Below are 61,380 nucleotides of genomic sequence, written 5' to 3' on the forward strand. Positions count from 1 at the left end.
CAGCCAAGCTGCCCCAGAAGAAAACCACTAAATCCATGAGACTATTCAGGCATCCCAGGTGGGTGTGATGATCAAAGCACAATGGTTCAGGGGCCAAGCAGAGAGAAAAGATCTGTGTTTGTGTGGCATCAGCAGATTTCCCCACAGCCCCCACTTTTTGGGCAACAGAGGAAGCTATTAAATGAGGCGCATCCATAGTGGTCCCAGCAGGATGCTCTCCCCTATATGCTATCTTCTCTCTCCCTGCAGTCTAGCTACTTCCCGCACCAGCCTCTTTCCAGCTCCTTGCACTGGTGCTAATCCCCTAATCTGTGCAAAGCAACAATTTTCTGCATGGCACAGCTGCTGCTTGGAGATCTGCATCCCTCCTCCCCGCATAACCAGCTCCCTTATCAGCAGCAGGTATCAGGTGAGCCAGGCACCATCTACTTCTGATAAACCCGTGTTTTATTTTGCCCTATTTCCATTTATCTCCAAGCTTGTAATTATCCCTCATCTCGCAATGTGTTGTGCTGCCTTGTGCGCTGAGGAGTGGAGGTGACAGGTGCTTTGCCAGGCAGCCCTGGACCAGAGTCTTCCTGGTGGGATGCAAGGACCTGGTGAGGTGATGTTCCGGGACGGGTCCTGCCCACCATGCTGGCTGCTGAGCTATCCCTCCTCTCTCAGCACCCAGGCCGCATTCCCTTTAATCTTACACAGCGGTGGAGATGGATTCTCTCCCTGTGAGCCAGATGTGTTGCACGGAGCATAAACACCCGCGACAGTTGTTGTGCTCCTCGGTGCGAAGGCATCAGATGTCTGCATTAAAACAAAGCTCTCCACTTAATTACTCAGGCTGATAATTCAGCGCGTGGAGGCGGCTCTGGCTGAGAGCAGAGGGCTGGATCACAGCTGGGACTGGAGAGCCTTGAAGTGCACATTAATCCCAGCTCTTGCAGCCCTGATTAACGGTGCTGGAAACCTGCCCGCCCCACGCATTCCCAGGGAAAGGGTCTGTTACTGCCCCACCAGAGGCGGGCCAGGTTGGAGCCCAAGTGGCTCTGCTGACCCCTCGCTAGGCCAAGGTGCCCCCTTCTCAGCATCTTTGGAATGGGGTGGTCCAGGACATGAGGGACTATCACTCTGAGGGTGTTGTGCTGCCCATCTACTGCTTCTGGAACCCATGGGAGCTGGGTGCAGTATGGTGAGGGTCAGGCAGGACCCCAGGGTCACCCTGCACAGGGACCTGCTGCAAGGGAGAACTAGAGACTGGAACTGCCGCTGGCTGGTGAGAACTGGAGACAGGCCATGGCTGGGCTCAGATCAAGACCAGGCAGACCACCCAAGACCTTCCCCTTGGGGCCAAAGCTGCCTATTCCTGCTAACCTGAATTTCTCCTTCCAGGACAACAAATACCTCCTACAAATTCTTTTTGCTCCCCTCAGTCATCACCAGGGCCTAGGGCCCTTCCTGGCAGAGTCCCTCACTCAACTGTGTGCCTAGGCCTGCAAGCACCTGCCCAGCTCTGCCAGTTTGTCTGGGATGGGATTCTTTCTTGAACCTATCTCCCCTTCTCTCCCTCCTGCCTGGTTCTCCAGCCCTGCCCCTACTCCCTTCCCTCTCCTCATTCCTCCCTGACCCCAGTGCATGGTCATCCCTGGATCTGGGGCATCCCTCTCCCAGTAAAGCTCCCAGCAGACTGGCACTGACGAAGATCTGCCTGTGGGGTCCTGTCTGTCCAGGGAGACTGATTTCCTCCAGGTCTGCTCCTGCCCTCTTATCTCTCTTCCCTGGCCCGCACATTTTGCTCTGTGGCCAGGATGAATGGGAGTCACAGACCCTATCCTGCCTGGGCTGAGCACCCAGGCTGGTGCTGGGCATGCAGGTCAGACAGACCCAAAGCAGGCAGGCAGGCAGATGCAGGCAGCACCATCCCAGCGGGGCTCCAAGAGTTAAGTTGTCATGTATTCAGGGCCATGCGCTGGCCAGGAATTACACTTTTATCGGCATGCGGTGCTGCCGCCACTTGAATTGGGACTGGGAACTCTATTTCCGAGCTCACCCAAATTATTCTCGAAGAGATAAAGCGCGGTGCAGAGCAGCGCCGGCGCTTCATTAACATTCCCTAGCCCATTCAGCTTTAAACGAAGATTGCCTGCCTCGGAAAATGATAAAATTGAACATGTGAAGCAGGGCATTATGTTCCATCAGCCGATATTATTTCCCACGCAGAGGCCGAGCAGAGACACAAACAGCTATTTATGCAGTGCCTGGCCAAGCCAGGGTGGCTTGGGAGGGGGGAACAGGCAGTGGTAGGGACACAGAGTGGGTGGTGAGTGCCCCCCTCCCATCCCTGGGCATAAGAGGGGCTGTCTGCATACTGCCAAGGCTGCTCTGACCTTCTGGGGGCTTCCAGGCTTGTACCCAGAGTGCAAGGTGGGTCTGGAGACCACAGACCTGCTCCATGCATGGTGTGGAAAGGGGCTCAGGGGTGTGTGGGTTCCCCCAGGCAGTGCTGGCAGGGCTGGGGCATCTCCGTCTGCTGCCCTGACCCGGAAATGCATGTCCCCTACCAGACCTGAGCAGGTGGGGTGCTGGCTCCATGTGCAGGATGGGGTCTAACCTCGTGGGTGGGTGCTGGGCCAGTGGGATTGGGGGCCATCCACAGCCAGGGAGCATGTGCCTCCCCAGAGGCAGGCAGGGAGGGCTGGGCAGGTAGGGGAGGGCTGAGCAGGAATGCCCCCGGGGCTGCAATTGGATTTTGCTTGGCCATGCTGAGCCTATCGATCCAGCAGTAATTAAAGTCGCTTCAAAACCTGACTCATATTCAACCTTGGAAGGAAGGAGCTTCTCTGAGAAACACCCTCTGCTTCCCGTGTGCTGGCATGGTGTGCAGCAAAGCCTTGCCAAGGTGCTTCCAGCCCATCCCTTTGGGTAGATGGGCTCTGTCCCAAAGGGGGACCCTGCCTTGGGACTGCCTGGGGCCCAGGCAGCAGTACCCATCAGGCAGCATTCTTGCCAGTGTCCCCGGCATCTCACAGCCCCGCTTGTGAATGCTGATGAGGTTCAGCCCTTGACGGGGGGGGTCCATGTTGCCTGGACTCTATAGCTGTTCTCTGGACCCTGGCTATTTTGTCCCCATGTACCCGAGACACATCCCTGGGATGTGGTAGTGCTCCCCCATGCCCCTTTCTTGTCATTGTCTGGGCCTAATGAAGGACTGACACAGGGAGAGGAGCCTATTGAATCCACAGCCACTCCTGAGAGGCACCGGGGTGTTGGGGTGGACCTGCTGCCACATGTCCACAGGATGTTAAACCCCTTCTCCAGTTCAGAGGCAGCCGCGGAGGTGTGAAGGCAGGCGAGGAGCCTGCGAGGTGTTTGTGTGCGTGTGTATGTGTGTGCAGGGGCTTGGCACGCCCAGCCCTGCCGCCAGCCCCGCTGCTATTCCTGGTATTCGCAGCAGGTCGGGACAGGCACTGGGGAGGGGGAACTGCCTTTCATCGGCGCCCCCCGCACCCTGCCTGGACCCTCCCACGAGAATGCAGGGCCGCCAGGACCCGGGGGCTGCGGCAGAGAGGGGGTGCGGGGCGGGGGGCTGCCCTGGGGAGTCCCCGCGCAGGGGACCCGGGGGCACAGCACGGGCAGCGCGGGCAGCGGCGGGGCTTTGCGGCGGGAAGGTGGCTCCATCTGCAGGACACGGACCCGGCCGGGAGACCCGGTGCGGGGGATCCTCGCCGCCCCCGCCCGCCGCTTTCCATGCGGGGCACAGTGCTGGGGGACAGCGGACAGGGGCAGCGGCTCCTCCGGCTCCTCCGCCCCCATCCGCGCCCCTCCCGGGATGCGGGGCTGGGGAAGCCGTGCCCCTTCCCGCATCCCTGCACACCCCCAATGTCTCCCGCGCCCAGTGCTCCCGCCGATGCTCCTGCACCCCCGAGCACCCCCCACCCACTGACCCCGCACTGCTCAAGTGCTCTCATTAGGTACATCCAGTGCCTGGGCATCCTCCGCCCCCAAAGGCAACCCTCACCCTGCTCCGCACCCCTGCAGCCAGTCCTGCCTCCGCACCCCGGGGCATTCCATGCCTAAAGATCCCGGGAACATTCCCCCTCGCCGGCAGCAGCCGGGACGGCGGGTCGGGCCCGGTGGCGGCGGGAGGCGGAGGCGGAGCCGGGCCGGGCTCCACCCCGGCCCCCGGCCCACATAGGCCGCCCGAGAGGGCCCCTCGCCCCCCGAGCGTGCGCCGTCCCGGGGGCGCACGGCCCATCCCAGTGGTCGGAGGAGAGCGTGGTACAGAAGCTGCGGGTGGATCCGGGGGAAGGGGTGCTGTGCTGCCTGACTGCGGGGTTCCTGTCCCGGGCAGCGGGATGCTGCGGCAGCGCTGCGGGCGGCTCCTGGCCCGGCTGGAGCAGGGGCTGCAGCTGCTGGAGCTCGGCGGCAGCGTGGAGGAAGGTGGGTGTGTGCAGACCCTCGGCCCAGGGCACCCCGGAACCCCTGTCTCCATCGAGGTTTGGGGGAGCTTGCCCCGCTCCCGTCTGGCCACCCGCTGGTTTTGCCCCCAGACTACATCCGGATCGCTCGGTGCTTCGAGGCAACACGCCAGAGATGCTGCCGGCTGGAGCAGGACGGGCGTCGTGCCCGCGAGAAGCTGGCCCGTGTGGAGGCCGAGCGGGCAGCGCTGGAGGTGAAGCTCAAGCATGCCCGAAACCAGGTAGAGGTGGAGATGAAGAAGCGGCACCGGGCAGAGGCTGAGCTGGAGAAGCAGGTCAGGGGGCTGGCCACAGGGGTACCCCGCAGGGCTGGCTGCGGGGACCCCAGCCCTCTCACCACCACCCTGTTTCACTTACAGGAGCGCAAACTTCAGCTGGTCTTTGAGTCGCTGATGCGGGAGCCATGGGGCAATGAAATGCTGAACAGGAACCAGTGCTCTGTTCTCAGCGCCCTGGCCGGCCGGCGCCTCGGGGCGACCCTGGCACCGGGCAGGAGGTGAGCAGGGCTGGCAGACCTGAGCCCCTCGGGCAGCCCTGGGCTTGGCTGTGCCCCTCTCCCCCTCACTGCTGCTCACCTTGAGGGGCTGGTTGGGCATGGGGATGCTTGGGCTCTGCAGAGGCATCAGCCATGAGCTCCCAGGAGCAGCTGTATGAGTAGGTGCTGTCTGAGGGGGGAATTGCTCCAGCTGAGCTCACTCTGCAGGTCATCTGCAGTGGACGAGTCGTGCCAGTCCCTCTTGTCCCACTCAGATATCAGCTATGACCGCACCGAGGACGATGTGGTAAGGAGTGTCCTGCTGTGACTCTCGGGGTTCACCCCAGCAGTGAGGGGGTGTTTTTGCCCCACTTCTGCAGTGGAGCAGCCCCTTTGCATGTCTGTGGTTAGGGGTGGGCTGCTGTCAGAGCCAGAGATGAATGTTGGGGTTGTCCCTGGCCCTGCCAGCCCCTAGACTCCTTGGTGCCTTTCAGGATGTTGATATGACGGTGGTGCGGACCCTGAAGCGCAAAGCCCCGGAGAGGCAGGTATGAAGGAAATTCCGGGAGCCCTGGGGGCTGGTGTTGAGGTAGGGTCTGTGCCCCTCTGTGGGTAAGGATCGCCCAGCTCTGATCCCAAGGTAATGTGCTCTTGGGTCCCTCTTCCCACTCAGATCCTCATGTACAGCCCAGATTGGGGTGCTGGCCCTGGGCCATGAGAGGTGAGGGCACCCAGATACTTATCCATCCCAGCACAAGAGGCTGCAAGGAGCCTGGCAGGGGGGTTAATTTATTGATGCTGGGCTGGGAGCATCGTCTCTCGGCAAACCTCCCGCGATCAATAGAAACTCCATTATGCTCCACTGTGGCCCAGCTGGGCTCCTCAATAATTCATCCCCATATGTGGGCATCCCACACCCTGCTCCGCTTGCACCTCTGCATTGCAGGCGTGGCCTGGCCTCCCCCAGCCCCAGGGCTGGCTCCAACCCAGAGGGGGGCCTGAGTCCCCAAGGTGCCTGGTGTGGGGCAGGCAATGCTGGGGGGGTGACATGAGACTGGGACTTTTTTTTGGGCCACTTGACTTGAGTGATCTGGTGTGTGGGGCAAAGTCAGGGAGGGGTCTCTGCCTGCTCTTCACACTGTTTTCTGTTTCTAGCATGTGTCCCTGGCCCCTCAGATTGGCCCTTTTGTGATGGCAAAGAGGCACCGTTCTTCTGTGGTACCCCATAATGCTGTGAGTAGGGACCTCAGCGTGCCCTGAGCAGGGATGGGGTGCATGGGCTGTCCCAGTGCCAGAAGGCAATGCTGCAGCCTTCAGTCCTGTGGGTTCTGTGGGGTCTGCTGTATCACCCTGGTCCCAGTGGGGACAGCATCCCTGGCTCTGGAGAACCACAGGGATGTGGATTGGGTGGAGCAGAGATCATGAGGGAGATGTTGGAGAACTGTGGGGCTGCGGACAGGCACCTTCTCATTGCCTCCTATCTTGACAGGCAAGTGTCCCCTCTATGCCCCCTCCTGCTGAGGTCCCAGGCCCTGCTGGAAGCCTCCTGCCCACTGCTTTGGTCCCACGCCGCCGGTCTTGCCAGGGACATCGTGTCTCCATGCGTGCAGGTCATGGGAAGGGCTGAGGAGAGGGTTGGTGGGTGATGGGGGACTAGCCTCAGGATGCTGCTGTCACATGGGAGGGAGGGGATCTGCTGGGGGATGCTTATCCCCACCATGGAGGTACTGGGGTCCTCTGGACATGCCAAATGCCACTGTCCCATGCAGAGGTTCCCTGAGAGCTGAAAAGCCTCCCCACATGCCAGCTGGTAGATGGGATGGTTTGCCTTTCAGGTCTCCCTCCACTACCTCCTCCCTCTGAAGAGGTGACCACGGCGTGCAGCACCAGTGAAGCTCATGGCTGCCGTGCCCCGGGGCAGGAGAGCCACACTGAGGGTAGCTCAGTGGGGCAGCCAGCACCAGCCCCCTTCCCCTCACCTCCACAGAGCCTCCCAACAGTCCAGCACCAGTTCACATCCAAAACGGTTTGAGTCCCAGCCTCTCTCATCCTGGGTGGCAGGCAAGGGGAGAGGGTCGTGGGGGGGGGGGGGCAAGGCTCTCCTCTATCCCCCACCCCCTTAGCTCTGCCTGCAGGGGGAATGGATGGAGGTAGTGGGGGCTGGCTGAGAGAAGATAAAGGAGTGGTACTGGGTATCTGCAAGAAGGGGGGCCCCTTACCCTGCTGTCCTTTCCAGGTGATCCGCCCTGAGCCGTGCGGTGTCTGTGGCTCCCGCATCCGCTTTGGGAAGACTGCCATCAAGTGCTGTCAGTGCCAGCTGCTGCTGCACACCAAGTGTCGGGAGCAGTGCCCCAACCCTTGTGCACCCCGGCCTCGCCACCACACCTGGCCCCGTGAGGTGAGGGGGCACAGCAGTGCGTGGGGGCTGCTCCATGTCCCCATGGGGCTTTGGGGCTATCAGCCCCAGGATACTGGGCCTCTGCCCACCCTGACTGCAGGGGTGGGTGGTGGGCACAGAGTGGGTCAACACTGTCCTCCCCAGGGTGTGCTGGCTGACTTCGCCCCCTCCACGAGGCCCCTGGTGCCCTTGCTGGTGGTTCAGTGTGTGACCGAGGTGGAGACTCGAGGCTTGACAGAGGTAGGGGCTAGGATGGTGGAGGTGGTTGATGCTGTGGTTCCTATGGGGCTGAGCCTCTCTCCCTGTGCCCCAGACAGGGCTGTACCGGGTGCCGGGTGCGGAGCAGCTGGTGCGGGAGTGGAAGAGGAGGCTGCTGCGGGCTGGGGGTGCGCTGCCCACCCTCAGCAGTGTGACTGACATCCACGTGGTGTGTGGTGTGCTCAAGGACTTTCTGCGGGGCCTCAAGGAACCACTGGTTACCTTCAGCCTCCACCCTGCCTTCCTGAGTGCTGCTGGTGAGCAGGGGTCCCAAGGTGGGACATGAGAGAAGAAGAGGCTGCTTCTAACAGTGATCCCTGGTGCCACCACAGACATCCTGGATGATGCTGCCTGTGACACAGCCCTGCGGCACGTGGTGAGCAAGCTGCCCCCAGCCAACAGGGACACCCTTGCCTTTCTCATGCTGCACCTGCTCAAGTGAGTGGATCATTCTGGTGTGGGTTCTGTCCCCATCTTCTGGCTCTCTGCCCCTCACCCAAGCTTTGTGCCCTAGAGCAGGGAAGCTGCGGATGAGGGGCCCCTTGGCTGGGCAGCATGCTCACACCCTCTGTCCCCACTTGCAGGGTATCGCGCAGCCCCGACTGCAAGATGGACGTGCTCAACCTGTCCCGTGTGTTTGGCCCTACACTGGTAGGACATAGTTCAGCCAACCCCACACCACTCGCCATCATGGAGGACACACCGCGGCAGTGCAAGGTGAGGGGGTCCTTGAGGTGTGGGGTGTACCCTGGGCACTGCCAGCATCCCTGTCCTACATCCCTCTCTGCCCAGGTGGTGGCTCGTCTCCTCTCGCTGCCACCTGACTTCTGGAGAGGCTTTGTGGGGACAGAGCAGGAGAACCTTGTGCCAACACCAGCCCCAGGAGGTGAACGTGGTGAGGCACAAGAGCCCCAGCCCCTCCTGCCCTGGCCTTGTGGCTTCTTTGAAGGGTCCTGGTTGTCTATGGCTGGGGTTTGATAGCTGTCCCCACTCTATCCTGCAGAGCTGTTCTTCCACCCCATTGTCTCTCCGGAACCCAAGCCAGGCCAGCTGAGCCCAGCTGGTACCTGCTGCCTCCCCAGCACCCTGCGGAGCTGTGTGGGCACGGCCACCCGGCCCCCGTGAGTGCTGCCAGGGGTGGGTGGGAGCCCAGGGGAGCTCACTTTGCACCCCTGACTCATCTCTCCCCACGCAGGCAGGGGCCAGCCCCGAGGAAGGTGGGCCGGTTCTTTCCTTCTCCGGTGTAGCCTGCACCAGTGGCTCCCTGGGGACATGGAGCTGGCACTGGAGGAGGAGCAAAACCTGCAGCAGCAGGCTGCCTGTGGGGTGGGGCAGTGCTGAGCTCGAAGCTCTGCTCTGCTTCCCTGGGGTGCTTCCCTTGGGGCTGGGGAGCAGAGCTGGCTCTGCCCAGCCATGGTGGCAGGGATGCTACCCCAGTGCTGTACTTTGTCAGGTTTCTATTAAATGTTTGCAGCAAAACACACCTGGTGTGGCTGCTGTCTGTCCCTCCCTGCTGCTGCCAGGTGCCAGGGGTTAGGGAGCACGGGCATGTTGGAGTCTGGCTGGGCAGTCACAAGAGCTGTACAGTCAGCACATGTGTAAGCAATGCCTATTTTGGGAGGGCAGACAAGACCTCCTTCCACCTGAGCTGAATCCCTCCTCTCCTGCCCTGGAGCCCAGGATGTGGGAGGCCCCTCTTTGAGCTCAGATGTTGGCCTCAAGTAATTGGAGCTGTCCTGCTCAGGGCAGGACAACCTTAAAGTGTTTCCAGACTTGCTAGCGCCTCAGTGGAGGCCCCTTTAACCCCTTCCTCTCCTCCAGCCCTGGCGCTAGAGTTGCAAAGCCCAAGCAGCACTGGAATGTACAGCTCTTTCCCTCCAAGACAGGAAAGCAGAATAATGCTGTAATGGAGCAAGATTCTAGGAAGGGCTCATCTCCCAGACAGCTCTGTGCAAGGGGGAACTTAGAGAAAAGGGTCATTACACAACAGGACTGAGAACTGCCCCATGGTCACATCCAGCAGCTGATAAACCTTTGTCCCTATTAAAAGCCGGACCAGATGTGGCACATGGGAGAAAATTCATGTACAATCCTGAAAGCAAGTACTTTGGCTCAGTTTTCCCCAGTGCAGGAGTGTACACCAGAGGGCAAGAAAATTAACACATCCAAGGAAGAGGCAAAACTGAAGGAGTTTAATGTGCTTAAAGCCAGGGAACAGCTAATCCCCGCCCAGGACCACAGGAGAACTGGCACAGGAAGGCACAGGGCTGGGAGCAAGGATTTACTGCAAATCCATTGAGCTGGGGTGGTACTGGATGAATGGAGAATATCTAATGTGGCGTCTCACTGAAGGTGAGAGGCATGATGGGGCCCTCGGTGGAGTGCAGGGCTTTAGCACAGAGCTCAAACATGGGGGTAATGGATAAAAGGCAGTGCTGGTTACAACAGAGAGCCTGTGCTTCAATAAAATCAGGTTTTTGAGACAAAGCGAGGTGCTACATCTCTGGCACCTGCGCACATGTGAGTTGATTGCTCTGGTGCCCTGTGAATGTGGCTAGTGCAAGAGGGAGACGTGCAGTGAGCCCCCCAACCTACAGCCATGCTGGTGTGAAGGAGGCTCTTGGCCCACCAGGGTGGCAGAGGCTTGCTGCCATCACTCTGAGCCCTGCCTAGGCAGCAGGCACAGGTCTCAGCCTGACAGAAGCAGGCCTGGCAAGGCTGGCAGCTCTTCTGGCTTGCACTGAGCCCATGGGGGAAGAGGTTGTGCTAGGGGAAGGGGTGCTCTTGCAGTTCCCTCCAGGGCCAGCAGCCTGCCAGTCTAACCCAGCCTTTGTGTGCCAGTACCCTTAGGACAGCTCGGCACTGTTTTCCCAGTAGTAGGCAGGAGCCCAGCTCAGGCAGTTGCAATCACACTGATGAAATCAGGAGGCTCCCAGCTGGCTCCTGTGGGGTGAGCTGCCTACACGGGACAGGCCCATTCAAAGCTCCTTGGTCTCTAAGATGGGCCAAGACCTTCCAGGGAGATGCAGACAGCAAATGATGCAGGGAGAGCCGGGTGAGGAGTGGCAATGCGGTGCTGTTAGTGCCCTTTGGTGGAGAAACACCCAAAATTGGATCCACAACACTGCAGGCAGCAAGTGCTCCCTACACAGGTAGGCAGGCTGGTGCCAGGGTCACATGCTGTCCCTGAAGCCTTCACCCTGGCCCAGGGCTGGTCCCTGGGCTGCAAGAGAAGCAGCACGCAAGGCTGATGCTCACCAGCTTTAATGTCTGTCTGGAGCAGTAGTCAGGCACTTGCAGGGCTCCTGGCCTGTACCTACTCCTTTGGGGGTACTGGGAACCTCCCAAGAGGGCACAGGCTCTTGTTGTGGGGCACAGCAGGGAGTGGGTGGCTGGTGCTGGCCCCTGACTCACAGGATAATCTGGTTTTTGTAGCTGCGGCTCAGCTCCTTGTGAGGAAGGACAATGGAGTTGAGAATAACGACCTCAGCAGGGATGGTGACACTGCAGCCTGCAGGGAGAATGCAAGGGCGTTAGCAGGCGGGGAGAGACTGCCTCACTGAGCAGGGCCATTTGGTGCAGCAGGGACGTACCCAGGATCGTGATGGATGGCGTGAGGCGTCCATCCCGGAAAAGGGTCTCGCTGTCAATCTTGGCATAGGGATCATTGGGGTTGGGGTCACTGGGCGTTCCTTCAACCCGGGCCCAGCGCCCAATGGTGCTGTCCCAGCCCACAATGGTATTGAGGACACAGGTGTGGTCCTGGGGTGAAGGAAAGGGGAATGCAGGGTGCTGCTGCCTCCCTGGAAGGAGTGGGGGTTGATACCCACTCCCTCAGGCAAATCCTACTTACGTGGAGTGAGGCGCCGTGCAGTACAATGGACTCTCGCACACGCACACCAGCTCCCACTGTCACCCCCTCCCCAATGGAGACATTGGGGCCCAACTGTGAGGACAGAGGGAGGTGATGAGGGCAAGGAGGACAATAATGCCCTTGGCACCCCTGAGTGTTTCCCTGCTCCAGGGCTCCCCCAGCCTGCACTCACCACTGCAGTGTTGTCAATGGAAGCTGTCGGGTGGATGTACACGTTCCCTGCAACACAAGGCAGTGGCATCAGCGAAGGCAGCTCACAGGAGCACCTGTCTCTTGGATCAAGGGAGATCCTGATCATGGGTCCCACTGCCTCCCAAGGCAGCCCCAAAGGCATTAGCAAGTCAGAAAGGTACCTCGGATGACAGGGCCTCCAGGTTTGTTCTGGGCCAGTCTCTCTGGGTGGCTTTTGCTGTACTGGTTCAGGTAAAGGCGGCTGGCATAGATAGCAGAGCTGGAGAAGGAAAAACAAAATATTGTTATTGTCACTCTGGCACTACCAGGGCAGAGGAGGAAGATCCAAAATCAGCACCGCCCACCTACGCTCAGGGTCCTGCCTGAGCACCCTCCTCTCCCATCCCTCATATGGATCACTTGATGCTCCTGCTGCACCAACTCTGCCTTCAGCCCTTACCCAGCTGATTTGATCTGGCTCCAGAAGCCATCAGTTTTGTAGACATAGAGTTTGCCACTCCCAGCCAGTGCTGTAAAAACGTCCTGCTCTAGACGGATCACTTCCGCACGCTGCCAGCCATTGGAGCTTTCCTCTCTGCAAGAAAGAGTCCTGTTAGACACTCCATTCCTCGGCCAAGGACCCTGGCAGAGCTACCCTCCCCAAATTCAGGGGCTCTGATAAACCCAGATTCCTACCTAGCCATGCACTTCTCCCCAAAGCTGGGGACAGCGCCAGCCATGGGACTAGGCCAGGACAGTTCCACTGAGCACCAGAGCAGCAGAGGGATGGGGCTCTGCCAGCCAAAATAAGCTCTGAGCCAGAAGCTGATGGTGCAAGAGCCCCACCCAGTCCATGTGGGTGAATGATCCTGCCCCCAATCCAGAGCTTGGCACAGCTGGAGTTTAGCTTTGGTGGCAGAAATGATAGGTGACAGGCTGGCTGGCGCAAAAAGCTGGAGAGGAGAGCAGAGCATTCCCAGGTGAAAGACTTGCTCAGTCCCTCATCCAGAGCTGAATGAAAATGGGGTGGGAGAAGAGGAAGGGAGAGGGGGAGTCAAGCTGGCCAGGAGGGGAGCAGAGGAAAGAGCAGGCTGGAGGAAGGAGGGAAGCATGCATTATCACCAGGAATGATCCGGCCCAGAGAGCAGCCAGTGCAGACACAGAGGGAGACTTACCCAAGGTAAGGACAGCTGGTGCAGGACCAGGAAACAAGTGAGTGATGGCAGAGGAGGAGAAAAGATAGAGAAAGAATGGAGGATGAGTGTGCCGCTGCAGCCCCGGGAAGCAGTGGGGTGGGAGGGACACAGAGCAGAGTGAGGCACTCACAGTGCTAGCTCCTGCTGGTTCCTCTGGAAGACCTCGCCAATATGCTGGAAGATGGCAGGTGTGAAGAGGTAGATGCCGCAGTTGATGATCTCACTGACAAACGTGCTGGGCTTCTCCACATAGTGTTGGACCTGGAGGCGAGAGAAGAGATGTGAATCCTAGGGCGCAGCCCCCACGCCCAGCGTCACACCCTCTGTGTCGCACTGGGAACGCGCGCCCACACAGGCAGCGCAGCACCCGCTGCCCACGCTGTGCTCAGCTCCCTAAGGCCCTCCAGTACCTCCTGCGTGTCCGCATTCGCCACGATACAGCCGTAATTCAGTGCCTGTGTCCTGTTGGCCTATGGAGCAAGGACATGTAAGGAACGGTGGAGCACTGGGCAAGCCGATGCAGAGCAGACGAAACCCAGAGCTCACAGCCCAGGAACCACCCACCACCAGAGCCACTGGCTTCTAAGCCCATGGCAGAGCACTGCAGCTCTTCTGCTCCCCAACACTGCCACTCACTGTGGTACCCAGAATGACAAAGCTGTGCATGTCCCCGTGCTGCTGCCAGAACTCCAGCATCTCCTGTAAGGGGAACTCTGAGCACACGTCTGCATTGAGGACAAAGAAGGCCTCAGCACCACCTGACAGGATCTGGTCTCGGAAGTGATAGATGCCACCACCCGTGCCCAGTGCTGCATACTCCTGAAGATACCTGTGAGCAGAGTAGGGAAAAGCAAGGGCTTAGGGAAACAGATGCTTGGTGGCACCAACTGGCACTAAGGCTGGGAAGGGTTGGGAGGATCTGGAGAGACATAATCCTGCCATGCAGCAATGGGGCTCACATGGACACTGCACAGAAGGAGGCCGTGGAAGCTTAGAGCTGGGCTAGAGAGGCATCTCTGGAGCACAAACCAGCCAGGGCAGGGCCCAAGGCAAAGGAAAGATGATAGAACACAGGAGGCCAGCTGTGCCTATCCACGGTGGGACAGAGCCCACCTGCCTAATGCCTGAGTGCTAGCTGGGGGCTGCCAACCTGGGGAAGGCAGGTGAGGGGCCGAGCCAGGCTGTCCCACTGCGTGTGCCCCAGGGGTGCGAGAGCTTCTGCCCACCTGATGGGGATCTTGAACTCTTGCTGTGCTGACACCAGAAAGCGGCTGAGGGCCTCGTGGGGCTGGTAGAAGCCCATCAGCAGGATCTCCTTCATGCCGGGCACCTGGAAAGGGACGAAGGGAGTGAGCAGAGTGGAAAGGGTGGCCCTCAGCTCCACGGCCCCAGCCTCGGCCCCCCGGCCTCCCGTACCTTGGCACAGGCCTCGATGTGGTGCTGCACCATGGGCACACCGGCCACGGGGAAGAGCGGCTTGGGCACCTCGAAGGACAGCGGCCGGAACCGAGTCCCTGCGGAGCAGAGCGGGGTCGGCGGGGCGCTGAGCCGGAGGGGCGCCCCGCGGGGCCGGCGCACTTACCCTTTTGCGGGCCCCCAATAAGGATGACGGCCTTGAGCGGCATCGCGGCTCCGCTCCGCTCCGGCGGCCCCGCACCGACCTCCGGCCCCGCCGCCGCTTCCGCGCACGTGGCTGCGACACGTCAGCGCCGGGGGGGGGCTGCCGGGCCGCCCGCGACCGCCAGGGGGCGCCCGCGGCCGCTATGGGGAGCTGTGCGGCTGTGTGTGAGGGGCCGTGTGTGTGGAGGGGGGGGGGGCCTTGTGTGTGTGTGTGTGTGCGAGGGGCCGTGTGTGTGTGGGTGGGTGGGGGCCTTGTGTGTGCGTGTGTGTGAGGGGCCTTGTGTGTGTGCGTGCGTGTGTGCGTGCGTGTGTGCGTGCGTGTGTGCGTGTGCGTGTGTGCGTGCGTGCGTGTGTGTGTGCGTGTGTGTGTGCGCGTGTGAGGAGCCGTGTGTGCGCGCGCGCGCGTGTGTGTGTGAGAGGCCGTGTGTGTGTGTGTGTGTGTGTGTGTGTGTGAGAGAGAGGCCGTATATGTGTGTATGTGCGCGTGTGTGTGTGAGGGGCCGTGTGTGTGTGTATGTGTGTGTGTGTGCGCGGGGCTATGTGTGTAGCCGTGCGGGTGTGTGTGCGGGGCCTTGTGTGTGTGTGCGGGGCCTTGTGTGTGTGTGTGCGGGGCCTTGTGTGTGTGTGTGCAGGGCCGTGCGTGTGTGTGCGGGGCCGTGCCGGTGTGTAGGGAGCGGCGCTGGCCGTGTGGGAGTGTGCGGGGCCGTGGGGGTATGCGGAGAGCAGGGGGTGTGCGGGACCGTGGGAGGGCAGCTCCGTGTGTGGGTCTGCGCAGGGCAGTATGAGGGTGCAAGGGAGCTGCTGTGGCCGTGCGTGTGCCCCAGAGCGTCGGTGTGCGGTGGGGGGACACCATGGGCTCTGACACGCCCTTGGACACACGGGTGTGCAACGCGCACAGTCGTGTGAGCTCGCGTGCCTGTCGGGGCAGCGTGTGACAGCCCGCAGGCACCAGGCTGTTACCGTGTGCCCGTGCCCACAGCGGCAGACACAGCACCGAGGGGCCGGTGGGTGCAGCGAGGAGCAGCCAGGGGGGCCGGCGGGCTGTAACCAGAGCAGCCCCTGCTGGCACGGCCCGGCCTCATATGGGCAGTGGGTATTTATAGCCGGGCATGAGATCCCTCACGAGCACGCGCCGTGTCCCCAGCAGGAGCCTGTCCCTGCTGTCTCACTGTCCCAGACATGTTGGGCCCTCTGACACCCCATATTTTCGCTCCATGACGTGAGGGCTATGTGAATCAGCTCCCCTGCGCTCATCCCAGTACTTTGCAGCTTCTCTACCTTCTTCACCAGGTTTCCAATACCATTACTAGCCCAGCCCCACCTGGAACCCTTCCTGGCCTTGGAACCTTAACCTCCCGAGATACCAGGCAGCGCAGTGTGCTTCCCACTCCCACAGTCGCTCCCAACAAGGTGCTGAGACTGGAGGAGCTGCTCAGGGTCTTTATTGCTGCTCTGACACATTGCTTGCTCCAAACCACGGGGACATTGGCAACTCCAGAGCCCGGCAGAGAGGACGGGACAGGGATGGGGATGGGAACGGGCAGATGTCTTCTCCCCAAAGTCAATAAATAAAGCCCTATCACTACAGCAGCATCTGGAAGGGGAGTGCCCAACCACTGCCCCTGTCCACCTGCTCAGAGCACCCAGGCCATGCTGGAGCATCTTGCCACCAGCTGGGGAGGGGTGAGGAGGGGACACAGGGCTCGGCAAGGCACTCAGGATCAGATGGGAGGGGTGAAGAGTCTGGGGATAGGTGGGCAGGCTGGCAGTGGGGCACAGGGCAAGGTCTGGAGCTGGGCAGGCAGAGCACGAGCAGCATGGGCCTGAGCAGACGCAGGAGGTGTGCGTGGCACCTGGGTGCCCCCCTGCGAAGAGGGGGTGCCTGCCAGTCCCCCGCCCTGGCATGGGGCACAGCTGACAGCCCCGGGGAAGGCACCGGCATCGGTCCTGGGGCCACAAACCTACTTGCCAGGACCAGGGCTGGGAAAAGTAGAAGGTGAGGGGCTGGCAGCCCCCACTCCCAGCTGTAGGGACTGGAGCTGTGCAGGTTGGCAGGGAGGCGTGAGCAGCCCCCTCTCTGCAGGAACCACAGGAGCAATCTCAGTCCTTGGGTGCTGGTGTGCAAACCAGGGGGAGCACAGGGACCCGCACACCGTGGCCGGGGGCAGCTGCAGGCTGCGGTGTAAGGCACACGGCTGATGGGACCCGCATGGCCAGGGCTGGCTGACATGCTGGCAGCTCTCCCCCTCCCACCTGGGGCTTCCCTTGCCCCACTGTCTGCATCCCATTCTTCTCCCGACCCTCTGCCACATTCTCTGTTCCTTGCAGCAAGGCTTCCAACCACCTCTCCACTGCCAGACCCCACTGCTGGTCTGGCTGGGGCAGCACCTCCTCTCCATCGGCACTGCCAAAATGATGCTGGTCACCACTGTCCCTGGCAGCAGCACATTAGGTCCATGGACTCATCCCAGGACGTCCTGGCTCCTCCTCAGCCGCCCTGTACTGCAGCCCATGGAATGTTCCTCTGGCTCCTCGGCCCCTCATGGCCGTGGCCGAGGCACCAGCTACTGTGGCCCTGGTGGCTGTCCGCCCTGGTAGGAGCGGAGTAAGACCTTGTGCTTGGTGACAGCCTCACCACGGCGCCGCTGGTGATCCACCAGAAACTCCTTGAGGCGGTTGGTGGTGAAGGTCAGGGTCTGGCGACGCAGCTTCATCAGGTAGGCATCCTGAAGCCAGGCATTGGCAAAGCAGTCCTTCACCGTGGGGCGGCTCCTGGGGCAGAGCCAGCTCTGTGTCAGGAACTTCAAGGTGCCCACTGATGCTCCACCCCCCAAACCCAGCCACTGCCCCTGCCCTGCAAGACTCAGGGATCCCAGCAGGGACAGACATCCACTGCCAAGAGCAGGAATGGACTCCAGAGCCCCGGGCTTAGGAGTTCCCAGATCTCTCCAGAAGCAGGGCTGGACCCCAGGGTCCCACTGATGATGTCTGGAGGGATCCCATGTGGCAGGGAGCTGGCTTGGTCAGAGACACAGTGTGGGGCCACATATCCTCCCTGGCTGGGCCAGGCACTCACCAGGGGTGGACAGTGAGGACCTTGCGGATAAAGAGGGCAGCAGTCTGTGAGACATTTGGGTACAGCCTGAAGGCATCAAAGCGCCCTGCCAGTATGCGGTTCTCCGTCTCGATGGGGTCCAGTTCGAAGAATGGTGACCGCCCACTGAGCCTGTGATGGTGGAGGGGGTGGCATGGGCTGGGGAACAGTAGTGGGAGGTCCCCTTGCACATAACCCTCCCTTCCCCTTCCCTGGTTTGGGACAGCCACAGCTGCCTAGAGTGTCTCCATCCCTATGACCAGCTGAGAAGGGTCTGTTGGGCTACAGCACCCCTCAGCCCACAATCAGCTTGGTGTCCCTCATGACACCAAGCCCTGAATGAGGCTGACTTACACTTCAAGGTGCTCATCCCCCGGCCCCTTCTCTTACATGATGTAAGTGAGGACTCCAACACCCCAGACGTCTGCTGCGGAGCCCACTGGGTCCCCCTTCACCACCTCTGGCGCTGTGGGCAGGGAAGCAGGTCTGTCATACACACTGAGACACCAGCCCCAGCATCCATACCACTCCCAGCACCTCCAGAACCTGCAGTAGCCCCAGCATCCACAGCATCCCCAGTATCCTCAGCACCTACAGAAGTTGCCATATCCCCAGCATCCACAGCACCCACACGCAGTATGCCCAACACCCACAGCAGCCACAGCACCCCACTACTGCACCTTCCAGCACCCCTCCCTGACACTCACCCTACTCTGACATCCCAATACTCTAACAGAGCCCAGCACCTCCAAAGGGACCCCAACTGCCCCACAGCTCCAAAACTCTTCCACTGACCCCAGCAGCTCTCACAGAGCCCCCAGTTCCCCCAGGAACACAGTTCCTCCCAATTCCCAAGCTCCCCAGTCCATGGGCATACATGCACACCTTTGGGAACAGGCATGCTCCAGTTCCTTCCCTCTCCTCATCCCCACCCCCCTGCCACCACACCCCTGGTGCCCCACTCACACATGTACTCCAGGGTGCCAGCACGTCGCCCCAGCTGCCGCAGCACAAGGGGATTGTAGGTCTGGGCACTGCCGAAATCAATGATCTTGAGGGCATTCGTGCTCGAGACGATGATGTTGTCTGGCTTGATGTCGAGGTGCACAATGCGGCGGCCATGCAGGTACTCGAGGCCCTGTAGGAGCTGCAGTATGTAGCTCACCACGTCATCCTCTGAGTAGCGAAACCTGGGGGCAAGTGGCATCAGTGGGTAGTCCTGTACTAGCAACTGTCCCCGGCAGGCCCGTGCCCACCTGTACCTGTCCACGATGCTGTAGAGGATCTCCTTGCCAACACAGTTCTCACAGATGAGCACCAGGTAGCGAGGGGTGATGTATGCCTCGTGCAGGGCCATGATGCGCTCATGGTGCAGTGCCTTGAGGACTTCGTACTCCTGCAGCACACTCTGTTTCCGCTCTGCCTCATAGGGCACGATCTTGGCCATGAAGTGCTTCCCTGTGGCATTCTCCTTGCACAGCCGAATCACCCCGAAACGGCCCCTGCGGCATAAGGTAGCACTCAGCATCTCTGGTGTGGAGTGCTGGGGGCAGAACACCCCTGACAGAGCATCCCATTCCATGGCTACTCACCTTGCCTTCTCATCCAAGAAGGTGTATGGCTTCTGGGGGACACCCTGCCGCAGCGCCGTGCCATCTTTTGCCCCTGGGACCCCACTCTCAGCTGGGGGCTCCTTGGAGGATGGGGTGGTGGTGGTGGTGGTAGGCTCTGGCATAGGGGATGATGAGGGGGGCATGGAGACAAAGGAGGTGACCATGTAGGGAGGCATCTTCCGTGCAGGTGCAGTGTTGGGCGTGGGAGATGGTGTAGGGGCTGGACTGGGGGTGGTTGACACTGGGGAAGCAGGAGGGGACTTGGAAGGTGACAGAGCCTGGGACAGGGGGGAAGTGTCCGTGGGGGGTTCAGGGGACCCCTGGATGGGGGTGTCTGTGTGGGGAGAGGCAACAGTCTGAGGAGGGGTGAACATCAGTTCAGGGGGAACACAGACAGTGATGTTAGGTGGAAGCTCAGGATCTGGCAGATGACCCTCCTCATGGGGAGCAGAGGATGGGGAGACCCCTAGGGGGACACCCGCCTGTGCAGCCCCAGCTGCCTTCTGTACCACTCCCTTGTGCTTGCGTGGTGGTGTGGTGGGGGGAGCCCCTGCTGTCAGTGGCTCCAGCTGCTCCACAGGTGTCTGGATTGACCGGCTGGAAGCCACCTTCTCAGGAACAGGGACGGGGACAGGGACAGCAACATCCTTGACTGGAGCAACTTGGGCATCTGAGGGAGCAAAGGGAGGTATGAGCCAGGTGGGGGTAAGCCAGGAGTGGGGTGTAAGAGGCATCTAATTTTCTAAAGCACTGAGGGGGAAGATACCCTGGGAGTCGAGGTACCCCCAAAGCATCCCAGAGGCCCCACAGCTGCCCTGTGCCCCATGAGACAGGGTTCACTCACCTGCCGTCTCGAGATGCACCTTTGCTGAGGGGGTGCTGTAGGGTCCCTGCCCGGCCTTGTTGACACAGGCCACCCGAAACCTGGCAGTGCTCCCAGGGGGCAGGTCTGTCACATTGAAGTAGCAGTCCACAATGCTGGTGCTGACAATCTTCCACGCATGCTCCCCTGCCAGAGCAGGAATAAGATGAGGCCAGAACAGACCAGGGACAGAGGCAGCCCACAGTCCCCCATCCTTGATGCCATCAAGCCACAGCGGACAGCCAAGACATTGGGCACTTTTGTCCTGTCTAGGTGTCCCCCTGTGAGCCCATCTTCCTGGCTGTGGCTCCTAGGAGATGAGAGGCAGTGAGTGCTGCGTACCATCCAGCCTGCGCTCCAGCGTGTAGGTGCAGGGGGCTTTGCTCTCCGCGGGCTTCCACAGCACCAGCACTGTGTTCTTGTACTTCTGGGGGATCTCTGGAGTGCCTGGCCGCCCAGGGAGCCCTGCAAGGGGACAGACAGGGTGGGCTGGGTGCCTGGCCAGGGCAGGGCAGAGGCTGCTGTGATGTGAGGACAAACAGCACATGGGTTCAGAGATGCCAGAAGTGCTCATGCAAAACCAGCCTATCCCCTCTCAAAAAGCCCCAGTCTCGTGCAGATGTGGAGAACAGAACTTAAGCGACCTGCTTCGACTGGTCCCCAGCCCTGAGGTGTCTACCTGGCTTGTGCTCTTTCCCTATGGGGCAGCACCTCTGTCTCCCGAGGTCCCCCCAGCCTCCTTACGTGCCACAGCCACTGTGCAGGAGCTGATGGCCGTGCCCAATATGTTGGCGGCTGCACACTCGTACAGCCCTGCGTCCTTCCTGGAGACCTTGGTGACGGTGAGCATCTGCCGTCCGTCCTTGCAGGAGACAACGTTCAGCGCACTGTCCGGCTGCAGGGACTTCTTGTCTGTGGGGAAGCAGACAAGAGAGATGATACAGTGCCCCCCTAGAGTCCACCCGCTGAGACAATGCAGGCAGCCCCCACCTTTCATCCACAGGATCCGGGGGGTTGGGCTGCCAGCAGGCAGGCAGCAGAGGGTCAGCGCCTCGCCCTCCAGCAGCACCTGGTCCTTCAGTTTGATGTGGAAAATGGGGGGGAAGTCTGGAAAGCAGAGTGGTGGATTAGGCTGGGACAGGGATAGGCACCCACCATCCCATCCTGGGGCTCCACCTACCTGATTCACTGGGTACGTGTGACCGGCCAGCGGCAAGTGCCTCCTCTTGCAGAAGGCTGGAGGGGATGCTGGGCTGTGAGGCCATCTTCTCCTTCTTACCCCGGGAGAGCCCCCACCGCTCCCAGCGGGACCTCTTCTGGCTGTCACCCCCACCTGTGGGCACCCAGGGCAGCTGAGACAGGGGCCAAGCCATGGCAGACATGACTGCTGTGCCCACAGTGACTGGGCCATGGGTCACCACCAGGAGCCTCCCATAGGATCCCCTCTCATCACTCACCTTTGGCGGAGGCAGAGGAGCCCGTGCTGCCCTCGGAGCGCAGGGACTCAGAGGAGGGTGCGGGTGCTGGAGGAGGCCCTGGTCTCAAGCTCTCGCCCTCAGAGCTGGTTCGACGGAGCTCCTGGGGCCCCTCACCCTCTGGCCGCTCATCTGACACGCTGCGCAGCCGCGCGGAGACCCGCTCCACTGTGGCACTGATCTTCCTCCGCACAGCCACCACTGGTGACTCACTCTCCCCACCACCCCCCAGCTCTGACTTGAGGCTCTCTGAGTCCCTCCGCTCCTTGGAGCTGGCCATGGCCATGCTCCAAGAGAAGCGGCGCCCACTGGATGGGGTCTCACTGCCTCCGTCCTCCCCCATGCTCTTCTTCCTCTCAGCAGGTGGGGTCCGCTTGAGGAGAACGGACATCCTCCGGAAGAAGCCCCTATCCTTCTCCACCTCATGCAGGTCCTGTACTGACTTGGACTTGGCTGCCAGCCCAATAGGCCGGTCCCTCCGCAGTTCCAGGGGCACACCAGCTGGTGTGGGACGGTAGATGCCCTCATCAGAGACTGGGGGGCTGGCCAGGTGCCGGTCCTCAGAGCGGGAACGGGTGAGGAGCTTTAGACCCCGGGTGAGGGATGATTCCCGGCCCCTCTTGAACTTGGCCTCGAAGACCTCCTCCGAGTCGATGTCCTGGATGATCAGGGAGCTGGAGGAGCTGGTAGGCTTCACATCCCTCCTCAATACCAGTGCTGGTGTAGGCGGCTTTGCAGGGCTGGCTGGTGGGGTCTCCTTGATGGTTGATGGAGTCTCCCTGATGGTTGTTGGGGGCTCCTTGGTGGTTGGTGGGGGCTCCTCGGTGGCTGGTTCCCCAATTTGTGTGGCTCCCATGGCTTGCATCATCTTGGCGTAGGAAGACTTTACGTGGGTTTGGGGGCCAGGGGCAGGGGTCTGTGGTGGGATGGGTGCTCCCGTCCTGGCAGCCCCCTCCCCACTGGGTCCAACAGCCTTTGTGGATGACTTCTCCTGCTCCCTGTCCATGGGCTTCTTCCCCGTGGTGGTAGCAGCCATGCTGGCCACAGGCTGGCTGTGTTCCTCAGGGATGTGTCTCCTTCCAGAACCAGCCTTGGCAGGGGAAGCCTGGGGGACAGTGGTCTCTGCTGCAGGGGGTGTTGGTGGGCTTGGAGTGTCTGACGTCACTGTGGGCCGAGCATCAGAGAGGGCTGAGAGTGAGGGGGACTCCTTGAGCTGCTGGGCCTCTAGGCAGGCCACTGGGATCTCCAGGGGTGCACCAGAGCGTCGGTGCCGGACGACAGGCTCGGCATCCCCATGGCTGAAAGAGCTGCTCTTCTGCAGCCGGAACTCAGAGGGGAGGAGGCGTGGTGAGGTGGCCTCACTGGAGGCTGCCCGCACCAGCCTTGGCACTGCTGGTGCCTCCAACCGGCCTGGTCGCGGGACTTTTTTGTCAGGGCCAACCCCCAGGGTCTCCAGGAGGGGACCCCGCAGGCCACTGACCTTGCTGTCCCCAGAGCTGCCCCGCAGGAGCCGCTGGCGCATCAGCTCTAGGCGCTGGGCATGATCGTCCTCCCCCCAGGTCACCTTCCGTCGAGGCAGCTCCATGGAGGCTGCCTTGGCCAGGGCGCGGCGGGAATCTCGCACCACTCCAGCCCCTTCCTCGGTCCCAGGGGACTGTTGGAGCAGCAGGGCGCTGTCGGCAGATCCGCCTCTCTTCAGCTCTCCCCGACGGGCACTCCCTGGGGACTCCAGACTGGAACCCTTCCTCATGGCTTTGCGAGGGTACTCGGGCCTCTTCTGGGCTTCAGGGGCTTCTTCATCAGAGGAGCCAGGCGCCTCCACCTCTGCACATGGTCGCCGTGGCCCAGCACCTCTCGGCCGCTTCCCCAGGAACACACCGGGCTTCCCTGTGCCCTGGCTCTGCCACTCCATGGCGGAGACCTCCCCCTCCGGCTGCAGCCCCTCAGATGGCCCAATGGTCTCATCATCCGTGGGTATCTCATTGAGCGACATGCGGGAGCCAGAGAACTCCACCTGGTGTGGCATGGGAATGAAGGGCAGCTCATCCAGGTCATCTGAGTCTGAGGAGGATGACAGTGCTGGTGACTCCTTGAGGTGCCGGGGCACAGCGATGGAGAGGTGGTTGGACGTGTCCTCGAGCAGCTCTGGGATCGGCCGCAGCACCATGTTGCACTTGTAGCTGATCTGTGAGCGCTGCAGCCAGCAGAGAGGGCTGGATCAAGCCCAGGTGCATGGCATGGCATGGCATGATCCTGCCGGTGCACATCACCCCATCCTGCCCAGCACACAGCCCTGCCCACTCCCTTGCTCCCCAGCCCCTGCCTTCACCTGCCATTTCCGACGGGAGAGGAAGAGCTTGAGGTGGTCGGTGGTGATGACCTTCCCCTTGGCCAGCGTCTGTGGGGTGAGAGGACAGCGGTGTCCCATGGAGCCTGCAGCAGGCTCAGGGAACCCCATGGCCGCTTGGCGCTAGTCCCTGCCCAAACTCACCTTAAACCAGGGATGCTCCAGGGTCTGCTCTGCATTGGGTCTCCTGTGAACCAACACCACTGAGTGAGAACCATCCAGGCTTAGGAGCTTTGGCCAGAGGGGTAAGGGCAAGAGGGTCTGGTTGCCCGTACTGCACCCAGGCAGGGCTGTGCAGCCAGCTTGCCCTTGGGCATCCCGATGCACAGGGATCCCCACCTTCCCTCGAGCACAAGGCTCATGCTGGAAGGGCAGGGGATGGGGAAAGAGGACCCTGCAGCACTCACAGCCTGTCATTGACCAGCACTTTGATGACGAAGCCCTTGGCTTCCCGGGTGAGCCCCTGGAACATCCTCTCCTCAAAGGCCACATTGTAGTTGCGGATGTTCATCAGCGTTGTCTTGTCGTTCTCTCCCACAAAAGGGGAGATCCCCGTCAGGCTGCCGAGGAGGAGATACTGTCATTGGGCCGTGGGGACATGGGAAACAGCATGAGAAGTACAGGAGACTGAGGACAGGACCTCACACCCCAGCCCTGGTGCCAAGGGGAGAGCAGAGGCAGGAGCAGCTGGGGAGGAGGCTGAGTCTACAAGGACTCATGTGCATGATCACATCCTCAGCTCTGGAACTGGTGAGGGTATGGGAAGGGTGTCCCTCCTATGAGGGCCCACCAGGGCACTTACCAGAGGTATGCGATGACCCCCACAGGCCTGTGGAGAGAACAGTTATTGCACATCATGAGCCCTCTGGGGTGCAGCCTGTGCTGACATAGCAGGGAGCCTACCAACCACCCCAGGGCCACCCTTACCAGATGTCAGTGACACTGGAGACAGGGGTCTGGTTGACGATCTCAGGGCCCACGAACTCGGGGGTGCCATACTTGCAGTACTGTGGCTCCTCAGGCGTCAGTTCCTGTGCATTGCCGAAGTCGCAGATCCGGACCTGCTCGCTGCTCAAATCTGCCATCAGGAGGTTTTCTGGCTACAGGACAGTGCAGAGCAGAGTGGAGCTTGGCAGGATGCAGGGGCTTTCCCTGGTGCTCTTGGCACTGGGGGCAATGCCTCCCAACTATATACAGGAATGTTCCCTGTCAGCAGGACCAAGCCCCTGACAGTGCACCAGGAGCCCTTCCCTCAGGGCACGGGGCAGGAGGGGTCTGTAAAGGCCTACACTCACTTTAATATCCAGGTGCAGGACGCTGTGCTGGTGCAGGTAGCAGATCCCTTCCAGGACCTGCCGCATGTAGGACCGAACCTGCAAGAGAAGGACTGGGGAGGATGAGCACTCTGAGCATGGGTCAGCCCCACACTAGCCCTGCGCAGAGGAGGGTGTGGGCTGTAGCCCCCTTAGTAGCCTGATACAATGAACATTGCATATCTCTAGGCTGGAACAGATCCCAGTGTCCCCAGAATCCCTCCCTTCTCCATCACTTTGCCCCCACAGCATTTACTCACCTCTGACTCACAGACCGAGGGCTTCCTCACCATCCTGTCCAGCAGCTCTTCCTCAGCACAACTGGGTCCCAGTCAAGGAGCACAGAAATTCCATGCTCAATTGTGCCCTGCATCCAGTTCCTCTGCACCCATTCTGCCCACCCATTCCCCCAAAAGCCACCTCTCATCCCCTGTGCAGCGCACTCCTGGGGCAGTGCCTGGAGGATACAGCTCCATGACTATTATGACTGCATTCTTCTTCTCAAAGGCATCATGGAAGAAGACGATGCGCTCGTGGTCCAGCTGCGAGAGAATGTGCAGCTCCCGCCGCGCTGACTGCTTGGCCTTGGTCCTCCCAGGGATGAACTTGGCAGCAAAGTCCAGCCGGCTGCTCTTCTCTGTCACCCTCCGCAGATAGGAGAAAGCCCCCCTGCAATGCAGCAGTAGGGGCAAGGGAGGATAAGAAGGTGGGCAAGCAAGAGACACCCCCCCTTCCCTGAGCAGCTGGTGTGGGCACTCACTCTGCAGGGAGCTGCCCACAGCTCTCCATGACCATCCATGGAGAGACCTCAAGCTTGGCTTTTTTCTGGCTACCTCAGCTCCCCACTCTAAGCTGGCACTGGAGTATCCATTGACACCTGAGAGCAGCCCCAGCACACCAGGATGTGGGGTACTATGGAGCTCAGTTCCCCATGTTGGAGCCCCAGGGTGCAGCCTGGCTTCAGCAACCCTGTCCCTGTGGTTTCTGGGGTGCCCCCTCATGCCAGCAGACACGTACCTTCCAATCTCCTCGTGGACATCGTAGTAGTCAGTCAGGCGTTGTGCCTTGTGCAGTGCATCCTCCTCCATGGCAGCATCAGTACTGGGCTGGACTGGGGGAAGGAAAGGCGCTGGCATGAGGCAAGCCAGGCACCCAGGCTCTATCCCCAAGGGCTGGGGGGCCAGTCAGTCGTACCTGCCTGCACCACCAGCTCTGCCTTGCAGGAGACCTCCCCAGCCAGGTTCTTGGCCGTGCAGGTGTAGACACCACTGTCAGGTTCGGCAGCACCCAGCACCACCAGCGAACACTCGTTGTCCTCATATACGAAGCTCAGGTGGCTGCTTTCCTCCAGCAGCTCCCCATCCTGAGGGTGGCAGGAGTGTTGGGGGCATCCTGTCCCATCCCTGACCAGCTCCCACCACCCTTTCCCCACAGTTAGGGATGGGGCACACCCCGCATCACCAGGGTTGAACACAACCCTGAAGTCCCAGTGCAGCATCCCAGGTGAGGCAGCATGGGGGTCCAGTGGGTCTGTGGGTCAGGAAGTGGTTGGGAGCTCCCGGCCCACCTTGTACCACATGATGTCCGGCAGCGGTTTTCCCTCCACCACCACAGCGAAGCGCGGTGTCTCCCCTTCTTGGACATCAATGTCCTCCATGATGGTCTCAAAGCGTGGTGCCTCTGCCAAGAGACAGGGCATGGGGCACCACGGGACAGTGTCACTCCCCTACCACTGGCAGGGGGTGTATGGCTGTGGGGCACTGCAAGGAAGTGTCAGCTCATGGTGTAGGTGCATGGAGTAACATGGGGCTGTGCCACCCCAATGCACATGGGAGCGGGACGTTACCAGGCAGGCCACCACAGGCATGTGCCTGCAGCACCATGGGGCAGTTCCCCATTGCTGTGGGGCACTGTGAGGCAGTGCCACTACCAGCACACAGGCATGGGGCACTGTGGTACTGCATCTTCCATTACATGTGGATGTGGGGTACTGTGGGGCAGAGCCGCCAATCACAACTCTGTGGAACATTCTGGAGGGGTCCTCTATGGCTTTTGGCACTGGGGGCAGTGCCTCCCAACTATATACAGGGATGGGACACCCTGCAGCAGTGCTATCCGTGGCATATGGCTGAGGGACACCATGGGGCACTGCCTCTCCATACACATGGTCATGGGGTACATGGGACACTTCTGCCCAGGTCAGATGGGTATGGGACATTAAGCAGCAGTATCAGTGCATGGTTCATGGTCTCTCAACCCCATGGGTCATCACCACGCTATAGAGCAGCATCCCCATATGAGTGTGGAGCACTGAGGACCAGTGTCATGCTATGGGGCAGTGCTCTGATGGCATATGGGCATGTGGCACCATAGACCGGTGCCACCCTGCAGGGCAATGTCCCCGCCCATGGTATATGGGCTTGGAGTACTGTAGGGTGATGCACTGTAGGGTGGAGGGACACAGTCCCTCAGTGTGGGGGCACCTACCTGCAAGGTGGAGGCAGAGGGTGCAGCGGGCAGTGCCGTGACGGTTGCTCACCTCGCAGGTCAGCAGCCCTGCAGCCCCTCGGCCCACATGCATCAGCCGCAGGCAGTGCTGGTCATCATCCGGCATTGTCACTTCGCATGTGCCTTCCAGCTCTCCCAGCACCTGCCCACCCCTGTGGGCACACCAGCTGCCACATCACAGCTCCACAGGCAGCCCCAGACCCACTACCCCACTGATCCCACTCCAGAGCCCCATGACCACCTCCTGACCCACAGACAGCCCCAGTTCCCACCCTGCACCCCCACAAACTGCTCACACCCCATTGTTAGTTCTTCCTTCTGAATGGCTCTTCCCCTTAAAACCCCACAGGCAGCATCTCATCCCCCCCCACTCCCCAGCTCTGCACAGCCCTGAACATCACCGTTGTGTGCACCCCCTGCCCAGCCCCAGGGAAGGAGCCACACACACACATACACTGTGGGCTGCATAGGAAGCTGGTAGGGAAGCCCCTCTTTATGCATCCCGTGGAGTGATGCTGGGCCATCTCCTACCTCTTCCAGGTGGCAGTGGCCTCCACATGGTTGATGGTGATGGTAACAGAGGCTGGCTGGCCCTCCACTACATACACAACGTCGGGCTTGTCCAGGATGACCGGTGCCTCTTCCAGGTAGGGACCTGTCACATGCATTGTCACCACCCTGCCAGACCCCATGCCGCCCGGCCCTGGGCAGCTTACCACCTGACAAGGGACAGAGACCTCCACCAGAACTACCCAACCCCTCCCAACTGCCCTTCTCACCCCGGTCCAGGAGCTGCACAGGCCCCACAGGCGGGGATGGTTTGCTGTTGGTCTTGGGGGTGGCGGTGATGACACGGAAGAGGTACTGGGCACCCTTGGTCAGCCCATGCACTGTGTAGGTGGTCTCCTGCACGCCGGTCACCAGCACCACCCACTGCATTGTGCCCAGCACTTGCATTTGCACTATGTAGGTCACTGAGTTGGGGTCTGCAGGGGAAGAGAGTCAGTGCAGAGGCCCCAGTATTGGGCTAGCCCATAGGCTCCATCATGGCATTACTCACCCCCTGCCCCCTCACCTATGGCAGTGTCCAGCCACTTGGGTTTGTTCCAGGTCAGAGTGATGACTCTACCAGTCACTGAGGCCACGGTGGGGGGCCCATCTGGGGGGGTTGGCACCACATCTGCATGGGGAAGTGGACAGGGATGTGAGTATGGCCACTGCCCCCACTCCTCAGGGCATCTACCTTACACCCTGGGAGATGCTGGCTGAGGGGATGGATGAGGCCAATAATTCTCCCTGGTTCCCTGGTTGGGGGTCAGCCTGGCAGCCCTTGTGGAATTGGTGCTGCCAGCAAGCCTCATGTGGGACCTGAGGGTCCAGGGATGGGTCCTGACCTCACAAGATGAGAACTGTACTGCTGGCCCCACAGTCCCCTCCAACCTGAACCACCCTGTGATCATAAGCCCCTAAGATCTCACGACAGCACCAGGGCACAGCCTGGCAGGGTGGCATAAAGTTGCTGCACATGCCCAGTGGTACCCGCTCCTGCTTACCAGTGACATAGAGGTGTGCATAGCACGTGGCCTTCCCCACTTTGTTGGCGATGACGCTTTTATAGACACCAGCATGTGCATGGCTGACAGCTGTGAACACCAGGCGATGGATGTCCTTATCTGGTGGGGAACAGGAGGACACAGGTAAGACCTTACCAGCTAAGCGACACAGAGCTCCCCTCCCTGCCTCATGGGCCATAAATGTCTGGGGGTTGATGCCTTCTCCCAGGGTGTTCCCCCTTCTTCCACCCCAGGTGGAGGAACCCCAGTGGGCGAAGAGGGCAGTGGGGAGTCCTACACTGCATCATCTTGCGGTCATCGGTGCTGTCAATGCGGGAGCCATTGTGGTACCAGGTGATGGAGGGGTAGGGCATCCCGGCCACCTGGCACTCTAGCACAGCCTCCTTCGACTCCACCACATCCAGGTTGTGCAGTGGCTTCAGGAAATCAGGCATGGTGAAGCACTCTGTCTCTGTCTCCACCTGTTCTGGCTCCTCCGGGATGGATGGCATCTTCTCCAGCTTGGAGCTGCAAAAGCCCTCACATGCTCATGACAGAAGCATGCTGCCCACAGCCCAGCCCCGACCCCAGGCTTTGCATAAGCCTATTTATCCCAAATCCCAAAGGAGAGCAAGCAGGGGGAAGCAGATTCTGGAGACCGCCCAACTCTTACATCTGGGAGGCAGCAGATGGCCGTGGCTCCTCCACATAGAGCTCGGCAGAGCACTCCACATGGCCATGGATGTTTCTGGCAGTCGCCCTGTACTGCCCCTCATCTTCGCTGCCCACATGCACAATGACCAGTGAGTGCAGCCCTCCATCCTGCTGTATCCGCACGTTCTCCCCCTCCTGCACTGGCAGGCCTGCACAGAGACACACACCAGAATCAGCATCAGCACCCTGTCCAGCCCCAGCCAGGTGCCAGCCTTTAGGAGCAGCCCCAAAAGAGATGTCTTCTTGCGGGGCCCTTGGCAAGCTCTCTGGGTTTGGGGGTTACCAAAGTGGGTCCAAGTGATCGTCGGGGGGGGAGTCCCACTGATCATGCAGTCAAAACGAGCTGTCCTCCCTTCCACCACGTCCACGTTCTCCAGCTTGCGGGTGAAGAGTGGCTGCACAGAGGGCTGCACTGTCAGCCGGGCACTGCAGGTCAGCTCATCTGCGAGGAGAGCGGGCAGAGGTGAGCCCCTGCAGCAGGTGCCTGTGCAGGGTAGGAGGCAGACTGCGACCACATGGCTGCAACCCAGCAGCCAGCATGGCCCCCCCCCCCAGCCCCGTGCCTGGTGGGGGCTGAGCCCAGGTGTGCGGAGTGCCAGACTCTGTCCCGGTGCAGGGCAGAGGTGTAAAACTTTGTGCAAGGTCCCCATGCCCAGGGCTGGGGCTCTGCTGGTGGCAGGGGCCTCTTTCCTCCCTGCACAGCACTACAGGTGCCAGCAACAAGGTGAGGGCAGGAGATCACAGCTGGCCTCACCTCTGGGGGACAGGGAAGTGACACTTAAGCAGGAAGTGCCACCACATGCAGTACCCAGGGGCAGCATGGGGACAGGTTCAGGCTGGATGCTCCAGGTGAGGGAGTTTGCAACAAGGACCACTTTGCAGTGATGGTATCGTCACCCACCCTGGGCAGGAATGGGCAACACCATGCTCAGGCCCAGCCTCACTTCCCTGAGCCCAAAACTGTTGCTGCTCTAAAAACCTCAGAAGTATACACAGCCTCCTTCATGGAGGGGTGCACAGGCCGAGCCAGAGGGTACAGGGAATGCTGCTGCCCCCTGCACTCCCCACAGTCCAGCTGTCCAGGTGAGCTGGAGAGTGGGCTCTATGGGAGACAGAGGCTCTGGCAGCATGCACAGGTGCAAGGGGTGTTGGAGCCATGGGACAGAGGACCATGCTGCTCTTCCTGAGCTGCCACTTGTGATGGCTTGGTGGGAGAGGGTGGGCAGCCTTGACTCCCTGCCCATTTCCCCACTATCTCCCAACCTAGCAGAGACAGGTCAATACTGGAGCTTGGCACTGAAGCCAGAGACTCTGGAACCAAGGGACAGGGACAGCTGGACTCCAGGCCTGCATCCACCTAGTGCAGCCATGGTGCAAATGCATCTTCCCACATTTCAGGGAGCTGTGTGCATGCCAGAAGAGGAGCTGAGTGGAGTGGGACAGGGCTGCAGGGCTCAGAGTACTGGAGCCTGAGGACTGATGCACACCAGGTTTCCTTATTCCCTTATCCCCCACCTCCAGCACTCACAGCTACATCCCAGGGAACCAGAGCCCTGAGCTGGGGGCAAGGGGGTCTATCCACCCCCTAGGGCCAAGCCCTAAGTGAGACCCTCTCTGGGGATCTGCATGCCCACCACTTACCTTTGGCAGTGCTGAGCTTGCAGGTGTAGATTCCACTGTCGTCCTCGTGCACGGAGGTGAGAAGCAGCTTGCACTTGCGCCCGTCAAAATGCATCTTGCATTTGAGCAGGGCAGGCTGGAGCAGCCGGCCCCGGGACAGCCAGTCCACATCCATGTCTGGTGGGCCGGCCACCAAGCACTCAAAGACCGCCATCTCCCCCGCCCCGACCACCAAGTCCTGCAGGGGAACCACGATGGCCAGGGACTGGCACTCGGGGCGAGCTGCCCGGGGAGAGGGGAGAGAGAGAAAGAAAGAGAGAGAGATGCATCTCAGCAACTGAAAAGCAACCATGAGAAGTGGCAGGGATGGACTGGGGGTACGTGCAGGGCAGGGGCTCATGCAGGGAGAGGGTCTGGTGCAGCGGGCAGAAAGTGCAGCAGGGAAGGGTGGGAGGGGAGGCGAGATGTGGAAAGCAGAGCTGAGCTGGGGAGGGGATTGGGGGTGAGGGGAGGTGTCCATGCCAGGAACACACCACACAGCGCTTTACCAAACAGATTTTATTAGAGCTACAAAAGAAAAGGGTCACGGCCTCGCAGCCCGCCCCCCTGCCAAGCCCACTCCCTGGGGAGAAGAGACCCGGAGCGATGGGATGCTCCAGGCAGACCCAAGCCCTGGGGCTACATGAGACATCTCTTGGTGGCCAAGCTGGCACCTGCGTGGCAGCTGTGAAGCCAAAGGGGCTGATGCTTCCCCCCCCCTCCCTGCAGCTCAGGCAGGGTGCTCCCTTGTGGGGTCCCTGGGGTCTCCTGTCTCCCATGCTCTAAGGTGACCGTCACAGAGCTGCCACTGCACTGTAGCCCCTTCCCTACAGCCCTGGCCAGCACGGCAGCGACCATGGGCTCAGCTCCCCACTCCCCTTCGCTGGGCACCAAGAGAGAGGCAGCAGGACACGCAGACAGGGACAAACGGATGGAGCAAGAGACAAGACAGCATCATACGGGCACCCTGGCCCGGCTGAGGGGGTGCCTGCCGCTCCCCTGCTGCTCCCCCCGCCCCGCCTCAGTTACGCCTGCCCCGGCCATCCAGTGAGCCCCTGCCCACAGTCGAGGGCCCGCGTGTCCCCGCGGTGCGTCCAGGACGAGGTGGCGGATGGAGAAGGAGGTAATAACACAAGGTGAGGTCCACTGCCTAAGAGGTGTCCAACTAAGAGCCCCGCAGCTGCGGCTCTGAGAGATGCACCCCCTTATCGTACTCCCCCTGCGTACAGACAAAAACGGCAGTCAGCAAGCAGAAGGGTTAGTGCAGCAGCGACGGGACCGGCACGCACACACATGCCAGCGCCGGCACAAGGGGTGCATGTGGGCAACAAGTCACAGAGCCATCTGCTGACCCCCTGAGAGGGGCCAGGGCTTGGGCCATCTCCCCTGAAGCCCAGCTCCTGCCAGCCATGGGACATGGGGACAGTTTCTGCTCCCACCCCTGTGCCACCGTGCTTTGCTATAGGCTGGGAGCATAATCCTGGCAGAGTACAAGCAATGCAGCCAAGGCCAGGGTGGAATGGGCACAGCCCAGAGGGGCTCAGGCAGCCATCAGCAGGGAGGGCTGGGGGTAGCAGGGCACACACAGCAAAGGGCAAGAGGAGGGAGGCAGCATCACTCATCCCCAGAGGCTCCTTCCCTGGTCTTGGGGACACCAGTCTGGCTATCAGTCCTGACCCCCATCTCCCTCTCAAAATTGCACACATACTTTGGGGTCCTAGGAGGGCTGGGGAGAGATAGCAAGAAAAGGGGGCTGGACAGCCAAGTCCCATGCATATGGGACATTGCCGGAAACAGGCAGGAAGGGACCCCTGCAAGCTGCCCTGTGCCTGGCACACAGCTTGCAGGCAGCCTGGGGCAGGGAGGGAGTGAACTGCAGGGCAGGGGTACATGTCCCCTACAGAGCCACCAAGGGTAAAAGCACTCCCTGCACAGCCAGGGGCAGCACCCAGCTCCAGCAGTGGGGGGATGTAGGGTGAAGCTGGGCTGTGGGGAGCAGCAAAGTCTGGGTCAGATCAGCGGGGGATCTGGTACAGCAGGGCAGTGGGACAGGGAGCCTTGCAGCTGCACATTTGGATGGGGCAGCAGGGCAGCCTGCCTTCTGCTACAGGCACGCAGCTCCACTTTCCTGTTCCCGCCTGTGCTGCCACAGGCCAGACTGGCTACTTATGTAGCACCACCAACAGGACATTGCAGTGGCCCCTTCCGCACACAGTTCATGCAGGGCACTGGAGTCAGCTGGTCCCTTGGGTCAGTGGGGGACACGCTTAGGGAATTTTACCTCTGACCTCCAGCTTGGCCTCGCACTGCTTGGTGCCATACTCGTTGACAGCCTTGCAGGTGTAGAAGCCGGTGTCGGTATGCTCTGCTGCCAGGATGTGCAGTGTGAAGAGCCCCCGCACTCCCTCTGCCTCCTCCGCATGGTGCCGGCGGCCATACTTCACTGGCTGCCGGTTCCTCAGCCTGCTCGGGAGAGCAGCATGGTCACGCCTGGCCGTGCACACCCAGCTGTCCCCAAAAGCCCCTCTCCACGCCCAACTCTGCTCAAGATGAGAGCTCCAAGCTCTGAGATAATCATCCCCAAAAGTCACTGTGCCTGTCCACTCCTTCCCTGCCCACCTGTGACCCCAGAGAGCAGCAGGACTCACCAGTAAATGATTGGCTTGGGCTCCCCGTGGACACGGACACTCATGCTGACATCCTGTCCCTCTAGCACTGACTGGTCTGACAGGGATACCTGGGGAAACAGGGGTCAGACAGCCCTGCACACAGGGCCATGCACCCCCACCACTGCACCGAGGTTTGTGTGTCCCTCCTCATAACAGGAGTACCAGGGGAGCTGGTGGGGTGGAGCCTGCCCAGGTGCTGTGAGCATCCCAGATCAGATCAAGGGGTAGGAAGACCTGACCCAGTAGCTCCTGGCACCGAGGACCACAGCACTGCAGTCACAGGGCACTGCTCCCCCTCTGCCAGGTCCTGGGGGAGTTGTTGTCTCACCTCAAAGGAGGGTGCAGCCTTGTAGGTGGTCTCTGGGGAGCTGTGGGCAGCCCCATGCTCAGCTCTTGGCTGCAGCTTCATGGCCGGTTGGTGCTGTGGGGTTCCGGACTCGGGGAACTCTTCCAGGGGGCTCAGGTACTCCTCATCCGATGTAATGGGGCTGGCCTGGCCGAGGGTGGGGGGCAAGTTTCCATGCCGCTCCACGACGGGGGCTAGCACAGGAGAGGCTGGATAAGGAGCTGGCAGCAGCCGGAGCTCGGCAGGCGTGTCAGGGCACCCCTCCCCACTACCCTGCACCACGAGAGCGGACACCCACTCCGCGGCACATCCCGGCTCGGCTGCGGCCGGCAGCGAAAGGGTGCGGGGCCGCGCCGGGGGAGGGGGTGAGCAGCACTCCGCGGGACGATAAGGGGACGCGATATTCCGCAAGGCGACAGCAGGGCTCAAGTGGCTCTTACGCAGCAGCCCGCGCTTCCATCCTTAAGCCGCCTGGATTCCCGGGATGGCTGTCCCTGCCCGGGCCGGCACGGCTGAAGGTGACATTGGCAGCTGCGCTCCCCCCGCAGCCCGCCCGCCGGTCCGCTCCATGGGGGCCGGGATGGGGGACTCGCGGAGTGCGAGATACGTTCAGGGGCCGGGGTGGAGGGTGGGGAGCGGCGAGGAGCGAGCGGCTCGAGGGGCTGTCAGAGCCCAGCCGCGGCCATGGGGGTGCCGGCCCCATTGGCCTGGCCGCTGGAGCGTCCTCAGCCCCCCATCTCCCCGCGCTGGGGGAGGCGGGCGACCTGCCCGGTGCTGTGCCACCCGCGCCTCCGCCACGCCCGCGAGCAGCCCCCGAGCGGAAATTTGGGAAGTCCAACTCCGGCTCCCCCCCGTCCGCATCCCCGCACCCCCTTGCGAAGCAGCCCGCACTCACTGGGGTCCCGCCAGACCCGCGAGCCGATCCGCGCCACACTGCTAACCCGCCGCCGGTGCCAGTGCCACTGCCGGGGCCGGATACCTCCAGCCCGCAGCGCCGCCGGCCCGCTGAGCCCTCCCCGCCCCAGCGCTGGCCGGCCCCCGGGGCTGGGCCAGCAGCGCGGGGGAGGGCCCGCGGCGGGCCGGGGTCTGCCGCGGCCCTTCGCGGCCCCCCACGGCTGTGCCCGCCCGGTCCTGCTCGGCCGCGGCTGCCCCTGGGTGTGCAGAGCCGCCGCACCACGGAGCAGGGCGGGTTTGGGTGCTTCCAGCCCTCGGGGCAGCTCTGAGCCTATACCTGCTGCCCAGAGACACTCTCAGGACGGGGAGGCTTTGGGGCTGCAGCGGGATGAATATCTCCACAGCCAGTGGCATGGGCGGCAGGTGGGGTACCCCCTGGCTAACAGCTTGGTAGGCAGGGTATCCCCATAGCTAATATCTTGTGGGGCGGTGGTCTCCTCACGTCTATCAGAGTGGAAGGTAGAGATATCCCCAAAAATTGTGGGCTGGGGAGCAGGCTGGGGCATCCCCATGGTTCACATGCTGGAGGTAGGAGCACCCACATAGTTTGGAGATTGTAGGGCAGGCTGGACTACCCCCTCGGCTAGCGGGACACAGGGCAGGTGAGGGGGAGGCCGGACACTGGGCTGCTTGCTGGGCGCCGGGGGATGCTCACAGCCTGACCCTGCTCCCCCCACGGCAGTATCCTTCCATGGCTGCCGGGAGCACGTCAGCTGCTTTGGTTCAGACAGAGCCTTGTAGGGTAAGGAAGCCAGTTTCTTCCCAGTGACAGCAGCGGCCGAGCTGGCAGCCAGCCTGCCGCGGCGCCAGACCTTGCTCCACGCTTGCCTGCCGCCCTCCTTCCCTTCCTCCCTCCCTCCGCCGGCCGCGGCACTCACCGGGCCGCACGCTGAGGATGGCACTGCAGCAGGTGGCCCCCACCTCGTTGGTCGCGGTGACAGTGTACAGCCCAGCGTCGGCCACCCGGGCGCTCCGCACCAGCAGCGTGTGGCGCTCGCCCTCCGCCTTGATGGGGCGCGTGGTGCTGCTTCGCAGCGGAACCCCGTCCTTCCTCCAGGACACTGCCGGCAGAGGCGGGGGTCACGAGTGGGCAGGACAGCTCGAGCTCCCCCGGGGGTCTGCGCAGGGTCCCGGAGAGACCAGGCGCTCCCCTGCCTGGCCTGAGGACCCATTTGCCATAGGTAGCAGCCCCAGGATCCCACAGCCCCTGACAGAGAGACTGGGGCTGGTCCCTTTCTGCTTCCTGGCATCCGCCTGCCCTCCAGCGGAGGCTGAAAGAGGGAATCAAGGCGGCTTCGCATCTGACCGGCTTTGGCGACTGCTACCGGCTTTGGATGCCCAGCTGCCCACGTCCTAGCTACGGCGTGCCCGGAGTCCATCAGCCCTGAGCTTCTGCCCCCAGGAAGACACCTGAGCTGTCCCGACAGCAGCCCAGAGTATCATTGAATCATAGAATGGTTTGGGTTGGAAGGCATCCTGTTGATCATCTAGTTCCAACACCTCCTCCCCCACCATGGGAAGGGCTGCCACCCACTGGATCAGGTTGCGTCACCCGTCCTTGCCCGCGCAGGGCTCAGCAGCCCTTCTCCCACTTTCCCAACAGCCCAGCCCAGCACAGGCAGACAGCAGGCATCCTGCCCTCTGCATACTGGCAGGCAGTGCCCAAGCACTTCTCTCCTGTCTGGGGGGAGGTAGGGCAGAAGGGGTGCTCCCAGGGTGGGCACATCACCTCCCCTGAGACACCCAGCTCAGGTTTGGGTGTCCCACTCACACAGCGCTGGTGGGACAAGGACATGCAGAAAGCCCCTCTGCCACACTCGCACCCCTGACCCCCAGCCCCAGGGTCACTCACCTTCTGGCTGGGGGTTGGCCGTGACAATGCACTTGAGCAGCACCTCTGCCCCCACGACCACTGCCATGTCCTGGATGGGGATCTCAAAGATGGGGGCTTCCAGGGGGTCTTCACCCGCTGAGACGTAGGAGTCGTCTGAGGACTCTGCACAGGGAGAGATGAGCCCCGCGGCTGTCAGTGGGGTGGAGCAAGTGGGTCCTGTGCCACGCTGGGCTGCATGCAGGCAGAGCAGGGGCCTCACAACCCTCTGCCCATCCCTGCCACCACGTGCTCCACACCCTCGCTGGGGCATTAGCAAGTACCCAGGCCATGCAGTGGAGGAAAAGGCCACATCAGGGGCCACCTCAGCACAGAGCAAGAAGCAGGACAGGGCAAGGGACAATAGGGCAGGAAGTGTACAGCCTATTTTACATCCCCATAGGACATATGAGGTGACAGTGGGATGTGAAAGGAGGGGCAGCTGCTGCCCCCACTCTGAGCTTCCCCCAACCCCGCATGGGATGCTGGCTGCTGTAATCCATCATATCAGCACCCACCTCCCAGTTCCTTCCCTCTCATGGACCCAGCACATGAGCAAAGGTCTTGGGGCCATGCCAGGAGCATCAGGCATGTGGACCTGGCACTGCTCTGGCCAGAGCAGAGCCTAGAAGCTCCCAGCCCAGGTACAGTCTGGTGTCACTGTTGCATGCTAGGATGGGCAGGACATCTTTCCCCCAGCCATGCCACCACAGCATCCCCTGGGGACGCTTGGACTTCATGCCCTCCCTGGAGCACCAAGCACAGTCTAAATGGCACAAGCTGCAATGGGTGCCCTGTGCCCCAGGGTGCTGAACCAGTACAGGGCTAGAAGTCAGCACCCTGCATCTTTGCTGTGCCAGGCAAGAGGTATGGAGAAGACAGCAAGCATCATGACCTCAAAGCCCAGAAAAAACGGTAGCCAGGCTGGTCTATCTTATGGCATTGGTTCGTGCCAACTATCCCAGCTTCCAGTCACGTCCCTCCACTCCACCCTTGTGCTCTCTGGCACAGCCTAGACTTCCCATGCCTCCCAGGGGCAGGCTGGAGGTCCTCCATCCCACTCAGGGGCTGGTCAGGCCAGCTCTGTGCCTGCAGGAGGACAGAAAGCTGTGCCCCTACCTAGCTCTGGAGAGGTGGGCCTGGCTCGGCGTCCCTTCCCCTTGCTCCGTGTGCTCCTGCCTTCTTGAGCCATCCGGCCACTCTCTTTCTTCTCTGACACTTTCATCTGCCTTCTCTCCACGTCCCTGCCCACACCATGCTGTCCTGCCAGGCTCCTCTCCAGACGAGCCTCCTGCTCCATCCCTGGTTTCGCCCAGGGCAGGAATCGCACCTCCGTGGGTGTCTCCGGCCGCCGATACAGTCCATGGGGCACAGCCAGTCGGGCAGCCAGAGCTTCGCTCACTGCCCTGGGGCCACGGGCTCCACTGGTGGGGCCTCCATCTGGGCATGGGCTGCCTTCAGTGGGACCTGCCTGCGAAAGGGACATCCTTCCCTGCGGGGTGGCTTGTGCTAATGGCCACTGCTCCTTCTTCTTCACTTCCCCAGTGCCTTCTTGCTGCAGACCCTTCCTGGCAGCCGCATCCTCTGCTGAGCTGGGCTGTCCAGCCACCCCACCACCCACTGCTGGGGCTCTCCTCCCCCGCTGTCCCCCTGTCTCTGGCTCCCCGTCGGGTCCCACCAGCACCACGCTGGAAAGTGCCAGGTGCTGGATGACGTGCGTGCTCTCTGCTGGTGGGCAGGTCTTTGGTGGCAGTGCCTTGCGTCCGCTGGCGCCCTGAGTGGAGGGGGTGCGAGGGGTACGGGGGCCAGGGGGCTCGCTGGCTGCTGGGGGTGAGGGTGCCGGGGGCAACCCGGCTTTGCACAGCTCCTGGGAGCGCCGCAGCTGCTGCTTGGAGACCGTCCGTTTGATGCGGGTCAGCTCCTCTGCAAACTTGTGCTCGATGGCATAGACACGGTTGGCGAACTTGCCCCGCTCGTCAAAGGATGCAGCTTTCTGCCGGAAGGCCAAACGCCGGCACGCTGCCGTGCTGCCTGGCTCCCAGTGGCTGCCTTCCCGCAGGTCCTCCCGCGAGCCACCCGGCGTGCTGGCACGGCGCAAGCCAGAGCCAGGCTGGTCAAATGAGCGTGTCTTGCGCAAGGGCAGGCTGGAGTGTGGGGGGAAGGGGCTGTCAGCCTGCTCCAGGCTCCTCTGCCGCTCCTCAAAGTACTGCAGCCTCTCAAAGATCCTGGAGCCAGCACGCACCAGCTTGGGGGATGCCCGGACAGAGATGCGGCCAGATGTGTCACTCATTGGTGTCTGGGGACGGGACTCTTGTGTGCTGCCCTGTGAGTACCCAGAGGACTTGGGCCTCTTGATCTTCTCCTCGTACTCCTCAGGGACAACGTCCTGGTACTCAACTGGCACTGAGGACTTCTTCCGAGGGGTCACGGGTGTGAAGGAGGGGACGCCAGGGCCACGGGCAGCAGGCTGGGATGCTGCACCAGTGGGCGGTGGCAGGCACGTGCCAGCACGGGGAGATGGTGAGCGGACGATGGGTGGCTTGGCAGTCAGTGGCAGGGCAGCGGGGGATCTCGGGGGCTCTGCCCCAGGCTTCGGAGAGACGGGGCCTCTGTGGAGGTCATCTCTCCGGTAGCCCCCCTGGGGGATGCTGCTGCAAGGGCAGAGACAGAGGAGCATGGTTCAGAGCCCACCCTCACACCTGGCTGCATCCCAGCTCCCAGCCTGCACCACAGTACCCAATGGGACATGGCAAGGGGGGCAGACAGTCAGAGCAGCTATGGAACATGGGAGCCTCAAGGAGCCCTGGTGAGGGCATCCGGTCATCCCAAGGCCACTGGGAGCTGGCTGAGTTATGTGAGAGTCCTGGGCTGCTGGAACACAGCCATGTCCCCTTGCCCAGGAATACTCACGTGGGGCAGCAGGGTGATGCTGGAATACCCAGTGAATGCCCTCCTCAGGGCCACCATGCAGACAGGACCCAGGGCTGGGGAGGTGCCCCAGTTTGCTGGAGTGTCTTGGTGTGCCGAGGCAGGGCAGCACAGGCCAACTTTTCCAAGCCAGAGGGGGTCCCCAAGGCTACAAGCCCTGCCTGTGCACATGCTGCTGTGGGCCCATCCTCCCACCCCACTGCCCACAGAGGGCCTCAGCAAATGCAGAGCAGAAATCATAAGGTGGAGATGAGGTTCTGGTGGAACAAGCAGCCTTGAACAAAAAAAAGGGCGGGATGGAAGTTGAAGGAGCAGGCCTGCGGGGATGGGAACCAAAGGTGGCAGGGAGGGACAGGGGCTCTGAGCATGTCAGCAGGACCTGCGGAAGCAGCATGTCCCTGGCCCCTACTGCCACCCCTATGTGGTGGAGGCTCTTGGTGATAGAGACTTGCCAGTAGGTGTCCCAGACTGCCATGCACCTCCAGTTCCCGACACCCTAGGCTGCACAGAGTGCCATGTCTCGGTTGGATGGGAAACACCCATGGCACAGTCTGTGGGTGGGATACTGTGGCTCACGCAGTGGCGCAGAGGGCACCCCCAGCCTCAACCTGGTCACAGCAGAAAGGGACTCCACCCTACATCACCCCTAGCCTCGGTTGCTCCCACCTCCTCACTAGAAACAGGCTGCCTATTGCTCAGAGTCCCCACTCCTCATCCAGGATGGTAAAGGTAAAGAAAGCCCAGGCAGAGGGGAGGAGATGGCTGCAGGGATTTGAAGGAGATGGCCCCAGCATGATGTCCCCTCCATGTGCTTCCCCAGCTACTTACACGTGGAGTGAGAGCGCCCGTCCTCGGTACAGGCTGAAGGCGCTGCCGTAGGGGTCGCTGGCCACTGAAAGGCTATCCTCCGACCCCCAGCTTGTGCCCACCAGATTAGCCCGTGATGCCCGCACTAGTGGCTCCACGCCCAGGTGCCGGACCTCGGCGCCACGTGGGGCCGGTGTGTTTGCTTGCCTTGGGGTTCCCTGTGGCTGCGGCCAGGCAGCGGGGCGGAGGTAGGGTCCCCGTGAGGGGAGGCTGGCATCTGTCTCCTTCTCCACCACGGTCTGCTGGCTGCCGGACCAGCTGGAGCGCTCCTCTGCCTGTGACAGGGCCAGCACCGAGGTTGGCGTTGTGTTCATGGAGGCGTCCACGAGGGTGTCAGACCCACCTGAAAGGAGAGGGATGAGCCGACACCAGGTGCATGTGGAGACAAGCCCAGTACCCTGCTTGAAGAGGGCTGAGCCACCATGGGGTGTCCCAACATGTCCTGAGCAGCACCCTACTGCCTCAAGCCCTCTCCCCTTTGCATGGGTGGATCACAGCTCCCCCTCCATGGAGACCCTCAAAGCTGGGCCAGCAGAGGCTTTGCAAGGAGTCATGTTCAGCAGCCAGTGCTGGGTCTCTGTGCCAGCCAGGCATCCCTGCTCACCCGTGGGGGTGCTGAAGGCCGTCTCATCCTGGAGATCGCTGCGCTGTGTCACCTGGGGGTCGCTGGATTCATCCTCGCCTGTCTCCGAGTCTGGGATGGAAAGGGAAAGCAGGTGGTGAGGGAACACGGAGACAGCAGACCACACTGGCACTGCCCCTTGCAGACCCACTGGCTCCAGAAGCAGAAGAGCAGTGCCCAGGCAGCTCCAGGGCAGGGGCCATGATTGTGACCTGCAGGGACAAGCTGCCAGGGAAAGGCAGGACTGAGAGTGGAAAAGTGCAGCAAGGCAAAGCAGGCAGGAGCACTGTTAGATGATGGGAGAAAGGGAGACAGTGTCAATGATGGGAATGCAGCTGGCAGAGGCGGCATGGGGATGAAAAGGCAGAGCAGGGGGATAATGGTGGTGATGGGGCATGGTGGCAGGCTGGGGCACAGGGCCCACTATGGGTACAGAGCTGGCATCAGGAAGGGGTCTTCCTACCGTAGCTTTGTTTCCTGCAGGAGCGGAAAACTTCGCTTCCATAGGGGCAGCAAGAGAGAGAGAGACATCAACACCCGGTTATCGGCCCGGCCTGCAGAGACGCGGGGGGCAGCAGGGAGGGCTCTCGTCCCCAGCATTTCCCCACCATGTCTCCAGTCTGCACCATATTCACTGCGCGCCGCTCCAGCACTGCACAGAGACCCTCTTCGCACACGACCTCCCACCTGTACAGTGCACAGCACCATCCCCTCCCCACGCCACAGCCACATCCTGCCCAGCAGGACAGCCACCTCCTGTCCCTGGAGCTGCTGGCCTCACAACTGCAGTATCCATACATCGCTATGCTTCTCAGGACACCGCAGCCTGGGACTGGAACTCCCAATATGTGCCCCAGATGGGTGCTCTGAGGGTGTTGGAGTACACGGAGACGCGTGTCCATGTGCAAGAAGCCTCCCTCTGGCATGTACATGTGCATCCCCTGTGCCCCACCAGTGCAAGTGCTGCACAATACAGCTGTGCTGTGGGGCACAGCTGCGGTTAAAAGCCAAGATGCTCAGGGCAGGGCATCAGTAAGAACCTCCCCATGGGCAGGATGTGGCAAGGCCAGATCAGTGTTATCCTAATGTCCCATTCCAGGAAAGCCAGTGCGATGCTGCCTGGGAGAGACTGAGTTTCCTCCTTGCCACTGCCCAAGCTCTCGCAAGCTGCCACAACAGACATCTGAAGTAAGGAACATGTCCCCCACCCTACAACTGCTCCCCTCCCCTGCACTGTCAAGGCATAAGGGGGAGCCACGCTGCTTCCTCCATTCCAAGCCACCCCTCTGCAGCCCGGCACACCGCCAGCTGCCCCATGCACTGCCACTGCCATTGCATCAGGCTCCCCATCCTGGCCACAACAGCCTAGCAGCCCCTAAGGAAGCAGAGCTGCAGGGCCAGGAGCAGACCAGCCTTGTGGGGAACACTATGAGTCCCTGGCTGACCAGGACCCTATTTTGGGATTGGCAAGATGCAGCCCAGCCCTGCCTAGCCTCTGCTCGCTGCCCCATGCAGCATGGTGGAGGACCCCATCCTGGCACACTTGGGGTGGCGGGGGGAGTCGGGTCCTGGTAACTCAACGCACCATGCGTGAAGCGCCCGAAGCGCCGCGAGTGGCCTGTCTTCTGCAAAGGAAAAGAGAAGAGAGTGTTACCCATGGCAGGGCGATACGCACCTGCTCACACACACACACACGCACACTGCTGGCATGGTGCACCCGCACGCACACACCCCACCCTGACACACGCAGCACTGCTCACACCCACAGCTGCTCACACACAGTCCGGCACAGCGCACGTGGTGCTGCTCACACCCTCCCACTGGCAGGGCACACCCGGCCCCACACACACGCACACTCGCTGCACACCCGCAGGGTACCCACAGGCACACACCCCCACACGCACGCAGAGATGGATGGGTGTAGGTGGGCACGTGTAGCGCATGCCCAGCCATGCACACACACTCACATACACCTGTGCGCGCACGCACACACACACAGAGTCCCCCTGGTGATGGCACTGTGCACCCCATCCTTGCACCTCAGCCCATGCCCAGGAGTGACAGCCCTGGGCAGCACAGGTGCCCCAGAACCGCTGCCTGTAGCCAGCATCACCTGCAGCAAGGTCTTTGCCTGGGCTGCTGCCAAATGCCCCTTCAAAGCCACCCAGCCAGTGTGGAGACTGGGCCAGCAAAATGTCTTTCAAGCACTGGCCCAGGCACTGCCATGGGCACTGTCCCAGTCACTGTCCCCCATCCCCAGAGGAAACTGTGCCAGTTGCAAGAGAGGCTGCCTGGCACATGCAGCACGGAACTGGCCCATCAGTGCAGGGCTGGAAGTGTAGGGGTTGTGCTCGCCCACGCTGTCTGGGCAGGCAGGTGGGACCTGAGCATGGTTTGGAGATGCCAAGAGCTCCCTGCCAACTTGGCTGCCCTCTGCGCCGCAGCCCAGGGCTGGGCACCTACTTGCCAAGGGAGGGATGGGCTAAAGGCAGCCTGTCTGCCAGGCTGTGCACCAGCATCATCTCCCAGGAAAGCAGAGGGATGGGGTGATCTCCAAGGCAGGCAGGAGCGGGAATGTGGAGTGCAGACAGGCAGGGTTGGGCTGCCAGGACTAAGCATCCTTCCCAGCCAGTCTGGGTGACAGGGTCTCCCCAGGACACTGACATCCCATGCCCTATCTCCCCAGCGTGGAGCCTAGGGCTGGACATCCTGCTGTCTTAAAGCCCTTTGTTCTGCCAGACCCTCCTGCCCCCCACAGTTCTCAAGCAGGTCATGGACAGCTAGACCCCAGGGACAGCCAGCCACCAGGAACAGACAGCCAAGCATGGCCAGCAGTTAGTTGCCCTTGGAAGGGCAGCAGACTCATTTTACATGTCCCAAAGCTGCTGCCACTGTAGCAGCAGCCCCTGCACATGGGCAGAATTTGGGGGCTCCCACCAGCCTCCTGCCTGCATGCAGTGCTGGCCAGAGGGCAGCGGCTGCACGAGACACATTTGTATTCAGGCTGAGCCAGGCTTCACCTCCCCTCCTCGGCTGACTGTGCTGGTTCTGGCTGGCAGCCCGTCTTCCAGGCCAGGGAAAGATAGATGAGTGATTAACTGCACCATCGGCGGATAATTCCCCCATTAAAAAATGAAAATGCAATTGAGTGCCATTATCGGGTACTCTTGTGGCTTCCCCAGGGACTGGCGCCATCGGCTCCCCACCAAATATGGTGACTGCACCCAGCAGGCCTGGGCTGGGCTCTGTTGCCCAGAGCAACGAGACCCCTCCCCTCTGCCCCACAACCGGTCCCTACGGGATCAGGGCTCCCCACAGACTGGACCCACCTCGGGCACACAGCACCCACCCACAGCCCATCAGGGAGCAAGCACTGGGTGATGCAGTGTCACCCCCAACCAGGGGGTGAAAAGGGGGCAGGAGCAGCTCGGGGACGCTGTGGGGCCAGGGTCTGCACAACGGTGACAGACGGAGAGCAGAGGTGATCCTCCTACCTGAGATTTCATTTGCATTTGGGGTGGAGGAGCCCCAGGAGCATGCTCTGTGCCTACCCAGCCCAGGGTGGAGAGAAGAGCTGGCTGAGACCAGCACCCAGTTTCAGCCCTGCCCCACAAGGCAGCTAGGTGAGGTCTTCTTCCCGTGTGCTAGACATGGATCCACCTGCTCAGGTTGGGGTCCTGCCCTGGCCCAGGTATGGGACATCCCTCACCATGGCCATAGGGCCAAGAGGAGTCAGGGGAGTGAAGAGCTCCTGGGACCATGGAGCCTGCCACCACCTTACATGTGGAGCCCAGCACCACACGGCACTGGTGCCACTCGTGACAGGCAGACAAGGAGCAGGGATGCAGCGAGGAGGAGAGGGAATGTGTGGCTTGCCTGGTGCAGAGACACAGCCACTGTGGGTGTTCTGATACTCCCCCATGCTCGGCCAGCAGTGCAGGACCCTGCCCCACCACACGGGCAAGTCCCTGGGCTTGCTGCCCCCAAGGGCGTACGGGGCAGCCAGGCTGTGCAAACCCCCTGCCCCAGAGGGACGCCCAACACCTGGCTCCCAGCGCCCCTGCAGACCTGTATCCCCCCAGTGCATCCTGCACCCTGGGAAGGAGCTGCGGGTGACAGCCGCTCCCCGGTCCCTTCTGGGCCACCAGGCGGGGTGACAGCGGGGAGGCTATGTGCCCGCATTGGGTCTATATGCCTCGGGGAACTGGGGCTTGGGGGCTTCCTGGAAGTATGCTCTCCATCCTCCACCCCCCGCCGAGGCCAAGTGACGTCCTTGTTCCTTGCTCGGCAGCGGAGCGTGCGGCGGGCCCGCGGAGGAGCCCTGCCTGTGCCAGGCATGCTCCTGACGCGGAGGGGATGACGCATGCAAAGCCTCGTCTCCAGCTCCGTGACCACCGGCAGCGGGGCTGGGGGGAGCCATGAAGCAGCCTCCATTTCCCCTCGGCTCCAGAGGGCAGCGAGGGGAGAGAGCGGCGTGGGGGAAAGCCCCCGACGGGTGTCCCATCCTGGCTGCTGGCACAGGCGGTGCTGAGCCCCTGCCCCCTGCCCCTCCTGCCCGGGCTGGCGAGGCCAGGCAAGCAGCTGGCGGCTCTGCAAGCGGGGCTGGAGCCGGCGATGGGCAAAGCCCTGGGGAGCTCCGGCGGTAACGGCAGGGCTGGAGGAACATCCCCATCCCCATCTTTATCCCCATCTCCATCCCCGTCCCCACTAGCATCCATTCGCATCCCGATACGCTCCCGGCACTGCCCCCTCCTCCCGGCACCCGCCGGCGCGGCAGCCCAGAGCCCTTACCTGGAAACGCTTCTTCACCCAGATCTTCTTCATGCTTCTGCAGAGCCCTGCTGGCGCGGTGACGCCGGCTCAGGCCCGTCAGGACGGCAGCCCGCTCCCGGCGGGGTCCCCTCTGTCAGCACGCCGGGGGGGCAAGCGGTGCTCCGTGCATCCTCCACCGCCGGCAGCCGAGGACGGTGGAGAGAGAGGAAGGGGCTAGCCAGGTTGGGCTCTCAGAAGGGCTGGAGCATGAAGCATCACTGGAGCGCTCCTCCCTCCATCCTTCCCCCGCCTGCCTCCGCCTCCGCCTCCCCGCCAGCCCTGGCACACAGTGACAGCGGCGGGGGACAGGCAGGGCACAGGTGGTGCCGTCGTTGGGGGGGGGAGAGAGGTGCAGCTGGGGCGGGCGCATGGCCTCCCCTCCTCTGGCTTTGGCTGTACAGCACCCAGGACTCCGAGTCCCTTGCCGGGCAATGTGGCTGTACCACTGTTCTCCATCCTGCCCCACAGCTTGGGACAGGGGTTCTTCTCTCCTAGGACGCAGACCACCACTGCAACTCCCACATGAAGGCCAACTGGAATAGCAACAGCACAACACACCACGCCAGCACTCCATGTGCTACCTCCAAAGTGTCCCCAAACAGGGCAGTTTCACTGCCACAGCTGGCACAACCCTGCACCTAGCAGCACAGCCACAATGTGCTATGGCACTGCCCAGCCAAGATCCAGGTTTGCCATCACTCTGCCAGCCTCCACGCAGTCCCCCACATCTTCCAGTCACTGGCAATGCAGAAAGATCCCCTTAACAAGACGGGTGTGGGTCACAGCACTGCTGACCTGCTTGTATGTGACAGGAGCTAATATGGGCACAGTCTTTCACAGCAATCCCCCTGGCAAACCACATGGTCTCCAGCCCCAAGCACCCAGTGCTCTAGGGTAGACCTGCCCCCCAGGGCCCACACAGGATGGCAGGGCTGGGCTGCTCAGCCCTGGGGTAGCATCACTGCCTCGTGGCTGGGGACACAATCTTGACCAGAGAAGGTAGGTTGTTCTCCCTGTCCATGTGGCATGACACACCCAAGACATCCCCTTGTGCTGGGGTGAGGACCCACAGCACAGCTCAGAGCCAAGAGTGGGTGCCCAGGACTGAGCTGTGATGGGGCTCCTAGGATGTGGGCAGAAGCTGTGGGTGGGAGTCCCCAGTGAGGCTGGTCAGGGCCATTAAGACCTATTAGTGCTCCTGGGGTGCTGGCACACCTTCCCTAGCTGACTGTCCCCACCCCTGCTGGCCTATCCCTGTTCTCTGGGTGATGCTGCAAATAGGACAGAGGGGCAGTTTCAGCCCCACAGCCTCAGCAGGGTCTGCCCTGCCTGCTATGCCACCCGCAGCTCTTGGTGCCCCACAGCTCAGTGCCCTGCCTCACCGACTCACCAAACCCCACCATGCTCATCAGCCCTCTTCCCAGGCTCCTGGATAGGGTGCCAAGGTCCCAGCCCCATCAGCTGTTTGCGCTGCCTCCTCCCACTTCAGAGCATCCATGGGGACACTGCTGGAGGCCTCCCCACCCAGTGCTTGTCCCCACGCTGTTCACCTGTCCCCTGGGGAGGCAGCCACCCCACAAATGGCTGCACACAGGCATCACGCTCCCCATGATCCTTGGCAGCGCTGGCAGATTTTTTTCTGCTTCCCCTCCCAGCTCATGACTCCAAACGTGAGGCTTTTCATGACTCCATAATAACTTGCAAATTACCCAGTACAAAAGTAGCTGTTTATACAACATTTCTGTCAGTCCCACAATTCGAGTGATGCTGCGGGGTTTCCGTGGAGACCCTGCACGTCAGAGGAGTCCTACAAATGCCAGAACTGGCATTAAGGGAATCTCCTGTCAGAACCAGAGGTCTCTGCTGGGGTCCCCAGCATTGGGGACAGAGATGGGTACCCCTGAGCCAGGGCCAGGTAAAGAGGTGAATTATGGGGCTCATGTCTGTCAGAGTACCTGCACCCAGGGTTTCCCTGCCAGGTGTTGTCACCCTGGCTGTGCATGTCTGTGATCCTGATGCATACCCACAGAGCCTGTGCCTTTTTTTCACAGTGGGATTAAAAGCCTCATCAGGGATGCTGGGAAGAAGCACCGAGGCTTGGATTTGGCATATGGTGGTGCCAGGGCAAGGGTGCTGTCACCACAGCACCCTCAGGTCCAGCCCCAGTGTTGGCCCCAGGGAGCGACCACCTGTATCCAGCCAAAATATGGTCACTCTTGTATCCTCCGACTGACAGATCTGCTGCCTCATTGGCCACGGCTCCTGGCTGGCTGGGCACAAAGCCCTTCCCTGCAACTGTGGCTCTGTAGCCATCCCTCAGCAAAAGCCTCAGGAGTGACTGGTCTGCCCCAGAGATGCTGCACTCCTGGGAATAACTGGGTCACCTCCAAGGGGCTGTGCCAGCTGCAGGGACCAAAAGTCCTTTCCAGAGGCAACAGCACCTGCAAATCCCTGCTCCAGGGCAAAGCCAGAGTCTGCAGAAGGGGTCTTTTATGGGAGGTGATGGCTGCCTGCACCCAGGGCAGCCCCTCTACCCTGCCCCAGCCCGCAGGCAGCCCTGACACTGCCCTGCTCCTGTGCAGGTCAGGGACATAGGGCAGGGGATGGGAGTCAATGCAACCATAACATGGACAAGAGGCAGAGCTGAAGCAGGTCACCCGTTGCCACCCAGCTCCAGCTTCACCCACTGGACACGCATTGGCCCTGAGCAAGGCAGACAGCAAACATTTGTTCAAAATGCAGAATCAATTCCACTGTTCCAAGAACCGAAGCTCTCTATGCCTTGCTGGGCCTCTTAGGAGCCCTGCATGGATCCTGATCCAGCACCACATCTCCAGCCTGGCACCAGCGCCCGGCCCCAGCCAGCAGCCCACTTTTCTCCATGCTTGAATAATTGATGTTGGTGTGTGCGTGCAGCGTCTTGGGTAGGAGGAGATCAGGGCATGAATCTTTCATGCATTTGCACCTTCCAGAGCTGCTGGGGATGGTCTGCAGGAGGAGGTGATGTTCTGGGAGCCTGGGAAGGTGGGGACCATCCCCAGTCCTGTCCCCAGGGGAAATAAGTACAGCAGCAGGATGTCCCTTGTCAATGGGCAGGGCAGCACCACAGCAGTTTTTGGCCCTGGGCAAGAGCCCAGTACTGTGCTGTGACCCCTCTCCCAAGGGCTGGGACACCCCAGTGCCCTCCCCAGCATCACTTCCCCTTGCTGCCATGAGAACGGTTCCTGAGCACACAGTGCTCACTCAGGCAGAGAGCGCAAGGATGCAGGACAGCAACGTGACCTTGGCTTTGGGTGCCTGAACATAGAGCAGGACAGCAGAAGGCATTTCATCTCTGCCCTGCCAGCCCCACTCCCGGCATCCCCCTTGCCAGGACTGAAGGGCTGCATGCAGCGGGTGGGGGAAAGCAGGCAAGAGTGCAGGCAGCAGGGTGGAAGTAACCAGCCCTTTCCCAGTGCTACCATGCCAGGGCAGTAACCTTTTGGTGTCAGGAGGCGGGAGGGGCACTGGGAGTGCTGGGCAGCCCTGGGAGGAGGAAAAGGCTGTCGTCCCATCATGCAGTCCTGAACATCGGTGCTATATTTACCCAACTGCAGGCCTGGGTTTCAGCCTCACGCCTGTAACACAAGCCCTGCAGCCCGCCAGAATCCGAGGGGACGGCACATTCCTCAGCAAAAATAACCCCCCAGCAGCAGGCGAGAGGGCAGGGGTGGAGGTGACTGACTGGACAGCTGCACCCACCGCCCTGCTCACCGGGGAGCAGCACTCTCACTCCACCAGACCTGGGATGGGGACCCAGCACATGTGGCCACCACACCAGCCCCCTGCCCAGGTGGCTGGGGGCAGAGCTGGGAGCTGCTCTGGGGCAGCTGGCATTCGACATGGGCATGGCACCACAAAGTATGGGACTAAAATTAGGCACTGAGATAAATGGCCAGAGATGCCGAGCCATTGGGAATACTGTTATCATAGCCATCCCCAGTGGGGTTCATTGTCATCGCCATGCACCACCAGCTGAAAAATAATGCCTACACTGTCCCACAGTAACTCCCTGCACGGGAAAGGGCTTTGCAGGGCCACCACACACAAGCAGCTCCTGCCCCCAAATCCAGGCGGGTGCAAGCTGTTCCTTGGGCAGAGGAAAGGTTCCAAGGCAGTTTGATTGCTGAGTCCAGGTGGAGGCAAACAGAGCAAGACTCTGCACTGAGAGCCCAAGATGGACACATCCAACCTTGAAACAAGAGGCAGCTTGGATGGGGAGGATCAGGCAGTGCTGGCACAGTGAGGGAGGGCTGGGCTCTAAAAGGATATTAGCTCAGGTTCTTAAGAGGTGATTTAATCTAGTTTACAGGGAAAAAATTCAGAAGATACAGCTGAGAGGTGATAGAGGCTTTAGCAAGCCTTGTGGCAGTGGAGCCATGGTGGGGACCAGGGCTAGCTGGAAGGGTGTGGAGGGAGGATCTCTGAATGGACCTGGGAAGCCCCTGGATGAGGCTGGTGCTGGTGTGAGAAGAGTCAATGCACCCTACCTGCACCCATGGAGCCAGGGCAGGAGGGAGAACCTCCAGCAGGAGAAGGACAGAGCAATGGGACAAGGGGAAGATGGCACGGTACAGTGGGGATGGTATGCCCCTGGTAGCCCCTGCCCCTGGCTGTCTGGACAGCCCCACACATGTGCTCCCTACTCCCCTTGCCGAGCACTGACGCACTCAGGGAACCTGGGAGAAGAGCAGGAGAAAATCATTAGTGGGGTGGAGCGACAGATTCAGGGCAAGAGATTAGAAGAGCTAAATCGGGCTTGTGTGAGCAAGGGGGACTGCTGAGCTGGTGCAGGAGGAGCTGCCAGGGCTGAGTGCAGAGATGGGCAGCATGGAGCCCCCCTTAAGCCACCTGAGCCACCCTGGGGAGAGCTGGTGCTGGCCCCAGAGAGAGCTGCAGCCTGCCCTGTGCACCACAGAGAAAAGGGGGAAGACTGGACTCTGTGCCCACCAGAGACCAAAACCCATCAGAGGCAAATGGAGCAAGGGCATCCCAATACCTCTAGACACAGGGGATTGAGATTGCAAGTCCAGAGAAAGACTTCATCCTGCCTGGGGACCTTGCACACATTTCCCTTGCCCCACAACTGGCTGATGACCTGGCTCACAGAGTGCCCCAGGGAGCAAGGATGCAGTGTCCCTTCCCAGTATAAGGATAGCGGAGCCATGAGTGGAACTTCCACAATCCCTGGAGAGCTAGGTCTTGGTGGGAAGTGTGTGTAGGCCCTAAGCAACCAGGGCCTCTATGCCAGAGGCCAGTGAGCCATGGCACATGTCCCAGCAAGGTGTCAGGGCAGATGGGTGTAGAGCGGTGACACAGCTCCTCTCTTTTCACACAATGACCTGTCTCGCTGCTCAGCTGGTGGCAGGGAGAAAGTGGCCACAGGAGGTGAACACGTTGAGTGCCAGAACCCCTCAATGGGGCCGGGTGATAGGGCTGGACCCCCACTGCATCCCATCCATCACCTCCACATCAGCATCCAGCAGGACATGGTGCTCCCTGGGCACTGCCACGTCACACCACAGAGACTGTTCTGCCCTGGTGCGGGGAGAAACCCACACTGGGGGCTGCCCTGCTCCTCCCTGTGCCCCAGATTGTGCATAGCACCAGAGGCATCTCTGCCACAGGGCTGTTTTTTTGGGTGCCTGTTTGCTCAACGTTGGTGCGTCCACGGCCAAGAGCCTGCTGGGAGGAGTGCCCATAGCAGGGTGACATTCACACTGCACGTTAGGCAATCCTGGCTGCTTGGTCCCTCCCTCAGCTGTCCCAGAAAGGCGGTGGTGAGGGCCAGCAGCTGGGAATTGGGAGCAGGGACGAGTGCGTCAGCACAACGGGAACGGGCACCTGGGGAAATCAGACTGGGCCATGCTGCTGGGCAGAGGCAGTGAGGCCCAGGGTGGTGTGGCCATGGTAAGGTGCAGCTGCACACCAGAGTGTGAGAACAGGGCGATGCCCTGCTGCCCCACCCCTGGGACAGTGCCTGTCTCCCATTCTGCACACATCGCACCACACATCCGACTGCACAGTGACACCATTCCCAAAGGTGTGATGTACAGTCACTCTCTGCAGATCCACTGCAGGGCAGGACCCCTCTTGCATGCTTCTCCAATCCTCCTGTTATCCCACCAGGCTCGTGAGCAGCACATACATCTTCTTCCATCCTCCAAACACCACTTTTCCGGACTCCTGGCTCTCAGAGCACAATACCTCCTATTCCTCCAGTGCTCCTCTTCAGCACTGCCAGCATTCCTTCTGACCTGCCACTGCCATCCAGTCCCCCCTCAAGGGGCAACATCTCTGGTGTGCCTCCTGTGCTGCAGCTCCTTCCCTGGAATCTCAGGGCTCAGCGTTGCTTTCCTCACTCCATGCCCTCATTGTCCCCATGCAGGCAGCTCAGCTCACATTTCAGAGCAGTGCCACCAGCCTCCACATTTCCCAACACTTCAATGTCTCAAGCAGGTTGCATCCATCCTCCATGGGGAAATGGCCTCCATTTGTGCCAGGGAAGATTTAGTACTGGAACAGGATGCCCAGGGAAGTGGTGGAGTCACCATCCCCAGAGGTATTTAGAAGACATGCAGTTGTGTCACTTGGGGACATGGTTTGATGATGGACTTGACAGTGATGGGTTAACAGTTGGACTCAATGATCTTAGAGGTCTTTTCTGACACAAACGATTCTATGACATGATTCCATGATGATGGGGCAGAGTGGGCTGAGCCCCAAACCTACCTCGCCCCTGTACAGGATGAGGCCCACTCCCTGTCTGGCTGCTGCACTCAGGGGTCATGGTGATGAGCAGAGGAGATGCCACAGGGACCAGCAAATGCTGTTTAATTTTCCTTGGCTAATTAACCACTAGGTCCCGCCCACTGCAGGGCACAGGCTCCACCTACTTGTCAGCCCTGCCTCTTACCATGTTGTGTTCCTCCACCCAGCCCCACCGGGGTCCCTGTTTTCCCAGTGCAGCTCCTGTGCCTGGTAAAGCTGTGATGGTGATACCACAGAAGTTCTGCCCACGGACAGCTGGTGCTCAGGGTGTATTGGGGACCGTGTTGGTAGCTGTGGTGGGTGGTACCACCAATGCCGTGCGCCCGACCCCCATACCTATCTCTCTCTGTCTCTCTCTCCTCCTGCCCTAAGCAGGCTTGGCATCACATGCTCCCGACACCTCTGTGCCCAGCCCTGGCACCCAGCCTTGCCTGGCAGTGAGTACTGCAGCCACATGCTTGCTCCAGGCTGGAGAGCCACCCCGGTGCTGCCGGCACTGGGCACCCCAGCCTGCAGCAGGGTGAAAACAGCAAAGCTCAGCAGCCCTGTCTGGCCCCAGGGTGCACTCTGAATCAAGAGCTTGCAAAGCACCTCTGCCACCCTCAGCAAACCTGTGCCCCCATCTGTGCCAGCACACCCGTGCTGGCAGCCACGCCACCCTTACCTTCCATGTCAATGATGGCCAGCACAGCACTGGTCATGGCTTCTCCCCGCTCATTTTCAGCGACGCATGTGTACACGCCGGCGTCCTCCTTCTTGCTGTCTCGGATCCAGAGGGTGCCATACTCCTCCCCGCCCTGGGGTAGCTGCTCTTGGTTTCGGTACCAGCGGAGGCTGGGCCGGGGATTGCCCACCACCACCACCCGCAGCCGGATGTCACAGCCAGTGCCGATTGCAGCGTTCTTCAGTTTCCGCACAAAACACGGTGCCGCCAGGCGAACCGGGCCCTCCTCGGGCACTCCCGGTTCCACTGTGACCTTGGCACGCTTTGGGGGGATGCCGGGGCTCGGCGGGGCTGCACGGGGCTCTCCACCATCCCTACTCGTGCCACCACGTCCCTGTGCTCGGTGCATGGTCTGCAGCTCCCTCCCCCCCACCTGTGACTCCTGTCACCCCAAGCCAGCACGTTGTGCCCCTCTTCTCCCCCTGCCTGCAGTCTGGGGGTGTTGGGTGCCTGCCAGGGGCACCAGGGCAGTAGCAGCCCCCCGGTCCTGATGCTGTCTAGTTCAGCGTCTCCCCCCCACAGCCTGCAGCCCCGAAGGTCGAAGTGCTGTGGGCAAGCAAGGGGCTATATTTAGGCCGGGGGTCGGGTTCCTGCTTGCCCAGCCGCCGCTCACCGAGCACCCAATGCAGCGTGGCACTCACACCCCATGCTCCGCTGCGACCCCAAGCCCGCCCAGCACCTCGGCACCTGCTCCTTGCCAGCCTGGGTATGAGTCCCACGGTGCCGGCCGCTCGCTGAGCCGTCCCAGTGCTGGGGCCGTGGCGTCCCCCCCCTCACCCGTCCCGTCCCGTCCAGTCCCGAACGGCCCCCGGCGAGCTGTGCTCTCTCTGCCCCCTCTCCTGAAGTGGCAGCTGCCTCTGATATGTCACATTCCTTGGCTAGGCTCCCCTTCTCCGCGCCTGCCACCCTGGGCCTGCAGCTCAGCTCCGCTTGCAAAGATAGAAAAGGGCCAGCACCTTTCCATATTAGCAGAGAGGCTCGTGGGGAACCTAGCCGACCTCCCCCTCTTCCCCTTCTCCGGCAGTGTCATTGGATCAGGGCAGAGAGAGACCCTGGCGGCATGTGGAGGGAAAGGACACCATCATACTTCCTGCAACGCGAGACCCCAGGCAGGAGCCAGCCTGAGGGGCCCCTTCGTCCCATTCCCAGCAGGTAGCAGAGGCGGGGATCCCAGCATCCCTGATGACCCCAAATCCATCCTCCCAGGGGGCTGCAAACACAACAAGACTCTATTTCCCTCACCAAGCCCCTGCCTCACTGCCTAAGGGTAACCAGAGTCCTGGCCAGCCCTGCTTGGAGCAGGAACACCCCACCATTTGGTTTTTGGGGCACCCCATTAGAGCTCCCACATGCTGTGCTCCAGGCAGCAAGCAGCCAGGACTGTCCGTAACAGATGCTGCCTGGCCACCCGCGGGCAAGGCAGGGCTTCCCCATCTCTGGTGTGATGGCACCTGGCCCCAGCCACCCTCGCCAGGGGCTGTAAATCTGGGTGAGCAGGATGCCAGCGACATGGCACGGTGCTTCCCAGCTGCAGGCCAGCCCTGATCTCTTTGGCACAGCCCACTGCCACCAGCCCAAAGGTGCCAGCATCAGTGGAGCATCACCAGTGAGAAGACCCCAGGATCTCCCAACTTGGATAGCTGGGGACTATCCCACAACAGAGTGGGATGCCTTGCTAGACCCACATCCTCACTGCAGAGTGGCTGAGCCAACCCCAGGGTCTTTGGGACTGGAGAAGAAGCCCGGGAGAGGCCTGGAGGAAGGAAAAGAAATGCTCTGTCCCCTGCCTGTCCCCAGGGGCTGAGCTCTGTCACAGCTAGTCTGGGCCAGCGGGGAGGGAGGTGTCATCCCTCCCCATCCAGCCTGGGGACTGTCTTCGATGTCACAGGGCCACCTGCTGGAGACAGACCTTGAAATCCAACACCCCCTAACTGGGGTTTGACACACTGGCCTCTCCGTCAGGGACCCCTCAGCCCTGCTGGTAGTGGCACATGCCTTGTCCTAAAACATCACTCCCTGCCAGGCCCACTGCCCTCCCTGGGATCTGCTTCCTAGCAGAGGAGTGTGAACCCTTCAGCACCTCCTGGGGCAGAACAACCCTGAATTGCTCTCTCCCATGGGATGCTTGACCCTGGGTTCCCCTGCAGCATCCCCCATCACTGAGGTGAAGGACGCAAAGCCAAAACCCCCACATTCTGACCACAGGGAGCACGGCACATACATTGGGAGGAAGGTACTGGCAGGTTGAGGCTGCAGGCTGAGCCTGGAATGCAAGCATAGGGTGGTGGGTCTGATGTTCACAGGGTACCAGGAAGGAGTTCGATTTGGGATGAGGGGGGCTTTTTGCAGGTCAGTGACAGTGGGCAGGGCTGTGAAAAGCCCCAGGCAGGTGTGGATTTGGGCAGGGCTGTCCCAGATGAAGGCAAAAAGGAGGTGGCTGTAGAGCTAAGGGCCACCAGGACATGGTGTGTGGCCCTGGGTGTGTGTGGGGGACATGGCACCATCACCGAGAGCCCCTCTAAACCTGATCAGGGCTTGACTGTTACTGCCCCCTGTCCCAGCAGGGCTCCCCCACCCAGCGCAACTGGGAAATGCACCACCACAGGCAACAAAATGCTCTGGGACACCTTCAGTGTGAGGGCCCACAGCTTTTGGGGGACCCAGCAGCCAGGGAAGAGCAGCCCAGGGAATTGCTGGCCCCTCCATCCACCTGGCCCTTGTGATGGCCCCCCCCACGTGCTGCCTCCCCACCACCCACCCTATCTCTGCCCCAGAGATGCACTGAGAGGACAGGGTGATGCTCCGCTGTTTATTTTGGCCGCCTGAAGAGTCACATAGATGTGGTGGGGTGGGGGTGCATTGGGGTGAGGGGTGGGGATGCCTGCCCTGGCCCCCCGGGCCTCTCTCTGGCTCCTCCCATTCTCTCCCCCCTCTCTCCCATTCACTCACTCCTCATCTCTTCTATGTCCACCTACGGGTACCCTCTCGGCTCACGAGCCCAGACCCGTGCAGCCTCTGGCTGCTGGGGGTCCCCGCCATGGTGGGGGGCGGGCACTGCCCTCCTCTGCCCCACAGGCCTTTATCTTGGCTGGGGGGAGTGAAGGGCCCCAGCCCCCCTGGGCTGGGGGGGACATGCAAGTTGGGAGCCCCCTTACTCTGAGCCGGGCAGAGAACAAGGGGCTCAGCCCAGACCAGCTTGTCCCCATCCCTGGCATCGCCACTATGCACCTGGAGAAGCGCCAGCTCCAGGGGGATGGCAGTGTTGGCACAGGGGGACGGGTCCCCAATCCTATGGAGTGAACCCCAAGCCTGTGCCCGGTGTGGGAGGGGCCTGTGGGGGGATCCAGAACCCGCTGCTGGGACCGTCCGGCTCTCCATGGAGCTAGTCCAGGCCACCACCTGCTCCCCCCAGCCCCTCCTGCCTCTCCCCTCCCTCCTGCCGCCCCACCCCCCCCCGGCCCTGGCCTGATCCTGACACTGGTGTGGCTGCTGTGAAGCTGCGAAAGCAGACCAAGCCTTTCGAAGCCAAAGGAGAGAGCCCAGGGGGTGTGGGGGGCCCAGAGGCAGCTGCAAGGGGAAACCCCTCAGGCAGTGCCAGGGGATCACTGAGGGGCGAGGCAGGGGGGCAGGAGGGAGGCATGGCGGCAGGACGGAGGCAGGGACAGAAGGTGCCAGTGGGCTGCTGGAGCAACCTCCTCTACAGCACTTCATGCTGCTGCTGGGTCGCCTCACTCACCACCTGTGGGAGAGAGGCACTGTGAGTCGCCGTGCCACACTAGAGCCCAGAGTGCAGGAACAGGTGTCATGCTTGGCCCCCTGTCTCCCCACCACCGTTGGGTGGCACCCAAGGGTGTCACCCTGTGCTCACCTCCCCATCACGGGTTTCGATGGTTTTGATCATCACGGTCTTTTTGGTGTGCACTTCAGAGCCCCGCTGCTCTGGGCTGGTCTCTGCAGGGAGGAGGACACAGGATAGGACCACAGGATATGTGGCATGGGGGCACAGCAGTGGGGCTGGGGCTGCTGGGGGGCTTCAGCAGCCCTGGTTCAACCCCTCTCTCAGCTCATGGCAACACCCAAACAAGTGCCCCCACATCAGGAACTCCATGTGGCAGCTGTGGGTCCCCAACTTGCCAGCTTGGCTGCAGCCCCTCAGGAGGGAGCTTTGCCCCCAAACTGGGGACCCTGGAAGACTCATGGGGTGATGCTCACCTCGGAAATTCAGTGCAGAGGCGAAGGTCTGGTGCATGGGAATGCTGATCCTGCGGGGACACAGAGGGGAAGCTTAGTGCCAGGTAGCTCTAGCCCTCAGGTGGCTGCTCACGAGGTTGGAGCCCCAAAAAACAGCTGACCCTGCTGGTCTCCCCAGCCTGTCCTGCACCCCTGCCACTCACCGGTTCTCCTCGCCCTCCAGCAGCTTGCGGTATGTGGCGATCTCTACATCCAAGGCCATCTTGACATTGAGCAGGTCCTGGTACTCACGCAGATGCCGGGCCATCTCATCCTTCAGGTGCCGAATCTCCTCCTCCAGGCGGGCAATAGTGTCCTGGTACCCACCGGCCTCCCCCGCAAAGCGCTCCTCCATCTCCCTCATCTGGCGCATCAGCGAGTCGTTCTGGAGAGACACAGGTCTCAATAAGGGACAGAACCCAGAGGAGCCAGGAGTCACTTGGGGTGGGATCTGGGGATGACAGGGAGTCCTGGGGAGAGCTGTGGTCAGCCCTGGGCTGGATCCAGCTGATGTGGGACCATGATGAGTGACTGTCATCCTCCATCAGCCCAGTGCTGACCAGCAGGATCTGGCAGGGCAAGCTGGGCATATCCTGGGCAACCCTAGCACCCTGGTGTCCAGGCTCCTCAGCAAAGCCATCCTACCCCAGCAGGAGGGCAAGGAGAGCTACAGGAGCACTGGATAGCTGCCTGGGGTTGGCACTGACACACTGGTGGCTGCTGGCTGGCTTCTTTGAGTATGACTGTGTCGGAATGGAACTGTTGTGTACTGTTTGTTTGCAACCACCTTCCCAGCCTGCAACCAGACACCCTGAGCCCTGCGCCCGCCTGCCTGGAGCCTCCCAGTCTGGATCACCTTTTACAATCTGTGCCTTGATCCCAGGACTCTGTCAAAACACCTCGCAGGAGCCAGGCCACTGTTGGGGGAGGCACAGCCCACATGTGGGGTACAAGTTCCCTCATGGCAGCAACTCAGAGAGCTGGAAAGAGCCCTCCACCCCAGAGATGTCCCAGAGGTCCCTGAGCAGCCCTGGAGCAGCAGGTCCCTGCAGGAAAGCTGGGGGTCTCCCCAGTGCTGCCCTCAGCTCACCGTGCCCTTGAGGGCATCAATCTCGCAGGTGTAGGACTGGATCTGGTGCCGGTACTCCAGCATCTCCTGTTTTGCTTGCCGCAGTGCATCATTGTTCTTGTTGGCTGCCTGTGTCAGGTCGTTCACCTGAGGAGAGACCAGGGTCAGTGGGCATGGCCACCAAGATGGCCGAGACCCACTGCACTGGAGCCAGCCTGGAGCCCACCACCCCCTGTACCTTGGACTTGTACCACTCCTCGGCCTCAGCAATGTTCTTGGCAGCAATGCTCTCATACTGAGCACGGATGTCCCGCAGCGCAGCCGTCAAGTCGGGCTTGGAGATGTCCATCTCCACCTGAATGTGCTGCTCCTGCAGCTGTGCCTGCAGCTCCCGGATTTCCTGGGTGGGCAAGGTGACATCTCAGGGCACCCACTCCACCCTCCCTGCCCCACAGGTGCCACTGGGAAAGGGGGCACTCCAACCAACCTCTTCGTGCACCTTCTTGAGGAAGGCGATCTCCTCCTGTAGGGACTCGATACGTCTTTCCAGGTCGATGCGTGCCAGTGTGGCTGCATCCACATCCTGGGGGGGACACAGAGTGAGTGGTAGTGGGGGGTTGCTGGGAGAGCACCAGGGCTGGAAGGTGCAAAGCTGTGTCTGGGACCATGCCATGGTGCTGGGGCCAGGCTACCGGGGGGAGATGGAAGTGGGAAGGGAGGCAGGGGTCTCACACCACATGAAGGGGACAGGTACTCACAGCTCTGAATGCAGCGAGGTTGTTCTCAGCCTCCTCCTTCAGCTGGATCTCTTCTTGCAGCCTGTAGACAGAGAGGGGAGGCTAGGGGGTTCTGGAGGAAGCCCTGTCCCTCCGTGGTGATGTCCCCCCAAGCTGTCCCTTAGTCCAGCATGGCCTGGTGGGAAGACAGCAGATTGTCCTGTGTTCCTGGCAGGCAGCAGAGGGCTGGCAGGGGGCCAGGGGCTCTTCCTCCCATTCCCTATTATAGTCAACACCAGAGAGATCACAAAGGCATGAGGTCAGCTCGGTGCCATGCGTGCTGCCCCAGCCCTTATAGGGGAGAGTGACCAGCAGCTGGGGGGGATCTGGCACTAGGGGTCCAAGAGATAGCCATCAGCTGAGCCATCCCAGGGAGAGCAAGAGGACAGACAGGTCTCAGTGATGCTGTAGGATGGGGTATGGAAAAGGGACTGCTGCCGGGGGTCCCTGCTCAGGGCTGGAGATCCGGGCTTGTGCCAGGGGACGGGACACTACTGAAGGCTGCAGGCCCATGGAAAGGCAGTGGGGAGGAGATGGAGGTGCCCAGGCGGTACTGGCACATGAGGTGACAGGAACCTGACACCTGTTTGTTCTGGACCTTGCTCCTCCCCTGTCATTGAAAGTTCCTCCATGCCACCACTCCCAACCCCCCAGCACTGGGGCTTTGCCCCATTAGGAGCATCTATGTTGTGGCTGGGGTTACAGAGGGATGCAGCAGGCTGTGTCACCCGCAGGGGATGGGTACTGGTGTCCCCAGGGCACAGGGTCCAGGAGGGAAGGTGCAGGCCAGCATCAGAACATGCAGGTCCCCCTGATCATTCGCCCCTACTGCCAGGTGTCCCACACTGTTCAGTCCCTGGGGGTTCCTTCAGCCTGGCCACCCTTGTGGCTAATCCCCACTGGCCCCAGCTCTCTTCCCCAGCACCAGCCATGTCCACAGCATCCTTGGATCTCCTGCCACTCACAGGGCATTATGGACACCCACAGCAGGCCTGGAGCATCTCTGGCCTGCGGAAGTGCTGCTTCCTCCCCTCCCTCCTTCATGTCCGGAGCTGATGGAGCACCCTCCCCGGGTTATCCTCCCCCTCACTTCCGCCTGTCTGG

At 61.3% G+C, this 61,380-nt stretch overlaps 4 protein-coding genes across 7 annotated transcripts; 1 reads left to right on the plus strand and 3 right to left on the minus strand.

Annotated features, from left to right (window-relative positions):
• The first annotated feature begins 4,346 nt into the window (after positions 1–4,346).
• On the plus strand, positions 4,347–8,847 carry LOC108502390 (rac GTPase-activating protein 1-like). Its single transcript, XM_017825293.1, has 16 exons — positions 4,347–4,431; positions 4,542–4,744; positions 4,829–4,965; positions 5,173–5,251; positions 5,439–5,492; positions 6,100–6,177; positions 6,434–6,554; positions 6,810–6,970; positions 7,181–7,342; positions 7,487–7,582; positions 7,656–7,857; positions 7,933–8,038; positions 8,185–8,317; positions 8,393–8,495; positions 8,604–8,721; positions 8,796–8,847. Exons 1-16 carry the CDS (start codon positions 4,347–4,349, stop codon positions 8,845–8,847), a joined length of 1,890 nt encoding a protein of 629 aa, XP_017680782.1.
• A 925-nt stretch (positions 8,848–9,772) lies between these two features.
• On the minus strand, positions 9,773–14,531 carry GMPPA (GDP-mannose pyrophosphorylase A). Of its 2 annotated transcripts, XM_017825428.1 has the most exons (13): positions 14,424–14,531; positions 14,258–14,355; positions 14,068–14,171; positions 13,478–13,670; positions 13,252–13,311; positions 12,972–13,102; positions 12,821–12,835; positions 12,106–12,240; positions 11,828–11,925; positions 11,647–11,693; positions 11,454–11,546; positions 11,194–11,362; positions 9,773–11,111 (listed from the first exon to the last, which is right to left on the minus strand). In XM_017825428.1, the coding sequence occupies exons 1-13, from the start codon at positions 14,464–14,466 to the stop codon at positions 11,011–11,013; spliced, it is 1,287 nt and encodes a 428-aa protein (XP_017680917.1). In that variant the 5' UTR covers positions 14,467–14,531; the 3' UTR covers positions 9,773–11,010. The 2 variants fall into 2 exon arrangements, with proteins under 2 accessions (XP_017680917.1, XP_017680918.1); XM_017825429.1 differs by lacking the exon at positions 12,821–12,835.
• Positions 14,532–15,886: 1,355 nt separating this feature from the next.
• On the minus strand, positions 15,887–54,550 carry SPEG (SPEG complex locus). Of its 3 annotated transcripts, none has more exons than XM_017825331.1 (43): positions 46,647–46,900; positions 43,441–43,480; positions 42,319–42,353; positions 41,838–41,927; positions 41,195–41,576; positions 38,558–40,089; positions 37,421–37,564; positions 36,447–36,629; positions 34,597–34,808; positions 34,248–34,336; positions 33,881–34,062; positions 31,582–31,842; positions 30,224–30,382; positions 29,900–30,089; positions 29,525–29,754; positions 29,227–29,346; positions 28,749–28,853; positions 28,453–28,659; positions 28,205–28,328; positions 27,653–27,825; positions 26,733–26,845; positions 26,360–26,528; positions 26,183–26,276; positions 25,634–25,834; positions 25,426–25,486; positions 25,148–25,225; positions 24,780–24,952; positions 24,655–24,681; positions 24,260–24,412; positions 23,997–24,039; positions 23,835–23,903; positions 21,488–23,699; positions 21,211–21,363; positions 21,021–21,137; positions 20,775–20,942; positions 20,373–20,495; positions 20,013–20,177; positions 19,148–19,838; positions 18,818–19,057; positions 18,522–18,745; positions 17,946–18,021; positions 17,538–17,687; positions 15,887–17,233 (listed from the first exon to the last, which is right to left on the minus strand). In XM_017825331.1, the coding sequence occupies exons 5-43, from the start codon at positions 41,545–41,547 to the stop codon at positions 17,026–17,028; spliced, it is 9,972 nt and encodes a 3,323-aa protein (XP_017680820.1). In that variant the 5' UTR covers positions 41,548–41,576; positions 41,838–41,927; positions 42,319–42,353; positions 43,441–43,480; positions 46,647–46,900; the 3' UTR covers positions 15,887–17,025. The 3 variants fall into 3 exon arrangements, with proteins under 3 accessions (XP_017680820.1, XP_017680819.1, XP_017680817.1); XM_017825330.1 differs by having other exon boundaries at positions 42,319–42,348; positions 46,647–46,855; XM_017825328.1 differs by lacking the exons at positions 42,319–42,353; positions 43,441–43,480; positions 46,647–46,900 and adding an exon at positions 54,142–54,550.
• A 2,841-nt stretch (positions 54,551–57,391) lies between these two features.
• On the minus strand, positions 57,392–60,393 carry DES (desmin). Its single transcript, XM_017825337.1, has 8 exons — positions 60,259–60,393; positions 59,988–60,083; positions 59,739–59,900; positions 59,522–59,647; positions 58,596–58,816; positions 58,414–58,463; positions 58,070–58,152; positions 57,392–57,940 (listed from the first exon to the last, which is right to left on the minus strand). Exons 3-8 carry the CDS (start codon positions 59,847–59,849, stop codon positions 57,899–57,901), a joined length of 633 nt encoding a protein of 210 aa, XP_017680826.1. The 5' UTR covers positions 59,850–59,900; positions 59,988–60,083; positions 60,259–60,393; the 3' UTR covers positions 57,392–57,898.
• Positions 60,394–61,380: the final 987 nt, after the last annotated feature.

The sequence above is a fragment of the Lepidothrix coronata genome, unplaced genomic scaffold, assembly GCF_001604755.1.
Source record: "Lepidothrix coronata isolate B3197 unplaced genomic scaffold, Lepidothrix_coronata-1.0 Scaffold118, whole genome shotgun sequence".
NCBI classification, from domain to species: domain Eukaryota; kingdom Metazoa; phylum Chordata; class Aves; order Passeriformes; family Pipridae; genus Lepidothrix; species Lepidothrix coronata.

Bases quoted from the DNA above. Each gene is read 5' to 3' on its own strand.
- LOC108502390 (XM_017825293.1), top strand. From the start codon at position 4,347: ATGCTGCGGCAGCGCTGCGGGCGGCTCCTGGCCCGGCTGGAGCAGGGG. The intron at 4,745-4,828 runs GTCAGGGGGCTG...TTTCACTTACAG, and splicing joins AGGCTGAGCTGGAGAAGCAG to GAGCGCAAACTTCAGCTGGT. The intron at 7,583-7,655 runs GTAGGGGCTAGG...CCTGTGCCCCAG, and splicing joins AGACTCGAGGCTTGACAGAG to ACAGGGCTGTACCGGGTGCC.
- GMPPA (XM_017825428.1), bottom strand. From the start codon at position 14,466: ATGCCGCTCAAGGCCGTCATCCTTATTGGGGGCCCGCAAAAGG. The intron at 13,103-13,251 runs GTACTGGAGGGC...TCTCGCCTCCAG, and splicing joins CGAATGCGGACACGCAGGAG to GTCCAACACTATGTGGAGAA. The intron at 11,694-11,827 runs GTACCTTTCTGA...CTTGTGTTGCAG, and splicing joins TGGAGGCCCTGTCATCCGAG to GGAACGTGTACATCCACCCG.
- SPEG (XM_017825328.1), bottom strand. From the start codon at position 54,550: ATGCACCGAGCACAGGGACGTGGTGGCACGAGTAGGGATGGTGGAGAG. The intron at 34,809-36,446 runs GTGAGTGCCGCG...CTCCTGTGCTAG, and splicing joins CATCCTCAGCGTGCGGCCCG to CCCCCGTCGTGGAGCGGCAT. The intron at 18,746-18,817 runs GTACAGGTGGGC...ACTTGCCCCCAG, and splicing joins CTCTACAGCATCGTGGACAG to GTTTCGCTACTCAGAGGATG.
- DES (XM_017825337.1), bottom strand. From the start codon at position 59,849: ATGGACATCTCCAAGCCCGACTTGACGGCTGCGCTGCGGGACATCCGT. The intron at 58,464-58,595 runs GTGAGTGGCAGG...GTGTCCCCGCAG, and splicing joins CTGGAGGGCGAGGAGAACCG to GATCAGCATTCCCATGCACC. The intron at 57,941-58,069 runs GTGAGCACAGGG...TCTCTCCCACAG, and splicing joins TCGAAACCCGTGATGGGGAG to GTGGTGAGTGAGGCGACCCA.